The following is a 72,089-nucleotide window of genomic DNA, read 5'->3' on the forward strand; positions in this document are numbered from 1 at the left end:
TGACTCGCGGTGAGAAATAGTGTGAGGCACAGTGCGCCAACGCAAGTGACTGCCCAACTGCGAGGACAGACAGAAAAATGGAAACGGAATAACAGCGCCAAAACTCGCGGGGAATCATATGATGAATCTGTACGTATGGCCACCGCGCAAAACGGCATAGGTGAGATAGGGGTATTAGTAGTTAACAGATTATGAGCCAAACTTCGCTGAGTGATGATGGTAGAATAATTATAAAGGTCTTGACTAAAACAACATGCATGAGGAATCACAAAGGAGTTTTCATTTTCTGCAATGGATAAGTACTCGAACTAGTTACTTTTATCAGAAAGTAATGTAACTGATTACTTTTATAGACAGTAATTTTGTAATGTAATTAGTTACTTTAAAAAGTAACATCCACCAACACTGGTTAACACACACCTGAAAGCTCCAAACAGGCAATCTGCCATGACTTGTGGTTTTATAGAGGTCTGCACACCTTTTGATAATTAATTATTCATTATATTCAAGATTCAAAGAACTTTATTAAGCCCAGAGAGAAATTGTTTATTCTTGGGTACAGTTGCTTAAAGTTGTTATCCAGTAGATAGGAACAAGTAATAAATAGGGGGAAAAAATAAATAAATAAAATAAGATAATATAAAATAAAAAGAGTCCTAAGTAAGTACCCATGCCTTTAAATTTGAATTATTAGCAGCACCTGAATGTAACTTACCCTCTTATATCCTGTGAAAGCAGTGACATTGCCTACATGTTTTATTCTTTATGTAATGTATGTTATAAGTATGTTTGGTCATAAGTTTGGATTTATTTTCTATATTCTAGAACAATACTGGATTTTTACCAGTATACCCTGTATCTTTGCACACCCCACAGTAATGGACACTCATGGACCTTACTCATCTGTACACTCATGCACAATTGCACATACCCCGAACATTCATAGACATTGTACATTGCACACTCATGCACATTTGCACACTGCAGATTATGGACATTTATGGACCATGGACATGTACACACATATGCACATTTGCACACTTCTTGGACATTTCCACTTATTGTCATTTAAATTCATCTTCATATTTTCTTCTCATTGTATAGATACGTTTTTTTTTATATTTCTTATATAAATTTGATTTTGTATTTCCTTTTACAGTATTTATTTCTTGTCTGTTTTTACATTTTTAAGGTCACGAGCTGTCTTTTTAGCATTTCACTGCATATCGTACTGTGTATGGCTGTGTATGTGACAAATAAAATTTGAATAAAAAATTTAATTAAGTAATCAGTTGACATTTTAAGACATAAGGCTCAGGAATAGTTCTTGCAAGAACAGTATTGTGTCAAGTGTCATTTGCAAAACCTGATGAAACTGGAAGGCATCATGAAGACCTTCCCAGAAAAGCAAGACTAAGGCAAAGTTCATTTAGAGTCACCAGTCTTAGAAATCACCAATTAACAAACAGCACCTCAGATTATGGAGGCTTTACAGACTATAAGTACCAAACACATCTTAATATCAACTGTTAAAAGGAGCTTATTGGGTATTTTGGATGCATTCAGCATTGTTTTACAAGGTAGAAAGTAATAAAAATCAGGAAAGTGTGTCAAACTTACACACCTACATATACTCTACCATATAGATAGCTGGATAAATAGATAAAGTGCAAGAAAAATCATGTGAACCTTGGCAGCAATTATCTTAACCAGGTGCTTCCTGTTGCAAATCGTTCAGAAGGAATTTCGTCTCATTCTTCCTGGAAGAACTGCTTTAGTTGTGTCATATTCTTTGGATGTTTCATGTGTATGGCTCTCTATAAGTCAATCCCCAGCATTTCTGTTGGGTTGAGGCCCAGCCTCGGCCAATGCAAAAGGAAAATTTTGTTTTTCCGAAGCCATTCTGTTGTGGACTTGCTCTGGTGTTTTGGGTCATTGTCCTGTCTTGTCACTCAACTTCTACAGAGTGTTAGCTGATGTACAGACATTCTCACATTATCCTGAAGATTTTTTTTATAGACTCGGGGAACACTTAATTCATTTTTCTATTTTCTGAAAGCTCTTTTTGTGAAGCATGGCTCACATAAGCGTATTCTTCTTTTGCAGAGCAGTCCACAGATCCAAACAAATTTTCTCACATAGTCCCACTTGCACTGTAAGGTTTTTATGATTGTTCTAAATAAAGACATGAAATATCAGAAAATTAGTTTGTATTATTATTATAGGGCTATTATATTTGTCAAAACTCTTGACTTAGATGAAGATCAGATCAAATTTTATAACATATTAATGCAGAAAACCATAAAATTTCAAAAGTTTCACATACTTTTTCTTACCAATGTAGATAGATAGATAAAGTAATTGAGAGATTGAAAGCAAAAACATAAGTTTTTAGGAAGGAAAAACAAAGGAAGAAGAGAGAAATGCTTTAGAAAGAAAGTATAAGCTATATTTGAAAGTGGATGCAACTTGGTTGTGTTTGTGGAAATGTAATGATCTGCATGCAGAGTGGAGTGCACACACACATTTTGGTAAATCCTTTGGTAGATTTTTTAATTGGCCATTTTTTCTTAATTATGATTAAATAAGGACCGAATTTGTCTCTGCGTTATAATTTTGAAATAAAACAGATATACGAACTAAATTATTGCACCAGAAAGTGTGAAAACTGATTTTTTTTTTCTTCTAATATCTAGTCCACATAAATGTAAACCTTTGGACCTTATGACCAGTGACGGCAAATGTTGTTTGAAAATATACCATGAGGAGGAACTACACCAACAGTATTACATCAGCAAATATGAAGAAGTTCTTTCTAAGAGGAACTAAAGCCATGCTGATCTTTCCTTCTTTCTTACTTTCGTTCTTATAAATTTTACAGAGTTGGTGCAACACACACCTGGTTGTGGCCTGGTTAAATGGTTTCCCCTTAAATTGTTTAACTGTTGAGCAGCCCTCCACCCCCCACCCCACACACACATATTTTCAGAATGTTTCACTGCAGATACAGAACATAAATCACAAATTGTTTTCTGTAAAGATGAGCAATATCTGAACATCTGTGCCGGCATAAAAAAAAAAACAATTCGAACATCTAACATGATCCAATCTAATAGGAGACAGCTTTGTGTTTATGGAAACTATTAGACTCTTATTTATGAGTAAGATAGTTCTGTTTAACAAAAGCTTCTTCCTCTTTGAAACAGTATTTGCTTTAATCAAATTGTGCAATAGGTACCATTCATTCTGTGTGCAATCTTATGCTTGTGCAATATTTTTTCAATGCCTCTGCACTCTATTCCCGCATACCAGAAACATATGACAATGAAATGAGCATCATATCCGATAACTTTATACAAAAAAGTATATCATTTTACATCCATACATTGATCACCCACCAATCAGACAACCACCAGCTTATTTCTTTATTGTCTTTACAAAACAAACAACAACAACAAAAAGAAATGCTATCCACCCATTTATGAGTTAAATTCAATCCGATTCAATTTATTTGTAAAGCGCTTTTAACACATTGTCACAAAGCTTTTAACACATTGTCACAAAGCAGCTTTACATAATCTATAGAATTATTTAGGTTTTTATGAAATGTGAATGTGTATAAATCAAAATGGTAAGACTGTCCCTGATGAGCAAGCTGAGGGCGATGGCCACAGTGGCAAGAAAAAACTCCCTGAGATGGTAATAGGAATAAAACTTTAGAAGAACCAGACTCAACAGGAAACCCATCCTCATTTAGTAGCAGAGATATGCAGTCTGCAGTCATATTGTGTGAGACTGGAAGGAGATGTGTTTAAGTTAATATGGATTCCAGTTTGTTATTGCAGGCTCTGGTAGACGGGAGGAAACTCCAGTCCTGAACTATCGAGCGACTGCAGTCACGAGTCCTCAGAGAATAGCTGTCTGCTTCAGCCTAGGACAGAACTGTCTTCGTGGAAAAATGGAACTGTCCCCAGCCACCTCATGCATCCCAGGCAGTGCACATGGGGCATCCATGCGCAAGGACTTTCCAACCAGAAGCGGGAAACCCGGATAAGTTAGACAGGTCCAGAGAGCAGAGGGGGTCTTGATCACTGGCAGCTCAGGACTACATGTATAGCTCGACAGAGAGACAGGTAGAGGAAAAGAGAGGGAGAGAGAAGAGAAGAGGCAGAAAGAGAGCAGAAGGGGAGAGATAACAGTTAGATACTGTATGTTCACTGTAACACAATGTATAAGATGAATGCATATTTAGTGCAGAGGACAATCAGGGACTCCGACAGGACTAACTATGACAGCATAACTAAAAGGGAGAGCGAGAAGGAAACCATCACCAGACATCAGGGCTCCCTGAGATGTAGAGCAACCAATCACTTTACTGTCAACAAACCTGAGTGATCAATATGAGTGGGGAAGACAGCATCTAAACATACCAGTTCACCATAATACTCGAGTCCCCGAGATCTGCTCCTTTAAGGCAAATCTATTTACAAAAATGCTTGGCTAAATAAATAGGTTTTTAGCCTAGACTTAAACACTGAAACTGTGTCTGAGTCCCCAACATTAATTTTTATTTTGTTTTATTTATTTAATAACTTTGGGCTTTATAAGAAAAAAGTTATGCCCCCTGCTGTCGTTTACATAATATGTGGTACTGACAAGCAGCCTGCATCCTTTGATCGAAGTAGACGTGTGGGATACAAGCTGACACAAGCAGTTCGCTCAGATACTGCGGCGCGAGACTATTTAATGCTTTATATGTCAAGAATAGTATTTTAAAATCTATGCAAAATTTCACAGGGAGCCAATGCAGTGTGGATAAGATAGAAGTGATGTGCTCGTATCTTCTGATTCTAGTTAGGACTCTTGCTGCTGCATTCTGGACTACCTGAAGCTTGTTTATGCACCTGGTTGAACAACCAGACAGTAAGGTCTTTTTGAGGTAAAATAATGCTATCTTGGTAATATTTTCTTCATGTGCTTCAAATGAAAGGCTGGGATATAAAATTACACTGAGGTCTTTTACTGTTGTGAGTGTTCCGCAAGACAAGCAAAGATTTTTAATAAATCTTGACTTGGAAAATGAAAGTCTTGGTTTTTGAGTGCCAAGTATCATGTAATAAGAGTCCATGCGCTCCTATTGTTTTGATTCCAAGCGTCACATGATCACAACTGAGCCAACATTTTTTCTATCTCTTGTGCTGCGGAACTGTGGGTAATCATCTCCCCTGCTAGGTTTTAGTGCGCATCTCTCACTGGTATAATCAACATTCGTGCACGCGTGTACTGTTTACTATAACATTGTTACCACGTGTGTGTGCGTAAAACATATTTTATTTGGTGTCTGTATGCGTGTGTGTACAGCGCGCATGTGAAGCAAAAGCAAGTCTCATTAGAGAGGTTAAAAATAAAATTTCTCTCTCTGCTGAAGGCTTAGAAGAGAAACACTGCTTTGTTGTGATTTGTTTTAAATGTAAAGTGCTGCTTAATTTGTTTTATTATTTTTTTTACCGCAGTGATTCCGTTAGTATGTTATGTTGCTCAATTGAGTGTCGAGAGATTTCTTGTTAATTTTTCCGATAAAACAGTGTTTCCGTTGTGTGAGCGTGTGTGTGTGAAAAGAGTGGAGGAAGGGTAACTGTGTAAGATAACAAGGGGGAGAGGGAAGGGGGTTCTCACTTTAGTGTCTCTCTCTCTCTCACACACACACAGCGCCTGTGCACAGAAATGGAAACATATATCTGTCTGGATTTATTTTTTACTTTTTTAAGGGTAAAGTGCAGGGTAATTTATATTTACAGTACTTGTATATATATATATATATATTACTTAAAAAAATAAATAAATAAATATATATATATATATATATATATATATATATATATATTTTTTTTTTTTTTTTTTAAACTCAATACTTTGAATTTACCTTATTTCTTATGAGAAAATCTGATTTAGTTTACGAATGTTTTGAAATACGAGCCTGCTTCAGAACAAATTATGCTCATACTCCAAGATTCCACTGTAAAGGGAAAAAAGCAGTGAGCCTAAAACTAAACCCTGTGGAATACCAAACTCCACTTGAGAATATGCAAAATTGTCACCTTTTACTGTAAATCTACAAGCTGATACCAATCAATCAAATAAGATCTGAGCCAGGAGAGGGCCGTTTTCTTAATTCCTACTACATTTTCTAATCTGTGAAGGAGAATACTATGATCAATAGTGTCAAAACCTGCACTAAGGTTAGGTAAGACATGTATAGAGACGTCTCCCTGATCATAGGCCAAAAGGAGGTAATTTATTAATTTAACAAGTGCTGTCTCTGTGCTGTGGTGAGGCCTAAATCCTAACTGATACAGTTTGTTTATGCTATTTCTATGTAGATATAAACATAGCTGCTGTACTACCTTTTCTGGAATTTTTTGAGATAAATTGGAGGTTTTATCTCGGCCTGTAATTGGACAGCTGACAAGGGTAGTATTTTCAACAGGGTTTCTGTTATTGTTGGTACAATATGCTTGAGAAAATGTGTAGGTATAGAATCTAATTTACAGGTTGACGATTTAGAAAAAGAAATGAGTGAAATTAATTCATTCCCTTCAAGGGGTGTAAAGTATTCTAGGTTCGGATGTGATGTGGTTAGTTTACTACTGTAAAGTTGTTGTTGTGGAGATTTCTGCAGTGGTCTTGTTTCTAGTTAATATAGCTAGGGTATTAATTAAAAATCCGGGATTATTTTTGTTATTTTCTATGAGAGTGGAGAAATACAAGAATCTAGCAGCACTGAGAGCTTTTTTTATAGATAAGGATCTCCTTCCTTGCTATTTGGAATACTAACAATTTAGTTTGACACCATGTGCTTTCTAATTTTCAAGTGGTCTTTTTAAAAGTGTGTGTGCAGTCATTATACCAGGGAGCGAGTTTCTTATCTCTAATCATTTTCCTTTTACCTGGAGCTAAATTATCCGAGGTCTTCTTTGTCTTTCGGCTGTTCCCTTTCAGGGGTCGTCACAGCGAATCATTTGCCTCCATCTAACCCTATCCTCTGCATCCTCTTCTCTCACACCAACTAACTTCATGTCCTCTCTCACTGCATCCATAAATCTCCTCTTTGGTCTTCCTCTAGACCTCCTGCCTGGCAGTTCCAACCTCAGCATCCTTCTACCAATATATTTACAATCTCTCCTCTGAACATGTCCAAACCACCTCAATCTGGCCTCTCTGACTTTATCTCCAAAACATCTAACGTGGGTTGTCCCTCTGATAAACTAATTCTTGATCCTATCCATCCTTGTCACTCCCAAGGAGAACCTCAACATCTTCAGCTCTGCTACCTCCAACTCTGCTTCCTGTCTATTCTTCACTGCCACTGTCTCTAAGCCGTAGAGCATTGCTGGTCTCACCACTGTCCTCTACACCTTTCCTTTCATTCTCGCTGATACTCTTTTATCGCACAACACACCTGACACTTTTCTCCACCCATTCCAACCTGCCTGTACCTGCCTCTTCACCTCCTTTGAACACTCTCCGTTGCTCTGGACCCTAAGTACTTAAAATCCTGCACCTTCTTTACCTCTGCTCCCTGTAGCCTCACCGATCCTCCTGGGTCCCTCTCATTTACACACATGTATTCCGTCTTGCTGCGGCTAACCTTCATTCCTCTGCTTTCCAGAGCATACCTTCACCTCTCCAAATTTTCCTTCACCTGTTCCCTGCTCTCGCTACAGAGCACAATGTCATCTGTAAACATCATAGTCCATGGGGACTCCTGTCTTACCTCATCTGTCATCCTGTCCATCACCAGAGCAAACAAAAAGGGGCTTAGAGCCGATCCTTGATGCAGACCCACCTCCACCTTGAACTCTTCTGTCACAACTACAGCACATCTTACCACTGTCCTACAGCTCTCATACATGTCCTGCACTACTCTAACATACCCCTAAATTATCTGAGGTATAATGTATAAATGTCAACTCTAAATAGTCAGTTATCTGATCGAGTTCTGTGGAGTCAGATGGTGATCCAATCAAAGTTGATGAGCTCTGTGTGGCATTTGATGTGAATGTATGTTTAATGCAATAGCGCGGTGCTGTGCATACATTATTACTGTGACACACTTTTGTGACACACTGCGATTATATTTCTTATACTTATTCTGAAGGATAATATTAAATCTAAAGTGTGACCTGCTTTATAAGTGGGTCCTACTACACACTGATTGACTCCTACTGTATTCAGTATGGTCATAAATGCTTTTTCCAGAGTTTCTTTTGCATTTTCAAAATGCAATGAGATGATAAATTAAATTATACAGTAAATGATTAAAAGATAATTAGCGGGATCAACTGAGCAGACTTCATATTTGTAGCTAAACTTTTAATGTTACTATAGAGAACTTCAAATGCATTAAATTTGTGTCTGTGTTTTTGTACAATAGTTAGATAATCATTGTAAATAACTGCGACGCTAACAGTTAGCCGGGACTAGTGTATGTAGCTGTATCCAGCAGGACTAGCTTAATTTAGAACTACATAGTCGTTCTCTTTAATCCAGGTTTCTGTTAAACACAGTATATCAAACTCCAGATCTGTGATAGTTTCATTAACAATAACTGCATAAGATGCAAGAGATATATATATTAGCAATAACTGCTTTAGATGCAAGATAATTTATATTATTAAGAAATAATTTTTAACAGTCCTAGCTTTAGATCAGAGGTGCTAGCTGTGTATTCAGTGTGTTTTAAATTTGTGGTCTTTATATAAATTAAAATACTAAAACAGACTTTCTGAGTCTTTCCAAATTTTTGCTTAACTTGGGGAACAGACACAGTCTCAATATAGTGATATTCTAATATATAGAAGAAATGAGACCAGCACCTTCCTGAGTGGGATGGACACAGTTCCATCCTAACATGACAGCTTTGCCCTCAAAGGTATTCCAGTTGTCTTTTAAGCCCACATTATTTTCAGAGCACCACCTGGACATCCAGCGACAGCGACCGTATCCTGCTGTAAGCTATGTTGCCACATCGCATTGTGATGAGCTTCAAATGAAAAGTATACTACTTCATCAGACATCACCTTCGCAAATTTAAAAACCTCTGAAAAGTTACTCTTCATAACCTCTGACTGACGAAGGCATATATCGTTAGCTCCAGCATGTACCACTATCTTAGAGAACCTATGCTGTCCTAGAGCCCTAAGAATACCTGCTATGTCCGGTGCTCTGGATCCCGCGATACCCTAACTGCTGACTCCCTATAGGCCTAGCTAATTTTATATACCACAGTATAGTCTCCTATAACCAAAGATATTTCAGGTTTCTTAGAAGGTGCATCACTGCGGAGAGCGAACCTGTTAGACACATGAAGCGCAGAGGAGGTGTGCTCTGGTGGGCTAGCCTTAGCCCTACCTTTGGCTGAGCGAGTATGCCACTGAGTTGTCAGCCACTCTCCATGCTGTATGGGCTCTAATACTGGAATCGGGGGCTGGCTATCTCTGCCTGGGGCACTTAGATTTTCCACTACGGGAATAACGCTGATCTCGCGCTCTCTAACCCTCTTTAAAGTCTGGATGTGCTCCTCTACACTAATATTTTCTCCATCAGAGTGCTCACTAATACACAAGCTAAATATTAGACATGATTCTCCTTCACAGATTAGTAGTAGGAATTAAGGGAACGGCTCTCTCCTGTTTAGATCTTATTTAATTGATCGTTATTAGTTTGTCAATTTAAATGGTGACTATTTTGCATGTTCTCAAATAGAGTTTGGTGTTCCACAGGGTTCAGTTATAGGCCCACTGCGTTTTTCTCTTTACATGCTTCCTCTGGGCAACATAATTAGTAAGCACTGTTTTAGTTTTCATTGTAATGCTGATGACACATCTCAGCAATACGGCAATACGTCTCAGCAAAACCAGATGAGGAAAAACCTGCTTACTAAAGTTGAGCAATGTGTGCAGGACATAAGAGACTGGATGTTAACTTTCTTCTGCTTAATCCTGAAAAGGCAGAAGTTCTGTTACCAGACCACATGCAGCTAGAAGCAAGCTTTTTGATTATACCTTAAAATTAAGTGCAACAGTGAAAGACCTTGGTGTAATTGCAGATTCCAACCTTTTATTTGAAGCTCACATAGATAATATTACCAGGATAGCATTCTTGGGTGGCACGGTGGTGTAGTGGTTAGCACTGTCGCCTTGCACCCCCAGGATCTGGGTACGATTCCCAGCCAGACTAGATTTCCGTCTCTGTGTGCATGGAGTTTACATGTTCTCCTGTGTTTGGTGGGTTTCCTTCGGGTATTCCAGTTTCCTCCCACAGTCCAAAGATATGCAGGTTAGGATAATTGGCATTCCTAAATTGCCCGTAGTGCTCGAATGAGTATTTGTGTGTGTGCCCTGCAATGGATTGGCACCCTGTCCAGGGTGTGCCCTAAGCCTCCTGGGATAGGCTCTGCAACTCTGAATAAAGCGATAAATAAACGATGCAGAAAAATTTGTTCATGCTTTTATCACCTCTAGGTTGGACTACTGTAACACCTCACTGTCTGGATGTAACTAGGTGCAAAAACAAGATCAGAATGCAGCAGAAAAAAATTCTCATTAAAACCAGAAGATATATAGGCACATCACCCCTATCATATCCACACAGCTTTGGCTTCCTGTGAAATTTAGCATAGATTTTAAAATACTACTTTTGGCATATAAAGCATTCTCTGAGTATCTAAGTGAACTACTAGTGTTTTACAATCTGACACGCAATCAAAAGGATGCAGGCTGCTTGTCAGTACCATGTTTTATGAAAACTACAGCTGGGGGCAGAGCTTTTTCTTACAAAGCCCCAAAGTTTCCAATCGGAATAGCCTTCCAATTAATGTTCGAGACTCAGACATAGTCTCAGTGTGTACGTATAGGCTAAAAACCTATTTATTTAGCCAAGCATTTTTGTAAATAGATTTTCCTTAGGTTAAGAAGCAGATCTGAGGGACCCCTTGGATGTAGAGTATTATGGTGAACTGGTATGTTTAGATGCTGTCTTCCCCACTTTCACTGATCACTCAGGGTTTGTTGATGGTGAAGTGATTGTTTGTTTAAATTTCAGGGAGCCCTCATGTCTGTGTTTTCTTTCTAGCTCTCTCTTTTAGTTATGCTACCATATTAAGTCTTGCCAGAGTCCCTGTTTGCACTCTGCACTAAATATACATTCACCTTATACATTGTGCCGAACTGTAATCGCTCCTACTCTTCTGCTCGCTTTCTCTCTCTCCCCTCTGCCCTCTGGACCTTATCTTGCAACAATGTCAATTGTGAAAAGTGCTATACAAATAAAATTGAATTGAATTGTAAGTTCAAGTAGGGTTTATTGTCACTTCACCCATATAAAGTTAGTACACAGTGAAATGAAACAACGTTCCTCCAGGACCAAGGTGCTACATGCAACATAAATTAACAGCAAAACTAAACTAGAAAACTAAGAGGCCTAGTTAGCTGGCTAGCAGAGACAAGACGGATTGACCTAACATAAATTACAACAAAAATTAACAAAAACTAACTAGCTGAGGAAGACTATCTACAGGGTTCCCTTTCAAAAGCTACACTCGATGCTGCGCGAAAGCGCTATGGGAAACGATTCCTCGTGACCGGTTGTGAAGCACGTGTGTGTCAAACACGCCAAATATTTTGCCATCTAAAACCTCAGGCAGGTGACGTCAACCGATGAGGTGCACCTGGAGGTTATAAATAGGCATGAACCGGAAACACCCTCAGATAATTTTCTCTTCAGGATCCATGTTGTGTGTGTGCGTGTGTGCAAGCATTTTTTAACAGAAAGCGAAAATAGAAGTGTCTTACTACTCACCAGAAAGATGGCCGAGTTAGACACGAGTCCGTCCCTCCGTGTAGAAGAATATCTCGCTGAGGGCGATCTTCGGGTTTCTGTCTGAGTGTTTGGGGGAGGAGCACGCTTTCTCGGGCTTCAGGAAGCAGGTAAGTATTGCGATTTTCTCCCTATTAAAGTCCCGCACGCTCGGGTTCGCCGTCTTAAAGTGAAACCGCGACCCGCAGCGCATTTCTGGCATGCAATCTGGCCAAGGTGCGCGAGACAGGATTTTCCTTTTCTCTCGCTCTCTCGCCGGATTATGAGTCTTTTACCTTCCACTTCTCCAGCGCGCTTCGGCGCTTCTGGTGAAAGGGGGAAGAACTTTCTCTCTCGCTCCCGCGGAGATGGAAACTATCACTCCAGAGCGCTCCTCTAGTGATGAGCTGGTGTGTTGGTTTGTGTTAGAGGTGGTAAAGCGCGGTCCGACGCGTACACCTCGATTCGCGGTAAAAATAAAAATAAATAAATAAAATAAATCTCCCAAACGCTCACGGTCAGCTGACAGGTGTCTGTCGGGTGGCCGGAGGAGGAGGGGCCTCAGTGATGGCCCCTCCCCTCCTGGCGACCTCCATGATTTAACTCTTTCATGGAATAAGCCATATTTATCCTGTGTTTTTGTGCTATTGACATTTGATTTGTTCCAATGTCATGGATGAAAGCGCGGTCCTTTATGATGATGTCCCAGATCAGAGAGACGCTCACGGGCTATCTCTCCCCTGGAAGCTCATCCTCTTGGGAAAAATCCACACTCCCTACCAAGCGTGTAGACTAACATCTACGTTGGTGGGAGAAGATTTTTCAGGCAGCGGGTCAGCCTGGTGCAGCCCTGCACACGATGGCTTTGCAGGCAGACCAGACTGACCTACTGAGAGCTGCACCTTTTAGAGAGACTGGCAGCGGGGAACCTACTGCCAGCTATGTCTCTTTAGGTACGAAGCTATGAAGAGGACCAGCAACCTTAGGAGGCCCTGGTTCAATCTCCGCCACCATTGGTGTTTCGGAGAGCAGCGGTCTCCAGTGACACACCCATCTAGCCGAGGTGTTAAAGTTTGTGCACCTTTAGAGAGGCTGGCAGCGGGGAACCTACTGCCAGCTATGTCTCCTTAAGCACGAAGCACTGTGGAAAACCAGTATCCTCAGGACAAAGTGTTAGTTGCTCGGGTTCCTCCTGCCGTGTTTCAGGAAACCGAACACCTAACAGCCACCACCATCACCACCCCTCCGTCGGCGTCAATACGTCGCCCTAGCTCACCTCACTTCTTAGGGTGGAGCCCTAACGCCATAAAGCGTTCTTCTTCCTACACGAGGTATGAGGTCTCCTGCGCGCGCCGAACTCATTAAAGCATACTCTAAAGAAGTATAAGCTAGGCGAGGTGGTAACGTCACCGCTCCCAGAGTTTCAGTGGTGGCTCAGTGCCGGGGGATTTCATCCAATGGCCAATCCCCAGAGGCAACAAGGGTTACGCGCCGGGAGCTTCGTACCCTTTCTATGTGGTTCAGACCCTCGTCCTTGACTCTGTGTCCCACTCTAAGTCCGTGCTGTCGTCGCGAGTTGCTAACGGCAGACGTTTTTTTCCTTAGGGGCCGGAGCGCGACCTTAGATGGCCGCCCAGCCCAAGGGAGCTGGAGAGCGATGAACGATGACTCTATTTCTGGCCCTGAAATACTCCCTCCAGCAACTGAGAGGCAACAAGGGTTACGCGCCGAGAGCTTCGTACCCTCTTCATGGAGCTAGCGCCTTGGCATCAACATGTCATCGTAGCTCACCTCGTTTTCTTTAGGATCGAGTCTCAACGCCACGGAAAGCGTTCTCTTTCCTACACAAAGCATACATTGAGTGTCATGTGAGATCCGACCGCAATGCGGGCACAGCTGTCTCCTGCGCGCGTCGAGTCCATTCTGAACACTCTAAAGGAGTTCAAGCTAAGCAGGAAGTAACTTTCACCGCTTCTGTGGTGGCTAAGTGCCTGGGGATTTCATCCAAGGGCCAATCCCCAGAGGTAATAAGGGTTACGCGCCGGGAGCTTCGTACCCTTTTTTATGTGGTTCAGACCCTCGTCCTTGACCCTGGGTCCCACTCTAGGTCCGTCCTGTCGTCGCAAGTTGCTAACGGCAGACGTTTTTCCCCTAGGGGCCAGAGTGCGGCCTTAGATGGCCGCCCAGCCCAAGGGATTTGGAGAGGTCATCTGCTCGTGTGGCACATCAATTGCCCCGAAACGATGACTCTATTTTTGGCCCTGAAATACTCCCTCCAGCAGTCAGGAGGTTAACATGTTCTAGCGTGGAAAACTACACTAGGACATGGCAAAACATGCAGACCCAGTCCACTGCCGAACTGCTTCAGTGCTGGAGCTTCTGCAAGAAAATTGACCTCAGGCTTTTGCCCTAGTGCACTCAGAACATACGTAGCCGCTCCTTGCCTACGTCCTGACTGATGGGGCTGGTGGAAAGCACCCCTTAGTTGCAGGCTTATTCACGGGCCTCATCAGCCTTTTTATTGTGCTTAGGCTTTGCCATTGGCTAGCTAGAGCTATTCTGCATCCTCACGCAACTATCTTCTGCAGTTGTCTTCGAAGCTTCTGTTCTCCGCCGTTACAGCTACATGGCAGTAAGACTTCATTAACTGCGTCTAGTTCATGCTCCTTAGGATTTACAGTACACCACCGCACTAGCCAGTGGCGTAAATCAGAGCAGATTTCATATGTCTTGGGGCCGCAGCCGGAGGGCAGCCGCCATTAGACGAGTCGGGTTAGAGATGCTAGTGCCCTAGCCTAGGAGGACAGGAGAAATTCTGTCCCTCGGGATCTTTTACATTCCAGCCCAACTATCTTCCACAGTCGAAGCCTTCTGTCCTCCGCCGTTAGCTCCGGAGCAGTAAAGACTTCATTCGCTGTGTCCAGCTCATGCTCTTCAATTTACAGCGCACCTCGGCATTAAGCCAGGGCTGTAAATCAGAGCAGATTTCATATGTCTTGGGGCCGCAGCCGAAGGGCAGCCGCCATTAGACGAGTTGGGTTAAAGATGCTAGCGCTCTAGCATAGGAGTACAGGAGAAATTCTGTCCCTTGGGACCTTTTACATTCCAGCCCAACTATCTTCCACAGTCGAAGCCTTCTGTCCTCCGCCGTTAGCTCCAGAGCAGTTAAGACTTCAGTCGCTGTGTCCAGCTCATGCTCTCCAATTTACAGCGCACCTCTGCATTAAGCCAGGGCTGTAAATTAGAGCAGGGTTTCATACGTCTTGGGGGCGCGGCCGAAGGGCAGCCGCCATTAGACGAGTTGGGTTAGAGATGCTAGTGCCCTAGCCTAGGAGGACAGGACAAATTCTGTCCTTCAGGATCCTTACATTCCAGGACATAAAACATGTAGACCCAGTCCACTGCCAAACTGTTACAGTGCTGGAAGTTTCTGCAAAAAAAAAAAAAAAAAAGCCGTTCTGCATTCTTACCCAACTATCTCCCACAGTTGAAGCCTTCGGTCCTCCGCCGTAGCTCCGGAGCAGTAAGTCTTCATTCGCTGTGTCCAGCTCATGCTCTTCAATTTACAGCGCACCTCTGCATTAAGCCAGGGCCGTAAATTAGAGCAGGGTTTCATATGTCGTGGGGCCGCAGCCCAAGGGCCGCCGCCATTAGACGAGTCGGGTTAAAGATGCTAGTGCTCTAGCCTATGAGGCGCGTGGCATACTTCGCCTCTAGTGATTAGGGCCGTTCGACCAGGAAGCTTGCCTTATCTATTGCTCCGGCAAGAGGGGCTTCCAAACATGGCATGCGGCAGGCTGCCTTTCCGCAAGACATCGGTCAGGCGTCATGGTTGGATGCCAGGCTCCTTGGGGGTACTGTGCGCACACGACACAACCCTGGGGGTCCAGACACTTGCAGTGCGGCGGAGTGGGTATTCTCGTTCCCATAGCGCTTTCGCGCAGCATCGAGTGTAGCTTTTGAAAGGGAACGTCTCGGGTTACTTTGCTGTAACCCTGTTCCCTGAAAAAGCGGGAACGAGATGCTGCGCTACAATGCCGCACTGCATGCGTGACTGGACATCCTTCAGACAAAATTGACCTGAGGGTGTTTCCGGTTCATGCCTATTTATAACCTCCAGGTGCACCTCATCGGTTGACGTCACCTGCCTGAGGTTATAGATGCCAAAATATTTGGCGTGTTTGACACACACGTGCTTCACAACCGGTCACGAGGAATCGTTCCCCATAGCGCTTTCGCGCAGCATCTCGTTCCCGCTTTTTCAGGGAACAGGGTTACAGCAAAGTAACCCGAGACGTTTTTACAGACAACATAAAGTGCACGTGCAAATGTGCAAACAAACGGAACAAAAAGTGACAGTGCGACAACATAACGTAATAATAGGTGTTGAGGTGATGATGAGTTGAGGTAGTGGAGAAACAGTAAACATTCATTAACTTAAAGTAGCAGCAAGAATTAACAAGTTAAGAAGTTAGTGCAAAAAGTAGTCCAGTAATGAATATTGTGCAAAAGAACTTTTACAGGTTGGTGTGTACGTTAGTTTGGTGGTGTACTGTAGGTCAGTGTGTTTGCGCTTGTGTTGATTAGTCAGTTTTGAGGTAGTTGAGTTAAGCTGAGTGATAATGTGTGTGTGTGTGTGTGTGTGTGTTTATCAGTCCAGTTCTTTTTTGTTGAGAAGACAGCTTGTGAAAAAAAGCTGTTGCACAGTCTGCATGTGTGTGCCCGAATGCTTCGGTACCTTTTTCCAGATGGCAGGAAACACAACAAATGGTCGCCTTGTGTCCTCCTAAAGTCAACAACCACCCCCTTTGTCTTGTCAACATTCAGAGACAGGTTGTTGTCTTTACACCAGTCCGTTAGCCTCTGCACTTCCTCTTTGTACGCTGACTCGTCATTCTTGCTAATGAGACCCACCACGGTCGTGTCATCAGCGAACTTAATGATGTGGTTCGAACTGTGTGTTGCTACACGGTCATGAGTCAGCAGTGTCAACAGCAGGGGACTGAGCACACAGCCTTGTGGGGCCCCAGTGCTCAGCGTGGTGGTGCTGGAGGTGCAGTTCCCGATACGTACTGACTGAGGCCTTCCGGGCAGAAAGTCCAGGATCCAGTTGCAGAGGGAGGTGTTCAGGCCCAACAGGCTCAGCTTCCCGATCAGTTTTTGGGGGAAGATAGTGTTGAATGCTGAGCTGAAATCTATGTACAGTATTCGAACCTATGTGTCCTTCTTGTCCAAGTGTGTGAGGGCAAGATGGAGTGTAATGGAGAAGGTGTCGTCCATTGAGCAGTTAGATGTTGGTAAGAACATCCAAAGTTGGTAACAACTTTTTTCAAGATGGCGCCGGTGAGGTCGGCTGCCGACCACCTTTTCTTTGTTTTTGTTCTTTAAGTTAGTTTACAGCGTTTTAAAACCGGCAAAATTACCACCATGGAGTACATTAGTTATGATAGAGACACTCTTGTTTCTATTGGTGTACAATGTACTCACAATTCGACTTTTTTAACTCCGGATCCGAGCTGGCCGAGTAAGATCCTGAGGGACAACAAAGGACGCGACACGAAGCGGCGGCTCCGAGGAAAAAGAGCGGGCGTCAGGAACAGGCTAAGAGCCCGTGCACACCGCACACCTCTGCCTAGCATCCTGCTCGCCAACGTCCAGTCACTGGAAAACAAGCTTGATGACCTCAGGGCCAGGATAAAGTTCCAGAGAGACATTCGGGACTGCAATCTCCTCTGCTTCACCGAGACATGGCTGAACCCAGCGGTGCCGGACCATGCCTTCCAGCCGGCCGAGTTCTTCTCGGTTTAACGCATGGACAGGACGCGGGACTCGGGGAAGTCAAGGGGAGGCGGCGTGTGTTTAATGGTGAACAGCAGCTGGTAAACAGCAGCTGGTGCAACAGCGCGAGTGTTGTTCCTCTCACACGCTCCTGCACACCAAATCTGGAACTACTGTCCATCATGTGTCGTCCTTTTTATCTACCTCGGGAGTTTACATCGGTCATAATCAGCGCCGTTTATATTCCACCACAAGCGGACACAGACACTGCCTTATGCGAGCTGCATGAGGCACTCACACAACACCGGGACGCTGCGCTTATTGTGGCGGGCCGAACTTTTATCAGCATATCACTTGCCCCACCAGGGGCAAAAGGACACTGGACCATTGCTATACAACGGTCAAGGGCAGCTACAAGGCACAATCTTGTCCACCGTTTGGTAAATCCAACCACGCCGCCATCTTTCTCATGCCAAAATACAAACAAAGGCTGAAACAGGAAGTTCCGGTTCAGAGGGAGGTTGCGCGCTGGACGGACCAATCGGTGGCCCCGTTACAGGACGCACTCGATGACGCAGACTGGGACATGTTCAGAAACAGCTCAGATGACATCAGCGTGTTTACGGAAGCGGTTGTGGGATTCATTGGAAAACTAGCGGATGATACCGTGGAAAAAAAGACTATTAGAACATTTCCCAACCAGAAGCCGTGGGTGGATAAAACCATCCGCGACGCTCTGAAATCTCGCACCGCTGCCTACAACACGGGACTTGCGTCGGGGGACATGGAACCATACAAGGCTGCGTCATACAGCGTCCGGAAGGCAGTGAAAGAGGCGAAGCAGCGCTACGGAAGAAAACTAGAGTCACAACTCCAACAGAGTGACTCTAGAAGCCTGTGGCAGGGATTAAGGACAATAACGGATTATAAAGCACCAACATCCGGTATGATGAACGCAGACGTGTCTCTGGCAGACGAGCTGAACACTTTCTATGCTCGCTTCGAGGCTGCAGCTAAAGACGCTAGCGATGCTAGCGGCGCTAACGGCTGCAGACAGGAAGTCACTGCCAGCACCAGAAGCGCGTTCATCATCACCGAGCATGACGTGAGGAGAGCCTTCAAGAGAGTGAACACCAGGAAAGCAGCAGGACCAGACGGCATCTCAGGCCGTATTCTCAGAGCCTGTGCAGACCAGCTAGCACCTGTGTTCACTGAGATATTCAACATCTCTTTATCTCAGTCGGTGATCCCCACATGCTTCAAAGAGTCCATCATTGTTCCTGTCCCAAAGAAACCTCATCCTGCTTCTCTCAATGACTATCGCCCTGTAGCCCTCACTTCAGTAGTGATAAAGTGCTTTAAACGCCTGGTCAGAGACTTCATCATCTCTTCACTACCAGACACACTGGACCCACTACAGTTCGCTTATCATCCAAACCGTTCCACGGACGATGCAATCTCTCATCTCCTCCATACATCTCTCACTCACCTGGACACTCGGAGGGGGAATTATATGAAAATGCTTTTCATCGACTACAGTTCTGCATTTAATACCATAATTCCCTCCACACTTACCACCAAGCTGGAGCACCTGGGACTCAGCTCATCCATGTGTCAGTGGATCTCCAATTTTCTGACTGGCAGACCACAGGCAGTAAGGGTGGGCGGACATGTCTCAGCCTCCCTCACTCTCAGCACTGGAGCCCCCCAGGGTTGTGTACAGTATGTTTTAATTTGAACAGTATATTTCTATTTTTATGTACATCATATTTCTATTTTTATTTTTAGTTCTATTTTTCCTAGCATATTTCTATTTTTATTTTTAGTTCCATTTTTCCTAGTTTAATTGAATTTTTTTATTTAATTTTCTATCCTATTTCTTTTATTCATATTTATTTCTTATTTGTAAACTTTAATTCTCTTTTAGGGTCAATGGCAGTCGTACAAGCATTTCACTACATTTCGTACTGTGTATGACACAAATAAAATTTGAATTTGAATTTAAATTTGAAGAACATCTGCCAGCTGTTCCGCACATTCTCTGAGCACTCTGCCTGGGATGTTGTCTGGTCCAGCAGTTTTACGTGGGTTGACTCTTCAGAGAGTTTTTCTCACATCAGCTGTAGTGAGACACAGCACCTGGTCGTTCGGAGGAGGGGTGGTCATCCTCACCGCCACGTCGCTCTGCCTGTTGAACCGAGCGTAGAAGTTGTCAATGCATCTGGGAGGGAGCCATCACCGTCACAGACAGGTGATGTCATCCTGTAGTGAGTGATGGCTTGTAAGCCCTGCCACATGCCCTGTGTGTCGCCGCTGTCTATGAAGTGGTTGTGGATTCTCTGGGTGTGTGCGCGCTTCGCCTCTCTGATGGCCCGAGAAAGTTTGGCCCTTGTTCTTCTAAGCGCCACCTTATCTCCCGCTTTGAAGTCAGAGTCTCGGGTCCTCAGTTTTTTCCCCTCTCGTTGCAAAGTCCACATACTGAAGGAATCTAGAAAGCACTGACTTGAGATTTGCATGGTTGAAATCTCCAGCAACAATAAACAGTCCATCCGGTTGTGTATTTTGCAGTTCACTAATTTTTGCATACAGTTCCCATAGCACTTCCTTAGCATTAGCGCTTCGATAATAAAAACAGTGGTAAATTCCTGTGGCAAATAAAAAGGTCTGCATCTTACAGTCACAAACTCCACCATCAATGAGCAAAACTAGAAACTAGCACAGAGTTTTTGCACCATTTCGTGTTGATGTAAACACACAAGCTGCCACCGCGAGTCTTAATGCACAGAGCTGCATTTCTGTCGGTGCGAAACGAGGCTAGCACGTCTAGCTGAATAGTGGCGTCCGGTACTCTGTCGCTCAGCCATGTCTCCATGAAAACAAAGACACAGCAGTCTCTAACCTCACACTGTGTAGCCTGCTGGAGTCGGATGTAGTCTAGTTTATTGTCCAGGGAGCAGACGTTGGATAGGATGATGGACGGGAGAGCCGGCCGGCCAGGGTTTGTTTTTAGCCTAGCACAGACTTCGTCCGCTTGCCGCACTTCCGCTTCCTCACGCACCGCTTCCGATGTCCCCTTCTCCGGCAGCAAGCCGAGGTCGCGTAGCTTTTCCCACAGCTCATTGTGGACGTCGTTAACCAGGTTATTTAGGTACAAAAGTGTCTGGTGGTTGTATGTACGGACATCAGTCGCGACGATATCCATACACAGAGTAAAATAAATGCGCTACACACAAAACTTAAACAACGTAGCACCATTTTGGCTCTAGAGCGGCTGCTGCGTGCTACTGCCGTGCCCCCATCTTGGCCCCCTGTAAACAGTCCTTTCAAGAATTTTGGAAATAAAAGAGAGAAGCCATACTTGACGATAGTTGCTGACGTCTGCTGGATCCAGTCAGGGTTTCTTAAAGACAGAAATAACCCTTGCCTTATTAAAAGGAGCAGGAACATGACAAGTTAATATGAAATGGTTGACTACAAACTGTTTTTATTTTTATTTGAAATCAAATATAAATCATTTAAAAAGTTTAATGCTGTTATTTTCTATTTATTTTATGATTATTTTCTTCTTTTTTATGTAAAGCACTTTGAATTACCATTGTGTATAAAATGTGCTATACAAATAAACTTGCCTTGCCTTGCCTCGATGATTATTGTGATGAAGGGAAGAAGGTCTTGTGAGATGACCTGGAGCATTGTGGAAGGGATCGGGTCTAATGAACAGGTGGTAGGATTGGATGACAAAAGGATCTGCTGAATCTTATCAGTTGACAAGTTGGATAATTTTGCTAAGGGGGGGGGAGGAAAGGTTCTGAAGTTCTGGCAGTCACAGCAGTCACAGAGGATGGGGCAGGCGGAGCTGATAAGTTAAGTAATAAGGAAAAGATATTGAGAATTTGGCCAGAATCATGTGCAGGATCACCAAATCACACGTATTCTTACACCAAATCATATAATCACTACCTTCTTAAACATAATCACTAAATTCTTACACCAGATCAAATAATCACTACATTCTTACACCTAATCACTAAATTCCTAAACCTTACCACTCACTCACTCTCACCTTTTATGACGCTTTATCCTGTCACAGGGACCTGGCACCTATCCCAGGAAGCTTAGGGCACAAGGCAGGGTACACCCTGGACAGGGTGCCAATCTATCGCAGGGCACACACACATTTGGGAACGCTAACCTACATGTCTTTGGACTGTGGTAGGAAACTGGAGGAAACCCACCAAGCATGGGGAAACTCCATGCACACAGAGATCCTGGCCTGGAATCGAACCCGGACCCCGGAGGTGCAAGGCGACAGTGCTAACCACTACACCACAGTGCCATGGAAAAGAAAAAAAACCTGCCTTATCACATACTGTAATCACTAAATTCTTACACCTAATTATTATCTTCTTACACCTCCTAATCCCCAAATTCTTACACCCAATCACTACATTTTTACACCTAGTCACTAATTTTTTACACCTACAGTGCATACGGAAAATATTTACAGCACTTCACTTTTTCCACATTTTGCTATGTTACAGCCTTAATTTTACAAACAATACCCCATAATGACAATGGGAAAGAAGTTTGTTTAAAATCTTTGCAAATGTTTTAAAATATTTTACACCTTATCACTAAATCATTACACCCAATTACCTAATCACACTTTATTATTAATATTGGTACATATAACTAGAAAAAAGCTTAACTGTTTTATCTTTTGGCATTGTGCTTTCACTCTGGGTTTAAGTCCTGCCTTGGGGTCTGTTTGCATGGCGTTTGCATGTTGTATGTGTGATTGTAAGAACACTTAACCCTATGTCCATGTATAATACCCAGCGACTGGGATGCAGTGCCAGGAAGGAATGTAAAAGTTGTGACAAGAAGGGCATCCAGTGCCAGATCACCCAGTGTGGCAACCCTGAGAAAAAAAAAAATGTTATACATGTTCATCACATTCTCCCAACCCTGTTTTTAGATTGTCAACACTGTGAGATGAAACAGCGCTGTACGGTGGCACATTAATGCAAGTGCAGGTGTGGATCAGCTAGGTAGTATGAAAATTTTTAGTCAGTAGTCGGTGCACAAGGGTTGATTTCTTCTTAATTGTCAAGCATGCATGAACCAGTGGTAACCAGGCCCCTTGGGATTTAACCCCATCTGGATCTTTTTACTTACTCACTCATCATTTATACCACTTTATCCTGTGTACTTTTTATTCTGCATGTCTTTGAACTATCTATATTCATGCACCACATTTATAATAATTGTGGTGATAATAATAATAATAATAATAATAATAATAATAATAATAAAAAATAATATACTCTATACTATAAAAAAATGCTAACCACTACGCCTTTGTGCCACTTGGATTTGTGTTTGCAGTGTTTTGTTTAATTCTAAATTTGTTTAATTATTCTTATTATTATTCCATTTATCCCCTATTTAGGAAGCTGTATAGTTCAACTAGGGACACATGGTGATAAGCTTTGTGATGAGACCTCCAGTCAACGTTCATACCCTCATCCACACATACTCTGGGGGATTTGGAAACTTGTAAACTAGACTAATCTTCATGCATTTGGACTGTGGGAAAAAATCCAAAAACCTGGAGGACACCCACCAAGCATGAGGAGAACCTGCAAAATCAGACACTGAGGCGGGAATCGAACCCTCAACCCTGGAGGTGCTATTATTATTATTATTATTATTATTAATAATAATAATAATAATAATAATAATAAAATGTGGTGCATGAATATATATGTATGGGTCATGGTGGTGGTGATGATGAAGAAGGTTCGTGCATGGTAATTTGGGGGTATCTTGCCCATTTTTACCCCCCTTTATAACACTTAACTTTGCTGAGCTGACATTTTCTGTCCATTTCAAAGCTCTTGCGTAATAAAAAAAAAACATTGTTGCGTCACTGCTGACTCATGCTTTTTTCACTCTATAATTTTCTATTTGATCCGGTCTGTGTCACTTCCAACAAAGAAAAAAAAATTGACCCTAGTGCATGGACTGTCTTAATATCGTGCGTGCGTGCATGCGCGTGTGTGTGTGTGTGTGTCCGGAGGTGATGTGGGCTGAGCAGGAAGCGCGGAGCAATTACAACCACTTGTGTTGAAGGAAAGAGAGAGTGGTAAGGGAGGGAGGGAGGATTAGAGAGAGAGAGAGAGACGTGCGTGTTTGGGTAAGTGTGTAGAATATTTTTTTTGGCGTCAAAAGAAAAAAAAAACAACTACGCAGACACAGATATAAATAGTGCTGTGTAAGGAGAGGATGTGAACCCTCGAGAGTGTTCGGTGAAGCTGAGAGAGAAACCTGACGCCCGAGAGCATGGAAGTGAAAGAGCAGCGCGCGGACGGAGGCGAGACGCACGAGATTTATACCATGCTCGTGGAGCCAGACGCGTTAATGCGCAACCAGCGCAGGCTCCGGAGGGAGATCTGCGTCAGCCGCATCGTCCTCATCGTCCTCCTGGGCACATGCATGGCGCTCTGTGCCGCTTTTTACGTTCTGCAGGTCCACGGAACCAAGGTGCGACACGATTATTTACTTTTATTCTTTAGTTATTTGGTTGACGGGATCATAATTCATAATAAATTCATCATAAATCCAAAAGGATTTTTTTGCGATATGTATGTCAAATGTCAAATGCTTGTGTATATATACACTGAGCATACTCATGGTAATTAATCATTAATCATGGTGGTTGTGGTGTTTTTAAACCTGAAACCTTCCAAACATATTTTAACCTAAAATACAAGCTGAGGCGCGTGCACAAGTGCGTGCAACAGGTCATAGCCGGTGGAATGCGCACCTAACCACAGGATTTTGATGTATGACGGAATGATGCAAGATAGGACTAAATGAAGTTTGAAGTTAAGAATGAGGTGCGAGATCTTCATTGTTAGTGTTTTTTTTTTTTTTTTTTAAAGGTATTGCGCAACTTACCTTAGCCGGCTGTGAGAATTAAACCTGGGACTTTCCGAACCGTAGTCCACTGAGCAACCTCTGGCTTATGTGTGTTTTTTTTTTGTAAATAGGAATTGATCCTGCATGACTTAAAACGTTCAAACCCTAACTCTATCGTGGTGTCATGCATCAATTCAGAGTCTTGTTTAATGCGCTTGTTTTATGCCCCCGGCTATGGCTTGCACCGGGCCGTGGTGGACCGACTCACGTGCGCCTCAGCTTGTATTTTGGGTTAAAATGCGTTGCTTTGACATCGTGGATTAAAAACAAAACAACATAAAATCAGTCCAAATAAATCGACTTCCAAATATTCCAAATATGTGCTCAGCAGAGAAACGTATGAGCAATACCTCTTCAAAATAAATAAATAAAGATCCTGCATCTTATATCTTATCTTATAACCTAATTCCCATCGTCCTGTGGTGGTATCGTGCATCAATCCATCACGGTTTGGGTTATAGGTGCTCAGGAGATCGATCCTGGTTGGATTGCGCAGTAAAAGGGGTCACGCGACGCCCCATGGATATTGACAAAAAAAGAAAGAAACAAACAAACAAACAAATAAAAAGGGTTTCCTATCCCTGGCTGAGTTAGAATTGATCCAGAACCTAAGTCTGGTTTTACGCAAGTGTGTGTCCGTGCTTCCTTTAAAAGTGCAAAAAAAAAAAAAAATCATAACAAAAAAAAATCTGCGTCCGAATACCGCGAAACGCATCATTATATACACACTCATCCCTGTACACACTCATCCCTCTCATTATTTATCTTTAACCACATTCTTCTCATTGTTATAAAGCTTATCGTTTGCGATCATAGTCACCCCCCCCCCCCCCCCAATGTTTTAAATTAGAACAGAATGCAGAAGAGGCTTTTTAAAACCCCACTTCACTAGAAAATCTAAACACTAAATACTTCTCATACCTGCCGGTCATAAGGTGTGTAATGAGGTGTGAGATTCAATAATGCATGCCGCTAATGGCACAGGGAAGCTCTGGGAATTATTTTACATTAGATTGTTGCAAACATCTACACCTGATTGATATGTAATTACTGTTTCTTCAACTCCTCTTTGATGTTTTTCCTATATCTGCATCTCTCTCAAATTAAATTGAATTGTCTCTCTTTCTTTCTCAATCACTATCTCTCTTTTCCTACATCTGAATCTCTCTCTCTCCTTCAGTATCTTCCTCTCTCTCTCTCTGTCTCTCTCCATCTCTGTCTCTTCTTCTTACTTGCTCTCTCTCTCTCTCTCTCTCTCTCTCTCTCTCATTCTCCAGAAGGGTTTTATTGGGATGAAAGTTAACAAAAAATTACATTGTTGCCAGGGAAATGGATTGACTAAAAGATTGACTAAGTTATAAGTAAATAAAAATTTCATATAATATATATATGTATAATATATAATAAAATAACATAATTCGTAAACTATATTTCTCTCTCTCTCTATATCTCTCTTTCTACTTCAGTATCTTTCTCCATCTCCACCTCTCTATCTTTGCCCATCTCCATTTCTCTCTCTCAGCCTCTCTGTCTATTTCTATTGCCCTCGAATTCCCCTTAATCTCCATCTCGCCTATTTTCACCTATCCTTATTTCTGTCTCTCTCTACCTCTATATCGATGTCTCCATTTATTTTCTTCTCTTAGTAGCACTGATGTTTTTTTTTTCCATCTTCACTTGTCTGTTCTTCTTTATCTCCATCATTCTGTTTGTCTCATGCTATCAACATCTCTCTATTCTCACCTCGCTACTGTATCTCTACCTATATCTCTCTTTGCATTTCTTTGTCTTAATTTTTTACATATTTTACCCCCCACCCCCCTCTCTCTACCTCACAATCGTTCAGTTCTCTATATTTCCCCATATTTCTGTATGGATGTATCTATCTCTACTACTGTCTTTCACTGTCACAATTTCTCTTTCTACATCTCTCTTTATTCTACTGATGTTTTAACCCCTCTCTCTCTCTCTCTCTCATGCACATTGAATTATCACCTATCGATCAGACCAGATGATCTGTTGAAAGAATGTGAGCATCTTCAATAAAAGCACAACATACTGTAGTGGCCACAGGAAGTCCTGCACATTTGGCTGTCTTTAGGACTATACAGGACTTATTAAAGTTTTTGTCGAGGAAAAGTGTTGGCTTCTAGAGAAGATTTAGGGAAGTTAATGACATTTGACAAGAGTAAGAAGAGGAAGAAGCAGAAGAACGGACACACATAACTAGTGAATATTTGCGCCAGAATCAGTATTATAGACGTAAATCTAATTTACATCTCAGTCACTTTTACTAGACGAGTCTAGTAAAAGAAAGGTCTGCCAGACAAGTCTGAATCATGATTCATGGGAACGACTTGGCTGTGCACGTTTCTGCACGTCAGCCTGATTCTGGAAACATGCCCCTGACATTATGCCAGTAATTTTATTATTATTATTATTATTATTATTATCATTATTTTCCTGTTGTTTTTGATCAACGCCAAGCAAACTAAAGCACACATTACAGCACCCCTTATTCAAAAAGAGTATAATGCATTTGTTCTGTGAATACATTCTACACATGCGCCTTGTATATTCCCTAAAATCCTTAAGTCCCCAAATAAAAAAAAGAGGTAATAGAGGCTGTGTCATATTATTGGAATACAACCAAAAAGGCATCAAGCAGAAATTTGACCTCTGTCTTCCTTAGAGTAATGTTTAGCTTGGCTTTTGTTTCATTGGTAGTATGCTTGGACTAAGGACTCCGGCGCGCTTAAACAGTGCTGAGGTTTAGGAAGGATTTCAGTAAATAAAAACTTTCCTTTTTAATCTCTTGTGTGTTTACTCACTGATCTATTGCTTTTGTGTTCTTTTAACAGCATATTGAAACCCCAGACAAGGAAAAGGCAAACGGTAATATGATCAATTAATGTTCAGTAGCATTCTGTAAAAGTTTTGGTACGTTTTTTTCTCCATTGCAAAAGAAAAAATATATAATAATAATAATAATAAAATTTCACTTTTTCCTCCATTTTTCCAGAAACGTTGGCAGAACGTCAAACTGGCAATAGAGACGAAAAGGTGGATGTTCCGATAATTCCCGTTGCCGTTGCCTACTTGAAACGTAAATAAACACTTCTTACTGTTAAACACCAACACTGTGTTGAACATGACAACAATAATAATCCCTAAATATTCACAAGCTCTGAAGGATGATATATACTGTACTGTACACTACCACTCAAAAAATCACTTTCTATCTCTTTTGTTATTCCTGTTTTTTATTACTTTATACACAAAAACACACAGAAATCTCCTTTGAACAGTTGATATTAAGTTTGTATCTGCTACTTTTGCTCTGTAAATCCTTAATAACGGCTCTAATCTGAGGTGCTGGTTGTTAATTGGTGATTTCTGAGGCTGGTGACTCTAAATGAGCTTCTCCTCTGCAGCAGGGGGAAGTTTTGGTCTTGCTTTCCTGGGAAGGTCTTCATGAGAGACAGTTTTATTATGGAGCTTGATGGGTTTTACAAACGCACTGGACACAATACTGTTCTTGACAAAACTGTTCCTGAAGAGTTGACCTGCATGTCTTAAAATAACAACGGACTGTTGTGGTATTTCATAATTTAGAAATCTTTAAACCAATACTCAAAGAAAAGTGGTAGTGTACGTATTATCCATCAGAGCTTTCATCACCTCGTTAAACTAATACAGGTTCACTACAGGTATGGAAAAGACTTGCTATCTAGCCTTGCAATCAGGGGAGCTGATCTGTATTATTAAATGGCGCTCACACAGCAGATGATGATTTTTTTTTACAGGTGTTTAGCCCACATCTGGGGAAAAAAAAACTTGGCTAAACTTTAGGTTTGTTCCTTACCTTGGTTGTTATGATTTTCTTACCAGAAAATCGCCATTGGGTCGGCTAAGTAAATACCAAGTAAATAGCAATTATAATGCAACAAAGGAGATAAGAATGCAACAAGCTGTGGGTTGTAATTTGCCTTAAGAATATATTTGTTGCTCAAACCCAAATACTTTAACCTGTTGAAACCAGCCCTTATTCGTTTTTTGAAACATCCAGATTCGTTTCTAATCTAAACAAAAAGCTTTGTTAGTTTCCCTTCTTCATGAATATAAGAAAGGAGAAATTAAATGCTTTTTTTTTTCCTGGAAGGTCACACTTTCAGTCTTGAGACCAATAAAGTGCACGAGTGCATGAAGGCAGAAAAATGAAGTGAGAGCTCGAAGCGTTTTTGCGTTGAGTCATCGAGGGACATGGGCTTTCTGGGGAAACACTAAGATAAAGTGTCCATTCACAGCTGATCGAGCTGCTGACGAAATCGCTTTACCACTGACAGAAGTGAAAGGTTGGTGGTTAATGATTAACTTAGTTTACGCACTGAACCGCAGAAGAGAGAGAGTGAGCACATGCCGTGTGTAGCGGTAGTGGCAAAGGTTAGAAATCTGAAACGATTATTCGGACTCGGTGATTTAAAATGCATGGACAGTATTGCTACTATTTAGCACTGATCCGAAAAACACCTGCTCATAAAAAAGATGCAAAACCATATGATATTACTTAACAAGTCTAGAACGTGGCGTCTTTAAATAAACTGCCAGTGAAGTTTCATAATTATCCAAAGCAATCAAATCTAAGCAGGGTGCAAACTGTGATACAATTCCTATGCAGGCTAGATGAGAAAAACAGTCAATATGTGGGTGAAAATAAACACTCTTGTGACGCTCCTGTCATTCAGCTGGGATTCTATTCTTAGAATTTTCCTAGCCAATCAGAATGCAGGAACCATGTTTTGCACCTCATCACTCATTTCCCACCCATTTTCCTCTAGCATCCCTGGCAAACAAAATATTGATTTTTTTTTTTTTATTATTAGAAAGATTGTAAATTCATGATTAAATCCTGAATATTTAGCAATATAAAAGTTAAACCACTAGAGTTAAACGACAAATATCTAAAAGAGGTATAGGTTAACTTTAAGCTCTTATCCAGGCGTAATTTACTCAACATCAGAGCTGGGCGGAGGTGGAAAGTTGAGGTTTTCTTATACGAGGTCACAATAGGTTTAGGTTTAGCTTTAGTTTATTTATAAAGCACAAAGTACATTTACATCATAACATCATAAAAAGGCTAAAAATACACGATACACATAAAAACGTAATAGGCACACACAAAATAACAGAAAAGAACAGAAAAGAACAGATGGGTTTTTAAAAGGGATTTAAAAATAGTCAAACTAGGAGCCATTCCAGAGACGAGGGCCAATAATCGAAAAAAGCACGGTCACCTCTACGCTCTAAATCTGAAGTGTGGAATTAAGAGGAGGCTCTGGTCGCAGGATCTCAAACTTATCAGGGGTGTATGATGGTGCAGCAGTTCAGATAGGTAGAAGGGTGCTTGCTGGTGTGACGATTTAAGAACAAATAGTAAAATTTTAAAATTAATTCTGAATTGAACAGGCAGCCAATGAAGGGCTTTCAAAAAACGAGTCACATGATCAAGCACTTTTTTTTTTCAAAAGAAATTTAGCACTCTGAACCAGTTGAAGACGGGCGATTTAAGCTTTAGAAACACCATAATAAAGAGAGTTGCAATAATCAAGGCGGGTTGTAATGAAAGCATGAATGGCCATCTCTAGAGTCTTATCAGTGAGAAAAGGTCTAATCTTTGTGAGCGTACGGAGCTGATAAAAGCTAGATCCAATCACGGTAGAGATTTGTTTATCAAGGTTTATTGTATCATCCAGCAGGAAACCTAAATTACGAACCCGTGAGGACCTAAAGGCTGATAGAGGACCCAGATTACGATTAGGGCCTTCATGTGTTCCGAAGGGCCAAACACTATCACCTCAGTTTTCTTTTTATTAAGGGATAAAAAGTTATGAGATAACCAAGATTTAACTTCATCTAAACAGGATAACAAAGTAGTCATGGCCAAGCCATAATTTTTCTTAAAAGGTAAGGAAATTTGCGTGTCGTCAGCGTTAAAGTGGAAAGATACCCCATGTTTCCTAAAAATGGAGTCCAGCGGTAGCATGTACAATGAGAATAGAGTGGGAGCTAGCACAGAGCCTTGTGGAACACCACAGGGAAAAGAAGAAGTCGATGAGGAAAAATCTCCTATTTTTACCACATATTTTCTGTCAGATAAAAATGACTGAACCCACTTTAAGACTATGCTAGAGAGACCCACCCAAGACTCTAGTCTATTTAGTAATATTGAGTGATTAATAGTGTTGAAGGCAGCTGATAAATCTAAAAGAACAAGTACACAGAATCCCCCCTAGGGAATTTATACTAGGTATGCTTTTCAGTATCAGTACTGATGAGTAAGTAAAATATTTGTCCTTATACTCAACTCTGAAAATAGTCTTAATGTTTAACCTGGTAAGCACATCTTGTGCCTTTTCCATCTGTGTATATATGGATTTAAAAATGTGTTTCTTCTCCTTTGCAGAACATACCTATTCAGCAAACGCAACCTTGAAATGGGGTGGTACTAGTGTGGGCTTGAAAGGTTTCAGCTTCAGTGACAGTGATGAGTCTCTGATCATCCCTCAAGATGGCAGGTACAGAATCGGCCTACAGATAACGTACAAAGGTGGAAAACAGGAAAAGCAGATCAACCTGGCTCACAATATCACCAAGATTTCAGAGTGTTCAGGGGGAATTGATCCCATTCCCATTCTGACCGTCCATGAAACCATTTACATTGGGGAATCCTGGATTAAATCTGTGTTCTCCGACATCATCCATGTTTTTTGTAAGGATGATAAAATCAGGGTGGTGGTGGACAACGCCAGTGTTCTCGACAATGGTGGACAACTGGACCTCAAATCCTTTCTCACAGTCCAGTTTATTTCTGGACTTTAGCAGAGCTGGCTCATCTTATTTACCAACTTATTCACCACCCTTATTCACTAAACTAATCAAAGCTGACTAACAAAGCTAACGTTCCAGAGTGTGATTGGACGGCTGTGACACATCTGTACTGTATTTTCCTCTGTACCCTTTTCTGTTCTCGGCTATTAGCAGGTGCTGTTTTTGTTACAGCTAAGTGAATCGTAGTAATATAATATCGTACAGTGCCTAAGTTTGTGTGTGTGTGTGTGTCCGTGTGTGTGTGTGTTGTAATGGTAGGCTTGGTAGGCTCCAGAAGATACACTGAAGATACACTACCATTAACTTGTCATAGGTCCATGTGTCACAGGACCGTAATGTTCCCTTGTTATTTGTACAAATTTAACCATTGTTTGATCATTTTTTTAACAAGAAGAGAATCAAGAAGTATTTAAATTAACTTTACATCTATAAAATGCAAAAAAATTGCCATAAGGCAACATTGTACCATAACTGACTGCCACAATTCTATAACACATTTGTTAGTAAGCGATAAAGTGACTTTAAATTAGATGTGATTTTTTAATATATTTTTTATTTGCACTACAATCATAAATAAATTATTTTAAACAAATATATAAGAATATGTAAAAGGTGTAAGAAATGTTTTAGGGACAAAGAACAAGTAGAGGGATTGATGTGATAGAGGTACAGCGGACACCATTCGGCTAAAGCATGGTATTGGTGCTAAAAAGTGTCTCACCCAGGTGAAAAAGGGAATTTTCAGATAGGGTCATATAACACCGGTTTTATAATACTTAATGCTTCTTATCTCCCCATTCATGATTAGGTTTTTTTGTATTGTAAATACGCATATAAATATAAAATTTTATATTTATAGCAGATAAAATTTTATATTTATAGCAGATAAAAAGAAACACATTTGTTAAATACAGCACTTTTCATGCCCTTTTATGTTTGTAGTGTCCATTACTTTTTTGAATTTCAATGATCTTAACTATCATTCAGATGAATTGTTGAGATATTTTACATGGTTACGGACACTACAGATTTTTAAAAAAAGCTATTTAATCTTTTACCAAACACCAATTTAAACCAAATTTTTACAGGCAGTGTTGGGTGAAAAGGAGTACTTGGATTACTTTTTTGATGCAATGAGTAATCTAATGCGTTAGGTCCGTCATTTAAGTACTCAGTTATTTAGTTACTTTTTCAAAATTGTAATCCGTTATTCCGACAATTTATGTAATCCGTGAGCCAGACAGCAGTCATTCCCAATTCCTTGTGTGTGTGTGTGTGAGAAAGTCGTCCTACAAGCCCTGCCCCGATACCCCCCCCCTTGTTAGTCCTGCTGTTATAGCCCTATCTTACTTATGCGCTTTGACACAAAAAAGTTTTCATGTTTTGCAATAGAAAAGTACTCTAACTAGTTACTTTTATCGGAAAATAATGCTGTAATGTAACTTTTTAATGACAGTTATTTTATAATGTAATTACGTCTCCCAACACTGTTTACAGGTAATTTGCTTCTATAAGCTTACACAAATTTTAGTATCGATACTTATAATGTTTAATTATTGAAAAAAAGATTAAAAAAGAATAATTCTATATTTTGCATTTTAAATGCAAAATATAGAATTATTGAAGTGAGACAGTATAACACTGAAAATGCACATATAAAATCATCGTACCTAAACAGCAACTTGTAATTTTTTAGGGAAGCAAGATTGGTCCTTTCCATGTTGTATAAACTCCAGAAGTAGCTTCTTTGTCCACACACATTTTTTTCTGTATTATATGTATAACATACATTAAAAACAAACAAACAATATAATCAGCACCAATATTGTTTTGGCCACATTTGAGATTAGGGCTTTTAAATTGATTTACAGCATCCTTTATAGTATAATGTTGCCTTAAAAAAAAAAAGTATATTGATTTTGTCAAAATGTTTAAATTAAAAAAACAAAACAAAACATGTAATTCCTAGAAGCTAAAAGTATCAAATGTCTATCATAGAGTTTTTTATTAATTTTTTTTTTGTATATTTCGTGATTATCTATAGTAACATTACCATACAAAAAACTAAACAAAACCTGGTGCTTAACTAAGCAGGTACCATTTAAGGTGCTGGTCATCGATAATGGAAAGGCCTAGAAGAAGCACCAACGCAGGAAGCGGTGTGTATGGCTAAAAACGTAGGGCTGCAGCCGGTCGCGCTAGCTAAGCACAAGCTTACTCAGGGCGTACATTTGATTCTTACCATCAAGATGTCAAGAGAAGTTACAAATAGGTGTGGTGTAGATATTCTGTTTCACCAAGCAAAGTTGCGCTAAGTTTCTGTATATAGGATTTAAGTCGCTAGACACCTGGGCGTATTTTAGTTGCTAGCTGCTGAATTCACACATTCGTTTTCGTTTGCAAAAATCCGATCAGAAAATATTTAACTTTCCTGAGGATTTTCCTTTAAAATTACAAAATTACATTCCAGTGTAGCCTTTACATTTAAATAATAAGTTTCGAAGGTGCGATATTACACTACATATTAAAAAGGAGTGAAAGAAGGCACCTTTAAAACTTAGTTATAAAATTCTTTCAGGGTCCTTTTAGTGTCTTTAAATGTGAATGAGCTACTGCTCCCTTCAGAGCGCCTTGCGGAAATGCATTGCTTTTGCCAGTCAGAACAGAGGAAAATTTAAGTCTCTTAAAATGCTAATCTAAGCTAGACAAAGGGTTACGTCAATTGTATTGTTCTAGTTTTCCTTGCCTGAGATGCCAGAGCGTTTTCCAGCATCCAGATAGTTCAGACTGCACACTCTGCTTCTATACAAAGGTACAACTTAAAATAGTCTCCATCACAAGCAGTGCACACACGCGCCATTGTTGAACCCGACTCTGGAATCCTCTTTGAAATTTTCCTTTGTTGCAGTTGATGGTCTCCTGCTGAGCTCCAGAATGTTTCAGAGATCTGACACTATTGACAAGAGCAAGGTGTACAGACGGATGAAGAAGTTTAAATAACGGAAAACCAGCGCTAAAGAAAAAAAAAAACAGTGCGAGACCGTTAACTGTGACAAAGAGGGTGTACTTAATTAAAACGATTTTTGCGAGATTTTTGTTTGTTGTATTTTAGCTACTGAGTTTCAAAACACCGCTTCAAATTAAAATGCCATGCTATGTTGTAAACGTGTGACTTGGTGAATGTTGAATGTAGCGGACAGTTCCGTTACACGATAAAGCTACGTTTAGCTGGTGCTATAGGCTGCAGCAATCTATATCGTATACATATATACAGATTTTCTGTATATATATACACTCAGGAAACAGTCACCATTAATTTTTTTTTTTGTTGCCCTGAGCCATGTTAAAATAAATTCACATTTTTTTATGAGATTAAATTATCCCGTCTCCTGCGGTCATGTGAAAACCTTACTCTCAGTTAAGTATGTGAGAAGTCGAATAAGCACTATACTATATATGCATAATATATACTTTATGGTATATATAGTATATAGTATTTACTTTATACTTTATAGTATACTTTATTCTTATTTATAATCCAGAGTATACAATATAAGATCTTTATATAGAAGAGCTTTGTTTTTTTTCCCCCTCTTTGCCTTACTGTATATTTAAGCAAATTACTTTTCTGTAGTTCTTTCACTGTTCATGTTATCTTATTAGTCAAGGTAAATGTGTGTTTAAACATGATTGAATGCTGTGTGTTGATGTTGGCTTTTTTTTTTAACAGTGTCCCGAAAGAAATTTGCAATAATAACAGAAGGTATAAAAAAAAGCTTTTATTATCCTGTTTGTATTTTTGCTCAGTGTGTATACTTTAATTTGATTCATGTAATGTGGAAAAAGGTTGTATGCTATTCTTTTTAAATAAAAACCTATTTTCGCTTGTGTTTCTGACAAAACTGGTTTCGTGAATTATTATTTCTGTGTCAGTTGCGTCAGTCCATGTCCTGCGTCAGTCCATGTCCTGCATCAGTCCATGTCCTTGATTATGTATTCTATACCAGTAAACTGGTGACATGATCATGAGCTCCCAAGGCTTACCCAAAAGCCAGCAGGTCCAGTCTGATCCCACAGAAAAGCAGATGTTCCAAACCCACCCAGAGCACTACAGTTAAAGGCTGTTGTTGGGGTCCAACAGGCAAAGAGCCTTTGGCCGCCGGCCCAGACTCCAGACACACCAGATCCAAATACGATCGAGCACACATGGGATGCACCAGCCAAACAAGCCCAATCAACAGAGGTGCCCAATGAAAAGCACGCCACCAGAGGTCTTGTGAAGTCATGCCCTATGCATGTTTGCATGTTCTCACCGTGCTTGGTGGGCTTCCGCCAAGTACTCCAGTTTCCTCCCACAGTCCAAAGACATGCGGATTAGAGTGATTTGTGTTCCCAAATTGCCTGTAGTGTGTGAATGTTGATCGGAGGTCAATGGTCACTGCTGGCCTCCAGGGTCCCTAGATGACGGAGGTCCCTTGATGGATGGCTAGAATTTATAATAATTATAAGAAAATAAGTAGATTTTTTAAAAACTAGTATCTTTTTTCCTTGCAAGACATCAGCTCGAGTGTGGAGCACTTTTGCTAAAGCATTCTCTTTCATATGGACTTGTTAGTACTTTTACTGTACATAAAATACAATAAAATTTATTAGGTACTGTAATCATTTTTGAATACTTCAAAAGCTGTAAGAAAGGTAGCTGTTTGAGACAAATCAGACAGTAAACAGTGATGCTATTGAATTAAACAAACTGAAAATAACACTTCCTAAAAACTGAATCTGATTAAACTGACAGTCAACCAATGATTCTCAGATCTACTTAATAGATCACATTTTTTTCATGGATTTTCCAATATTAGTAAGAATTCCATAAATTAAATGATTGGATTTGTATTTCAGTGCCAACTAAAAACGAATAACGATAAAAACAAAATAAATAAAAACAAAATAAAAATAGAAAACAAACAATTGCACCATTGTTGAACCGACTCTAAAATCCTCTTTTAACTTCAAAACAACTGACAAAAGCAATATGTACGGATGGATGAAGAAGTTTAAGAAGAAAAAACAAACAGACAAACACAGCGGGAGGCTGTAAACTACACTTCAAATTACTTCAAACTACCAGCTTCAAATTAATTTTTTTGTTTTGCGTTTAGAATAAAAAAAAAATGTGGTTGAACAATAAACAAAATTACATTGATTCTGAGTTTTAAGACTATCTGATATTCAGGGCTTAAAAATTTTGGTTTAAAAGTTGAGGGGAAAAAACACAGGAAATCTAGCTGGAATTATTTATTTTTTCAGAACAAATGTAAGTATAATCTATAGATTCATTGGCAAACCCAACAGGCAAGCAAAAAGTCCAGTGTATGGGTTAGTTTCATGTCGGTTACCTAGAACTCGACTAAAAAATGTTAGCTATCATGATATAATAATATAACAGGAAATATTACTAGCTGGTAAGTGAATTAATAACAAAAGCATTTAGCAATAAGCATGTATATGTAATTAACGTTTTCAGTTCAATTTATTTTTATTTATTTATTTATCAGTTTTTGCTAAGTGAGCCAGTGTTCTCTCCTTCAGTTTTGGTTCATTTCTTTACTTTCCTCACAATATGTTTAGCCACAAAAGAATGGCTACATATACAGTAGACATAGATAAACCTATTAAGGGATAAAAACTGACCAGGTGCACATATTGCCAATGATGAGACTAATGAACCACATTTATAACTTTGAAGGATTGTGTTTGGAAAGACGGATAAAGCATTGAACCTGGATTTAAAGAAAAAAAAAGAAGCAGTTTAGGTCTAAAATATTAAATCCTAAAGAAGAATTATAATTTTTTTGACATGTACAACATTTAGACATTTCAGGGATTAAATGATCGGTCTTGTTATGGTCAAGAAAAATAAACTATGATAAAGAATGAGCATTTGGGCCGTGGCGGCTCAGAGCCCACTGCAGTAATTCTCATAAAAATTCAGCGAGCGGAACGTCTGATCCTCAAACATCGATGGATTACTTGTCCTCGACTTGCGTAAGAGACACATCTGTCTGTGAGAACTGTATACACAATCATTTACCAACATCACTTGCAGACGTTTGCATGTGTTTGGGCTGTTAAAGGAGTTCCTGGGAGGCCAGCGTTTCAGATTCAATTCAATTCAATTCAATTTTATTTGTATAGCGCTTTTAACGATTTACATCATCACAAAGCAGCTTTACACAATCAAAAGAATTAAGTTTGTATGAAATGTGAATGTGTATGAATCAAAATTATATGATTGTCCCTGATGAGCAAGCCTAGGACGACGGCGACAGTGGCAAGGAAAAACTCCCTGAGATGGTAATAGGAAGAAACCTTGAGAGGAACCAGACTGAACAGGGAACCCATCCTCATCTGGGTGAAAACAGATAGCAGGGATTGATGTGCATAATAATATGCGAGACTGAAAGTTCAGTATAAGAAGAGATGTGTAAGATTAAAGTCCAGTTTGTTCCTGGAGGCTCAGGTAGACTGTGAAAAATTCCAGTCCTGAACTACTGAGCGACTGAAGTCACAGGTCCTCAGAGAACAGCTGTCTGCATCAGCCGAGGACAGGACCACCTTCATGGAAAAGTGGAACCAACCCCAGTCACCACACGCATTCCAGGCAGACCACACGGGGGCATCCATGTGATGAGATCTCCAACCAGAAGCAGGACTCCAGGATGAGTTAGAGAGGTCCAGCGGGCAGAGGGGGTCTGGATGACTGGCAGCTCAGGAGCGACATGTATAGCTCGACAGAGAGATAGGTAGAGGAAAAAGGAGAGAGGGAGAGAGAGAGAGAGAGGAGAGAGCAGAAAAGGAGAGAGCAAAGAGATGGAGAAATAACAGTTAGGTATGGTCACAGTCGAACAATGTAAAAAGTGAATGTATATTTAGTGCAGAGTGCAAGCAGAGACTTCAGCAGGACTAACTATGACAGCATAACTAAAAAGGGAGAGCTAGAAGGAAACACAAACATGAGGGCTTCCAGAGATGTAAGGCAACCAATCACCTCACCGTCAACAAACCTAAGTGATCAATGAGAGTGGGGAAGACAGCATCCAAACATACCAGTTCACCATAATACTCTACGTCCATGAGTCCCCCAGATCTGCTCCTTTACCTAAGGCTAATCTATTTATAAAAATGCTTGGCTAAATAAATAGGTTTTTAGCCTGGACTTAAACACTGAGACTGTGTCTGAGTCCCGAACACTATTTGGAAGACTATTCCATAACTTTGGGGCTTTGTAAGAAAAAGCTCTGCCCCCTGCTGTAGTTTTTATAATACGCGGTACTGACAAGCAGCCTGCATCCTTTGATCGAAGTAGGCGTGGTCGATTGTAAGACACTAGCAGTTCACTCAGATACTGCGGCGCGAGACCACTTAATGCTTTATATGTCAAGAGTAGTATTTTAAAATTCGATGGGAAATTTCACAGGAAGCCAATGCAATGTAGATAAGATAGGGGTGATGTGCTCATATCTTCTGGTTCGAGTGAGGACTCTCGCTGCTGCATTCTGGACTAATTGAAGCTTGTTTAAGCACCTAGTTGAACAACCAGACAGTAAGGCGTTACAATAATCCAACCTAGACGTGATAAAAGCATGAACTAGTTTTTCTGCATCGTTTAGTGACAATATATTTCTTATCTTGGCAATATTTCTGAGGTGAAAGAATGCTATCCTGGTAATATTATCTACATGTGCTTCAAATGAAAGGCTTGAATTTATAATCACACCGAGGTCTTTTACTGTTGCACTTGATGGAACAGAAAGGCCATTTAAAATCACAGTGTGATCAGAAAGCTTACTTCTAGCTGCTTGTGGTCCTATGACTAGAACTTCTGTCTTATCAGGATTAAGCAGAAGGAAATTAATTAACATCCAATCTCTTATGTCCTGCACACATTGCTTAACTTTAGTAAGCTGTTTTTTCTCATCTGGTTTTGCTGAAACGTATACTTGTGTGTCATCAGCATAACAATGAAAACTAATACCATGTTTACGAATTATGTTGCCTAGAGGAAGCATGTAAAGGGAAAAAAGCAGTGGGCCTAAAACAGAACCCTGTGGAACACCAAACTCAACTTAAAAACATGAGGAATGGTCACCATCTAAATCTACAAACTGATAACGATCAGTCAAATAGGATCTGAGCCATAAGAGGGCCGTTCCCCTAATTCCTACTACATTTTCTAATCTGTGAAGGAGAATACCATGATCAATAGTGTCAAAAGCTGCACTGAGGTTGAGTAACACAAGTATAGTGACACAACCCTGATCAGAGGCCACTAGGAGGTCATTTACTACTTTAACGAGTGCTGTCTCTGTGCTGTGATGAGGCCTAAATCCTGACTGATACAATTCATGTATGCTATTCCTATGTAGATATAAACATAGCTGTTGTGATACTACCTTTTCCAGAATTTTAGAGATAAACGGGAGGTTTGATATCGGCCCGTATTTGGAAAGCTGACAGGGGTCAAGGTCACTGCTAATTTAAGGGATTTAGGAACATACCCACTGCTAAGTGAACAGTTAATTACTTTTAACAGGGGTTCTGTTATTGCTGGAACTATCTGCTTGAGAAAATGTGTCGGTATAGGATCTAATTCACAGGTTGACGATTTTGAAGAGGAGATGAGTGAAATTAGTTCACTCGCTTCAAGGGGAGTAAAGTATTCTAGGTTCTGATGTGATGTGATTAATTTATCATCTGTATCACTTAAATTGTCTGGTTTTAAAGCCAGAATTTTTTGCCTAATATTTATGATTTTGTTGTTGAAAAAGTTCATGAAATCCTCACTACTGTATGTTGTTGTTGTGGAGATTTCTGCAGTGGTCTTGTTTTTAGTTAATTTAGCTATGGTATTAAATAAAAATCTAGGATTATTTTTGTTATTTTCTATAAGAGTGGAGAGATACATTGACCTAGCAGCACTGAGAGCTCTTCTATAGTTCAGGATGCTCTCCTTCCATGCTACTTGGAAAACTAACAATTTAGTTTGACGCCATTTGCGTTCTAATTTCCGAGCGGTTTGTTTTAGAGTGCCTGTGTGATCGTTATACCAAGGAGCAAGTTTCTTATCTCTAATCATTTTTCTTTTAACTGGAGCTACATTATCTTTATAAGAGAAAACTTTCTACCTTGATGGTGTCCAAGCACTAGTGAAACACTGGGATAGGTGCATAATTGTATCAGGGGATTATATACAGTAAAGAAATAAAGGGAGTTTTTACTCTCATGACTGTGTTCTGTTATTCTGTACAATCAAAACAATGTGAGACAAATTCCCAGGAGCCAGTTATGACACATCAAACAAGAATTTTAAACTCCCAAACTATTAAGTCATGTAAGACTTTAGATTCTCTGTTGGATAATTACAATAAACTAAGAGTTACGTCTGGAACTGCTTCCATGATGAGGTTTTGCTTTGTGCCTCTGCTTTTATAAAGCACAAAGAACAACTGCCACGATAAGAGGTGTGTTTAATCGTCCGCATCAGGCAGATAAGGGTTTATTAGTGTTATGTCAGTCTTGAGGAAGCTGTTCCGCAAACTGTTTGCCCCAGCACAAATGTTAACTTCACATGCTGTAACTAGGGAGGCACAGTGGGGTAGTGTGTCAGGTGATGATCCCACAAATCCTAAGCATCTGGAAAGATCCTGAGCTCTGATAATTCCTGCACATTCTTTCTCATGTGCGTATTCGGCCCATGTTTACAGTTTCCGCCCAACAAAACATGCTGGTAGGTGGATTTCCTGCACTTAAATGTGTGAATAAGGGTGTGTGTGTGTATAGGAGAAAGACAGAAAGGTTTTTCTCTCTTCACACCTGTTTCTTCTCTAACTGGCTTAGAAACCAAGATACAAATAAACAAGATGATGAGAGTCATAGTCTTGGTTACAAAACAAACGACATTTTAGAGCCATTATACAGTAAATAATATTTATGTCTGATTTTTATTGTAGCAGTTAAAAATTTTTTATGCTTTCTATGTTGCACTGTACTCAAATGATATAGGTAATTATTTACAGTTGGGTAACCAGTGCAGCCAAGTAGGAAGCTGTAAACAGTCATCCTCTCACCAGGCAATCTCTCTCTCTCTCTCTCTCTCTCTCTCTCTCTCTTTCTTCAATACTTGAACTTGAACTTGATTTATTCCTTCTCACCACCTGTTTTTTTTTCTTCTCCTCCCTCTCGTCCTTTTCCATCGCTGTCTTCCTTTGTTTCTTGTTTCTATCTCCTACCTCTTCTTCCCCTTTATCTTTTTCTTACTTGTGTTTTGCTCTTTCGGTTTTATCTTCCCTTCCTCTCTTACTAGTGTTTCTTTTCTCCTTTTCTGATCTCCCATTTTTAAAGTTTCTTTTTGCCCAAGTCTTAGTCTTACTGTACCATCTCGGTTTTGTCGTCTCTCATTTTTTCCCTCATCCATCTTTTAGTCTTTTGTTTATTTCTCTCTTTTTGTCCCTCTTTACTTCCTCCAGTTTTTTATACTTTCTCCTCTCTGGACATGTTTTTTCTTACACTAGCTATGTTGTGGTACCTTCTCCCTAACATTCGTGTGTGTGTGTGTGTGTGTGTGTGTCAGAGATAAGCATCCTCTCACAGTCCATCACCAGGTTTATTTCTTTCTTTGTCCCTCTTTCTCTGTCCCAACCTATCTTTGTGTAGGTGTGTGCGTGTGTGTGTGTGTTTGACAGTGAGCACTAAATCAGTGTTGTAATAGTTCCTTTATTCTGTACTTTTGTGCCTCAAGTAAGTCAGATTATTGCCCAGACGACACTTTCCACCATTATATAAGAAAGGTTTTCCTGTGACGTGTGTGTGTGAAGTATTTTATTATTTTTGCTGGAGATTTCAACCATGCAAATCTCAAGTCAGTGCTTCCTAGATTCCATCAGTATGTGGACTTTGCAACGAGAGGGAAAAACATGCTGGATCTTATTTACACAAACATCCCCGGCGCATATCGGGCAGAGCATACAGGCCACTCGTCAGGCGCTCAAAACCAGTTCTGAAGCAGGTGAAAACCTGGCCAGCAGGAGCCATCTCTGCTCTTCAGGACTGTTTCGAAAACACTGACTGGAACATGTTTAGGGAGGCTGCAACTTACGGCGACTTCACTGACTTGGAGGACTACACGTCATCAGTGACCAGCTACATCAACAAGTGCACCGATGACGTCACTGTCTCCAAGAGCATCATCTCACGACCCAACCAGAAACCGTGGATTACTGCAGAAGTGCGTGCACTTCTAAGGACCAGAGACTCTGCCTTCAAAGCGGGAGACAAGGTGGCCCTCAGAACAGCAAGGGCCAAACTTTCTCAGGCCATCAGAGAGACGAAGCGCGCACACGCCCAAAGAATCCACAATCACTTCAGGGACAGCGGCGACACACGGCGCATGTGGCAGGGCTTACAAGCCATCACAAACTACAGGACGACATCACCTGCCTGTGGCAGTGACGGCTCCCTCCCAGATGCGCTGAACAACTTCTATGCTCGGTTTGACAGGCAGAACGACGTGGCGGCGAGAAAGACCACCCCTCCTCTGAACGACCAGAAGTCTGCTGTGTCCTGTCTCAATGACTACCGTCCCGTTGCACTCACACCCACCATCATGAAGTGCTTTGAGTGGCTCGTCATGAGACACATCAAGACCCTGCTGCCCTCCTCACTGGACCCACTGCAATTTGCGTACTGTCCTAACTGCTTAACGGACGACGCCATCTCCACTACACTACATCTTGCCCATCTACACACTTGGACAAGAAGGACACATATGTTCGAATGCTGTACATAGATTTCAGCTCAGCATTCAACACTATCATCCCCCAACAACTGATTGGGAAGCTGAACCTGTTGGGCCTGAACACCTCCCTCTGCAACTGGATCCTGGACTTTCTGACCGGAAGGCCTCAGTCAGTATGGATCAGGAACTGCACCTCCAGCACCACCACACTGAGCACTGGGGCCCCACAAGGCTTTGTGCTCAGTCCCCTGCTGTTCACACTGCTGACTCACGACTGTGTAGCAACACACAGTTCGAACCACATCATTAAGTTCGCTGATGACACGACCGTGGTGGGTCTCATTAGCAAGAATGACGAGTCAGCGTACAGAGAGGAAGTGCAGAGGCTAACGGACTGGTGTAAAGACAAAAACCTGTCTCTAAATGTTGACAAGACAAAGGAGATGGTTGTTGACTTTAGGAGGACACGAGGCGACCATTCTCCGCTGAGCATCAACGGCTCCTCTGTGGGAATCGTCAAAAGCACCAAATTCCTGGGTGTCCACCTAGAGAAGAACCTCAGCTGGTCCCTCAACACCAGCTCCCCACACAGGAAAGCCCAACAGCGTCTCTTCTTTCTAAGAAGACTGAGAAAGGCCCAGCTTCCACCACTGATCCTGACCACCTTCTATAGAGGAACTATCGAGACCATCCTGAGTGGCTGCATCACTGTCTGGTTTAGGAATTGTGCCATATCGGACCGCAAAACCCTACAGCGGATAGTGAGGACAGCGGAGAAGATCATCGGGGTCTCTCTCCGCTCTATTGAAGACATCTACACCACACGCTGCATCTGCAAAGCCACTAGCATTGTGGCTGATCGGACACACCTCTCTCACACACACTTCACACTCCTGCCATCTGGAAAAAGGTACCGAAGCATTCGGGCACACACATCCAGACTGTGCAACAGTTTTTTTCCACAAGCCATCCGTCTCCTCAACAAAAAGAGACTGGACTGATAAACACACACACACACACACACACACACAGACACACTAACACAAACATTATCACACAGCTTAACTCAACGACCTCAAAATATTGGGACTGGACTGACTAATCAACACAAGTGCAGACACACTGACCTACACCACCAAATTATCGTACACACCAACCTGTAAATGCTTCACTGTTTATCTTTTGCACAATGATCATTACTGGACAAATTTTTGCACCAATTCCTCAATTCTTGCTGCTGTTTTTAAAGAATGTTTATGTTTCCCCACTACCTCAACACCATATTTTATGTTCTGTTATGTCGTGGTTGCGTACTGTCACTTTGTTGTTGCTCTTGTTTGCACATTTGCACGTGCACTTTATGTTGTCTGTAAAAATTTTATACTTAGCTAGTCAGTTTTTGTTAATTTATGTTGTAATTTATGTTAGGTCTCTCTGTCCTGTCTCTGCTAGCCAGTTAACTAGGCCTCTTGGTTAGCTAGTTTAGTGTCTATGTTAATTTATGTTGTAAATTAATGTTGCATGTAGCACCTTGGTCCTGGAGGAACGTTGTTTCGTTTCACTGTGTACTAACTGTATATGGTTGTAATGACAATAAAGCCTACTTGAACTTGAACTCTCTCTGTCTCTATCCCAACTTGTCATATACTGAACAAAAATATAAACGCAACACTTTAGTTTTTGCTCCCATTTTTTATGAGATAAACTCAAAGACCTGAAACATTTTCTACGTACACAAAATAACCATATCTTTCAAATATTGTTCACACATCTGTCAAAATCTGTGATAGTGAGCACTTCTCCTTTGCCGAGATGATCCATCCCACCTCACAGGTGTGCCATATCAAGATGCTGATTAGACAGCATGATTATTGCACAGGTGTGCCTTAGACAGGCCACCTGTAAAAGGCCACTTTGAAAGGTTCAGTTGAATCACACAGCACAATGCCACAGATGTCGCAAGTTTTGAGGGAGCGTGCAATTGGCATGCTGACAGCAGGAATGTCCACCAGAGCTGTTGCTCGTGAATTGAATGTTCATTTCTCTACCATAAGCCGTCTCCAAAGGTGTTTCAGAGGATTTGGCAGTACATCCAACCAGCCTCACAACCGCAGACGGCGTGTAACCACACCAGCCCAGGACCTCCACATTCAACATGTTCACCTCCATGATCGTCTGAGACCAGCCACTCGGACAGCTGCTGAAACAATCGGATTGCATAACCAAAGAATTTCTGCACAAACTGTCAGAAACAGTCTCAGGGAAGCTCATCTGCATGCTCGTCGTCCTCATTGGGGTCTCGACTTGACTCATCGTAACGGATTTTGACAGATTTGTGAACAATATTTGAGAGATATGGTTATTTTGTTTATGTAGAAAACGTTTCAGATCTTTGAGTTCATCTTATTAAAAATGGGAGCAAAAACAAAAGTGTTGCGTTTATATTTTTGTTCAGTATATTTACCAGCAAAAAATGTAAGCTTGTTTGTCGTGAAAACTTTATCATACACTCGGCTTTAGCGCTGACACTGGAGACTCCTTCCATACACCCTAAACATCTCACTACAGAAAATGTCACTTATTAGCATTTGCAAATATTTTATACTTATTAATAATCTGATTATTATTAGACTTGAATTATATATTAGATATTTTACTCTGCAAGTCCCTGTGGATGAGCGGTTACTATAGAAACGCCAACCCATTCATTTAGGACTATTTTTTTTGTTCATATCCAAACTTTTTGGGATTCTATGTCATGGACGCTCTTTAATGTACAGTAAACATGCTTTAGATTATCCACCTGCCTGCGCTAATCTACACTGTATCCAACCTCACGCTTTCTCAATCTGTATCTCTCTCTCTATTTCAGTGTCTTACCCCAGCTGCATTTTTCAATCTCTCTGTTTGTTTTATTCCCCTATTTAATGTGATACCTGTAGCTGGAGGCATTTTGTTTTCCAGTGCCTTACATTTTTGTGTATGCAACATCACAGGAATGCTCTTCGAAATTGGCAACAATGTCCACTTGAACTTGTGAGGTTTCGTTGCTGCATACGCCTTAAAAGCTTTTTGAATGTTCTCCAGAAACTCAAACAAATTGGCCAGTTGCATTATTTCCAGTGGCTTTCAAGTCTGCAAAACAGTCTAAACAACATTCACAGGAAGCTTATGAGGGTATTTAAGCTTATGAGAGTCTTAAATGCGTGTCATTTACCTTATAAAATGTTAAGGCTTGGAACCAGATTATAAGCTTTAGATAAAAGAAAAAAGAAAAAAAAAAAGTACCACTTCAAAACTGTTCTCCCACTCTTGGTTTTTCTGATCTTTCTTGGCATTTGCTTGTTACAACATGATGATCATATTTATTATTCTTTTATTTATACTCCAAAGCTTTGATGTCTTGAAGTTGAAAGTAAAAACATTTCCCAGGCTTAAGTAGTATTGAATGACGCTTCTTTCTCATCTGTCTTTCCCTCTTTTTGCTAATTTCATTTTTTCAACTTCATCACTGAACAAGTTACTGTACTTTTATCAAGTTGGGTTCATGAAATCCGGCCCACATTGAGTGACATCAGCAACCAGAGCTTTCTAGGTGTTTTAGCATGCTCAAAAGACACACAGGTTGCGTGATGAGGGCCAGGGGTAGCTCAGTGGTTAAGGCATTGGACTACGGTTCGTAAGATCCCAGGTTCAAACCCCACAACCACCAAGTTGTCACTGTTGGGCCCTTGAGCGAGGCCCTTAACCCTCAACTGCTCAGATGTATAATGAGATAAAAATGTAAGTCGCTCTGGATAAGAGCGTCTGCCAAATGCCCAAATGTAAATGTAAATGTGATGCACCCGCAATGGCACAGGTGCTTGGGCCCGCTCATTGTTGCTTGCAACTATATTTTCATTATTATGGCTTATGGCTGGAGCCTATCCCAGGAGACAAGGCAGGGCACAAACACGTACACACACTACCGGCAATTTGTGAACACCAATTAACCTAATGTACATATCTTTGTACTGTGGGAGGAAACCAGAGTACCCGGAGAAAACCCACCAAGCATGGGGAGAACATGCAAATTCCACGCACACAGAGACGAGAATCGAACCTTGACCCTGGAGGTGCAAGGTGACAGTGCTAACCACTACACCACCCAGCAACCTCGTGCGAACTTTAATTATTAGTAAAAGTCTAAAGAATTTGACTCCTTTGTCTCATCATTGGTCTTTTTCAGTCCCGGTTTGTCTCGAACACAAGTCAAATTTTAAACAACTGGATAAGCTTGTTTCTTAATTGTTGTTTGGATAAGAAGCCTTGAGCTTTGTGATTGTGATTGACACACGATATCATCACCAGTGCTTGTTTACTTGCACTTGTAAAAAAATGTCCTGACACCGACACCTGACACCAGGATCAATCATGTGAAATGACGGCATTCTGCATGTATTACTTAATAAATGATCCCAGTGCACAAAGAGTGAAAATATCAAGAGAAAGAAGGGCAGCATCTTCCGTAAACACAAGTAAACAGATGGAACGTCTTATAGTAACTTTGTGACAGTAGCGGTCAGGATATCAGAATCAGAGTTGAAACAGAGTTAAGATGGGATACACGGCATCTTTTTACTGAGCACACAAAATTTAGCACACGCATGGTGTAAAATTTAACCTGAGCTGGCAGAACATCAGCGTATAAAAACTAAGCACATGATTAGCCATGAAGTGAAACCAGACACGGATGAATTAGATTATTTCCCCCAACATTGATTGCAGAACATTTTCCATAGTGACCGTTTTTTTTTTTTTTTCTTAACTGGAATAAGGAAGCCAGTTTCATGGAACTAGAACTTCAGATTCTGACTGACTGGGGTTTATCTCTTTTTGCCATATTGTAAAGGTTTTTGCAAAAGAACGTATTCTGTACTACACAGTGGAGCTCTTTGTTTTTAAATTTTCCAGTGACAGAACACTTCCTGCAGTCCAAGTCGACTTTATTAATAGACTTTCTATTTTTACTGAGGTTTGGATAAAACCCAACGCACTACAGGCCTGGTTAGTCAGAAAGGTGAAAAATGGTTGAATATACTGGCCGTTAGTGAAGAGGTAAATTCATCCCTTACAGTATTTTTTTGATATTTACAGTCATGTTGAGCCACATGTCGAGCGCCACATGGCACAGTGCATACACTCTGTGGCTGGACAAAACTACTGCACTGGCAAAAGCGGCAAAACTACTCTGTGATTAAAATATAAAAGTCCATGCCACACAGACCTCCTTTGTACCTGAATCATAATCTTAACATTGACCTCGGAAACTATATTATCACATTTTCCCGTAAGTCTAAAAGTGATTAAAGTGTGACACTGGATAATAATTACAGCCTGCCTTGATGTTTTCTGGACTCTCCTTGGTCTGCCATAGCATTAAAACTTTTAACGTCAAAGCCACACAGGACTCTAGTGTCTGGCACCAGAACATTAGGAGTAGATCCTTTAAGTGCTATAAGTAGCAAGGTGGGGACTCCATGGGTCAGACTTGTTTTGTTCTAGACTTGCTTATTGCATTCCATGGGTGTTGGAATCAGGTTGGAATGTGATGCATTATACCCTATTATTTTGGCTTTTTTGTGGGATTGGCTCAGACTTGCTGGGATCTGGTTACCATGGGCTGGGTCGTGCCTTGGATGAAAATAATCCACCACTGGCTATGGCTGTGGCTCCTATGGCTGATTGGTGTAAGCATGAATTTATGATAAAGTAGTGGTTTATTTGGTTACCCATAGATCCTGATGATCTGCACCAGGACACAGCTATGGTCCTGAATCATTGCATGAAACCGAGAAAAGGGAGTTCACCTGTGAAGCTTAGTGTACCTGTTCCCCAAAAACCTCAATGTACAGGGAACACTGGTCCCTGTGAGGACAGGTGTATCACTCACTCACTCACTCATCTTCTATACCGCCTTATCCTGTATACAGGGTCGCGAGGGCCTGGAGCCTATCCCAGGAGACTAACGGCACGAGGCAGGGTACACCCTGGACAGGGTGCCACACACACATACTACAAGCAATTTGGGGACGCCAATTAGCCTAACCTGCATATCTTTGGACTGTGGAAGGAAACCGGAGTACCCAGAGGAAACCCACCAAGCACAGGGAGAACGAGCAAACTCCATGCACACAGAGACGGGAATCGCGCCTGGCCGGGAATCGAACCCGGACTCTGCAGGTGCAAGGCGACAGTGCCGCCGAGACAGGTGTATATATTCTCTAGAACAACTTTCTGCTGCTGCTGTGAGTGCATATATACAGTGGTGTGAAAAACTATTTGCCCCCTTCCTGATTTCTTATTCTTTTGCATGTTTGTCACACAAAATGTTTCTGATCATCAAACACATTTAACTATTAGTCAAAGATAACACAAGTAAACACAAAATGGAATTTTTAAATGATGGTTTTTATTATTTAGGGCAAATTTTTTTTCCAAACCTACATGGCCCTGTGTGAAAAAGTAATTGCCCCCTGAACCTAATAACTGGTTGGGCCACCCTTAGCAGCAATAACTGCAATCAAGCGTTTGCGATAACCTGCAACGAGTCTTTTACAGCGCTCTGGAGGAATTTTGGCCCACTCATCTTTGCAGAATTGTTGTAATTTAGCTTTATTTGAGGGTTTTCTAGCATGAACCGCCTTTTTAAGGTCATGCCACAACATCTCAATAGGATTCAGGTCAGGACTTTGACTAGGCCACTACAAAGTCTTCATTTTGTTTTTCTTCAGCCATTCAGAGGTGGATTTGCTGGTGTGTTTTGGGTCATTGTCCTGCTGCAGCACCCAAGATCGCTTCAGCTTGAGTTGACGAACAGATGGCTGGACATTCTCCTTCAGGATTTTTTGGTAGACAGTAGAATTCATGGTTCCATCTATCACAGCAAGCCTTCCAGGTCCTGAAGCCGCAAAACAACCCCAGACCATCACACTACCACCACCATATTTTACTGTTGGTATGATGTTCTTTTTCTGAAATGCTGTGTTACTTTTACACCAGATGTAACGGGACACGCACCTTCCAAAAAGTTCAACTTTTGTCTCGTCAGTCCACAAGGTATTTTCCCAAAAGTCTTGGCAATCATTGAGATGTTTTTTAGCAAAATTGAGACGAGCCTTAATGTTCTTTTTGCTTAAAAGTGGTTTGCGCCTTGGAAATCTGCCATGCAGGCCGTTTTTGCCCAGTCTCTTTCTTATGGTGGAGTCGTAAACACTGACCTTAATTGAGGCAAGTGAGGCCTGCAGTTCTTTAGATGTTGTCCTGGGGTCTTTTGTGGCCTCTCGGATGAGTTGTCTCTGTGCTCTTGGGGTAATTTTGGTCGGCCGGCCACTCCTGGGAAGGTTCACCACTGTTTCATGTTTTTGCCATTTGTGGATAATGGCCCTCACTGTGGTTCGCTGGAGTCCCAAAGCTTTAGAAATGGCTTTATAACCTTTACCAGACTGATAGATCTCAATTACTTTTGTTCTCATTTGTTCCTGAATTTCTTTGGATCTTGGCATGATGTCTAGCTTTTGAGGTGCTTTTGGTCTACTTCTCTGTGTCAGGTAGCTCCTATTTAAGTGATTTCTTGATTGAAACAGGTGTGGTAGTAATCAGGCCTGGGGGTGACTACAGAAATTGAACTCAGGTGTGATAAACCATAGTTAAGGTTTGGTTTGGATTTTTTTTCTCCCTAAATAATAAAAACCATCATTTAAAAACTGCATTTTGTGTTCAATTATGTTATCTTTGACTAATAGTTAAATGTGTTTGATCAGAAACATTTTGTGTGACAAACATACAAAAGAATAAGATATCAGGAACGGGGCAAATAGTTTTTCACATCACTGTGTGTGTATATATATATATTTAAATTGGTATATTACAGCCATAATTATAAATTGATGCAACCAATTATAAAAAAAAAAAAAAATCTATTTTGCTGACTCTGCACTGAAAATCCCAACAGTAACACTTGTGGAAAAGATTGAATCTATAGAAAGGGCTACTTGCGCAATCATTTCTGCATTATGGCCAACATTTCTGGCAAGTCTGCTATAATGCCCGAGCCACTTTTTTTTCCCATCTACTGTCAGCAAGAGTGCCTAAAAATAAACTCAACCAGTGTTGATTGTATATGTATGAACATTTGCGAAGGTCTTTTAAGTAAACTGGAGAAAGGCATCAGACTTGTCTTACAGTACATAAACAACTATAAAGGTAATAATAATAATAAAAAACTATTAATAAGAACAAACATCCAATATAACGTTAGCACAACACAACAGTACAAGAATCACATTTTTAAATTACGCTTTGGAGAAATAATTACTTAGAAAAAAGAAGATGCAGCAGACCTCGATCAGATCCTTCTCGACTAAGAGCTAATGGTTTTAGAGATCCAAAGCGATCTGTGGCTTGACTAAGAGCATATCCAGAAGCACTGGAGGTGGGTTAAGCTGTTGCAGAGATTCTGCAATCAGTTTGTGGCATGGCTTACTGAAAGATTTTTTAGAGGAAGTGGGGTTCAGGGGGGCAGGTCAATCTGTAGATGTATAGATGTAGTGTATAGGGTAACGGGGTTTGGTTGTACACTGACAGCAACTCTCTAGGACTGCCTGAACTAGAGGCTAAAGGGCTGGACTCACTAGTAAAGAAGAGATAGAAAGAGAAAGTTATTGTGTTCAATGCACCATGGCCAAGAATCTGTCAAGGACATTATCTTAGACCCAGTCTAACCTCACCCCATGGCCAATTACCTCATCTTCCTTTCTCATCACTCATGTGGGTTTCCCAGCTTCCCTATCCTCTGAAGAGATCTTCCCTGCGGCACAGCGGGGCATTATGAGTGCTTACGCAACGCCAGTGACTGGGTTAGTGAACTTCCCAGAAAACTCATGTTTCTCATGTGGCAGGCAACAATTCTGCTTGTTAACCACAAAAGACCCATCAGTGAGCCAGTTAGGCCAATGACCCAGGCATAAAGCAGCAACTTTTCTCGTCCTGTTTTCCCAATCTTTGAATATGTGTTTTAGATAAATTCTACCAGTTTTTATGTTTATCTGTATTTTGTTTGTCTTCCAGATGTCGCTTTCTATGTGTAAACATTTTTGTTATTGTAAAGCGGCCTTGAGTCTCTTGAAAGGCGCTATATAAAATAAACTTATTATTATTATTATCATTATTATCATTATTATTATTAACAGTTGCCCATTGGTTCATTTTCTATCCTGACACTGATTCAGCCCGATCACGTCTCTTCCCAGGTCCCACCCCTCACCTTATGGGAGAGAGTGTCTGTGCAGCATGCTATAATCATATGATTATAATTAATCAATTCATTCGTTTACTATTTATATGCAGTATACTATAGTTGCACCATCAGTTGGTAGACACCATTGATTTTGTTGGTAGAGCTCCATTGATTTAACTGCCTTGTTATGTACACAGATCTAACAGCTACTCCTGTCTAAAACAAATAGGGGCTCTATTAACTGTCACCAGTATTTGCATACTCAAATAATTATTGCCGAACAAAATAATATAAAACTGTTCCATGGATTCATTGAATAAAAATCTTTGTCAGGAAAATTCTGGTTCTACATCTGTAATCATATTAAATGTCCACTGAGCAACTTTTTGCTTTTGGTACAACAAATATCAGTTTGTGTAAAAAAAAAAAAAAAAAAAAAAAACAGACAAAAAAACAACATTCTTTCCGATGCTTCTGGCAAGGGGTGGCCACAGGGGACCCTCTGATCCGCACACAACTTGGCACAGGTTTTTTTTTTTACACCAGATGACCTTACTAATACAACCCTTACATTATTTTCTTGTTGGTCTTGTGGCCAGCATTGCATCCAGGGGCTGGGCGGTATGGTGCGACAACCCACCAGCAGCAGGGCACAAACACAGATCCTCAGATCCTCAAATCAACAAGCCTTAGCCACCGGAGCCACACATCAGGGGAAAGTGTTGTTTGTATTTTGCTTCCAAAGAGACAGATTTTCTTATGTTTACTTTAGACTTGAGAAATGTTTTTTAAGCCACACAATGACCTATAAATCATGCAAGCATTAAACAAAAAAAGAAAAACTAGCTTAAGGCATGACCCAGTGAGAAACAGTTGCAGATGATGACAGAAGATCCAGCCAGTGATTATTATACTGATGATGCTGAACGCTGAGGGGTTGGAACAGATGAGAGGGGAAACGAGGTCGCTGCTGAGGCTGTTACATAAACAAACACTTTGTAAAATGTATCTTTTGGCACTTTGCAGTCTGTCACAGTAAACGTTTGTTTTCATTTCTTTAATTTAATGTACATCATTAGGTTTAAAATGAAGGTATCAAGGGGAGGATCAAGACTTTTGACTTTCTAGGTAATTAGGGTGGATCATAATAACACATACAATGGCTTATTTTCTTTTTTTCCAATCAAATCCATTACTTATGGGTGACTTAGAGTCAGAGTCCCAGACTGGATTACTCAGATCATTGCTGCAATAATACAGATGACAAGTTTCACTTTGCTTCACCAGAAAGTCTGGTGCATTTAGTCAGACACTGTTCTTTCTTGACAGGGTCTAGCTGCCAGGAAATGAGCATCCACAGCTGGAAATGGGTTGGATTATCTTATTTACTCAGCTCACAGTGCTTCGTACAAAACAAAATAATCATTTATTAAAATCACTTTTAAGGCAATGGACATACTGTACCAACATGAAGTCTTAGGTCATTGAGTCGGAGCCTTTAAATTCAACTCAATGCCACAGAACGTTAGTGCAGCTTTGTGGCTGTTAAATACAGTTTATACAAACCTTTTAAGACTGATGTGCTTTCAGTTCATTTCTTTTACTGACAAGCACTATAAAGCAGACAGTAACACCGGGCAATGGGCCTGTCAGCCTCAGGCTAGGATTCCTTACACCTCAATTGTTTTCTGTCTTAATGATGGGGCAAATCATGAATCAGATGTCTCAGTCGGGCTTGTGTTGAGAATTAATGGGTTTCTTCTTTTACATACCTGACAAGTAGAGTAGTGTCTAGCACAGAGGTTTGCAGTCATTGACGGAACATGTCACAGAATGTTGAGTTAGATTGAACTTTGAGCGGTGTGATAAGGCATGAATCCGATTAGTAAACAATAGCTAAGACTTCTAGGTAAAAAGTAACCACTTTGTCCACAAAACTAGTAGAATAAACAGTCACTCTAGTGGTTGTTGTGTAAACTATTCCATTTATGAAGAGAAACACAACATTTAAAAAAATCTTATATACACCCAAGAAGACTTTCGTATAGGTAGCATGTACGGAATGAGTCTCCAGTGTCAAAGGTGCACCTTTGGTATAATATTATTATTATTATTATTATTATTATTATTATTCTCCATACTCGTGAACATTTGTGTATTCTCACCCTCTGATGCAGCATGTGGCATTATGCAGCTAGTTAGTTTGCGAAGGTCACAAAATAAGTTGCACAAAATGAGAAGAAGAGAATGATTCAATCTTCTTGCCATGTCTAATATTATTGAATTTACAAAAAAAAAAAAAATGTGAAGAGCAGTGCTCTCGTGTGACTTTCTACTTTATCAGCTTCAGCTGTATAGGTCAAAGAGTCATTTTCCAGATGGGTTTCTACGTATATCTGATTCAATCTGTGCCTGAGTACGCCATACCATTCTCAAGAAAACTTTTCCAGTGGACTTGGACAGGTTCCTGAGCCTGGAACGACCTGGAAGACTAATCCCGACTTTGACTGTCTGGACTGGGGTCGAGTGTTCTCAGAAACGATTCCAAGGCCCTAATGTAAAAACATTTGACGTCTTTCTTTCGCAAATTCTCTGGAAGAATAACTGCTGTTTTTTTTTTTTTGAATCTTTTTTAACTTTGAGAGAACAACATATTACAGCTGTAACATTCAGTGTGTGTGATAACAGGAACTTGTTTCGTGGACATTCCACAAAGTTTAATGTGACAGCGGTGCATTCATAATTAATGAACTTAGACTTAGTGTAGCACTCTGCAAATAGAACACATTGAGGCATGATGGGATTGGAAGAATGATCCACAACACCACGTCATTATTGAAAGAAGTTTCAATACCAACAAAGAGACTGGGTATGTCTTTAAAAGTTTTCCTTTTTTCAATTTAATCTTTGCAGATATTTTAATTAACCTAATACAGACAGATGCTTTAGGCTCAATTCCCGTCTCGGGTCTGTGTGCGTGTGCATGATTTCCCCATGCTTGGTGGGTTTCCAGGTTCCTCCCACAGTCCACAGACATGCGAATTGGCTTATATAACCCATAGTGTGTGAATGAGTGAGTGCAGTCTGTGCTGTCATGCACAGCTTCCTCTCTCTCCCTTTGTGGTTCTTGTCTCCACTCTTTATGATTTCACTTCTTACTGCAAGAGAACGACACTGATACAGTAAGACAATTTCCAGGCAGGGAGAAATTCCTACTTTTCCAACTTACCCCTTTCACCACCCACCCCATGCTGTTATTGGAAATTATAGCATGATCCTAATGTAATCCCAGTGCATGGTCTGAACAGAAGTTACTCCAGTACATTGAAATGCACACTCCTATCGAATGCTGCCAATATAATGAATGGCAACTGCGCTAATTCTTTTCCACATTCTTTTTCTACCCATGTTGAGGCATCTGGAGATTGTGCCAGGCCCAGTAGACAGAGGCCAACCGTGCGAGGATCCTGAGTTATCCAGAGATGGATCACCTCCAGCTGGATTCTGCTTCATGATGGTTAGGAACTACACATGCTGCTCCCGAGCTCCCAGTGATCCAGACCAACATCTGCCCTCTGCACCTGTCTGACTCATCCTGGTGCCATGCTAGTGCCCAACTGAACTAGACTCCGTGTTAACTTACATTTACATTTACATTTAGGCATTTGGCAGACGCTCTTATCCAGAGCGACTTACAAAAAGTGCTTTAATGTTTACATAATTGGATACATACTTACACTGGGTTAACTAGGTTAATAACTTAGTGCCATTAGTCCAACACAACTAAGAAGAGGTTTTTTTTTTTTTTTTCGGGGGGGGGGGGTTAGTCCAAGTACTGGAGAAACAGATGCGTCTTGAGTCGTCGTTTAAAGATAGTCAAAGTCTCTGATGTATGGACATCTAGAGGAAGTTCATTCCACCACCTAGGTGCCAGAACAGAAAAGAGCCTGGATGAATGCCGCCCTCGATCCCTGAGAGATGGTGGGATGAGGCGAGCAGTGCTGAAGGATCGGAGGGAACGTGGTGCAGTGCGTGGTGTGATTAGCGCAGAGAGGTAAGTGGGTGCTGGGCCATTTTTAGCTTTGTAGGCAAACATCAGTGTTTTGAATTTGATGCGGGCAGCTACAGGAAGCCAGTGCAGGGAGCGGAGGAGTGGGGTGGGGTGGGAAGGTTAGGTTAAAAACTTAGACATCTCCTGTTATATTAAACTTCCAGCTACCTAACATGCCCTTATGACCCTGGTTCCTCTTAAGGTTTCCTCCTATTGCCATCTCAGGGAGTTTTTCTTTGCCACCATCGGTGTTGCCCTTGGCTTGCTCTTCAGGAACAAGCCGATCATTACAATTTATACACATTTTTAATTTTATGATTATTTCTTTTTTTTTCATTTTTGAAGCTGCTTTGAAGCAATGACCATTGTTTAAAGTGCTTTATAAATAAAATTGTATTGAATTGAATTGGGTTATGGACAGGGTGGGTAAGATGAAATAAGAGAAAAAGAATAGCACTGTGAATTTCCAGTAAAGAGAACCTAAAACTGCACCCTGATGTACCATAAAAAGAAATGAAACTAATTTCCTAATTCTGGTCACTCCTTTGTTTTTTGGTGTTAGATTTGAAATGTCAAAATAAATTATTACTTATTTAAAAAAAAAATTGGAACAGAACTTTGAAGCACAAACTTTCCAAAAAACCTGCATTTCAGTCTGACCCTGAGGTTTTCTTTCTTGTAAAAAAATGTAATAAAAAGTAATTCTCAAGACCCCCACTACAATGAGGTTTCTGTCATTTATACCTATGCCACTTTATTTCAGGGGAAACAAATCACACCTACTTCGCACGTCCATCAATAACATTACAACACGTACATGTCTAAAAAAAATAAACTAATCCTGCAGAATAAAGACGGATCAGTGGGTTTGTTGTTTTGCTGCTTGTTGGATTTTGGTAGACAGACATGGATTATCCAAGAATTTTATAATAGTTCCATGACCAGCTTGTGAGTGTTGTACCATCATAAAAAGGTCACCATGGTCAGTGCAGGAAACACCAGGATCTCCACGGGAGGAATTTCTTAAAAAAAAAAAAAAAAAAGAGGTAAGGACGTCATTTTAAGTCTACAACAAATGCGTCACTCCTTTTCCTATAAAATCACTTTTATAAACATGGCTCCAAATTATCATCAGTTCCTGCTTGACAGCCGGGCATATAAAAACAAAATAAAACCCCGAAGCACCGTAACACACCTTACACTGCTTACACCGGTACACACCCGCTTGGTATTTCCTGTATGCTGTATTGTTCCTGCAGGTGCGGAGGTCGTGCTACTTTCACCCACAGGTTTGTCAGACTGCCAACAATTTGATTCTACCCACACACACCCTGTGTGTGTGTGTGTGTGTGTGTGTGAGAGAGAGAGAGAAAGAGCAGGCGAGCGAGAAAGTATGAACACAGATTTCAGTACAGTGACTCAGCAATGATGCAATCCACTAAAACACATTTCTGTACTGAAACTTCAAACACGCTCATGCCAGCTCAGCTCTATGACTTGCTTTAACGTGGTATAAACAGACGCTTGAAATAAACAACACACATTTATTCCAGCAAATGGTCAAGGTCTTGAATCAGAAGGTGTTTACCGTATGTATTTTTATGGCTGTTATATAGTCAAGACAAGTAGGCTTATATTGTCATTTCAACCATATCGCAGTGACACAGTGAAACAGCATTCCTCTAGGACTATTACGCAATAGATCAAACACATTGATTTACAAATCTAACCAGATAATTAGGACACCTAATTAGCGGACTGGTATGCGGGTTGGAGAGCCGCACCACGAGATGTACAGTAATGTTTATAAGAGCCCTAAGGCAGGGTTTCTAAAGCGGGTCAAGGGCAAAAATTGACAAAAAAAAACTATCTAAGTATTATACCAAGACGAAAAGGCATCAAGACGAGGTAATAACAGTGAGATTATATTAATAAACCAATTTTCTTGGTCCTACTGGAACCACAGGATTCTGCAAAACCAGAATGAACAGTAATTGCCTTAAAAACAGGTTGCGGTTGGTACAGTAATGTTTTGATGAGGATTATCGGGATGATGACGATGACGTTGTTTGTGTCTTAGTTGGAAAGCGAGAGCGAGAAAGAAAAACACACCACAGCCTGTGTTTTCAAAGAAAAGTAAAAAAAACTTAATAATTATAATTCGCATTCAGCCTAATTAAGAAACATACCATAATAATACATTATAATACATACCCTTATCCGGAGAGACTTACCTTTTATATTTATCTCATTATGCATTTGAGCAGGTGACCAACAGCAGCAACTTGGTAGTGCTAGGATTTGAACCTGGGACCTATTAACTGGTAGTCAAGTGCCTTAATCACTGAGCAACACCTGATAATATTAATACTGAACATTTTAATTTTTTTTGTTTTTTTGTCCGTTCATTGACCAGAACTCGCTCTTTTAATCATATCTTTGCATTTCATACACTGAAGGACCTGAAACCAATCTAAAAAAAAAAAAGGTCTGTTTGTCTGTCTGTCCATCCAGATTTTGTCACAGCAACACACAAAACTGTTTGGACAAAATTGAATGTAACTTTTGCAGTACTTAGATCTCTGCCTGAAGTTTAACCTGCACCATAAGTGAAATCTAAATGTTGAGTAAAAGCCAGGTTATGATCAGTTATGCACCGGATTTAATAAACCACTTTAAAATAATCTTCTAATGCGCTACTGTCTCAATGTAAACACACACCTGCACCAATAGATACTATAGTTTATATGTCCATTTTCGCTGAAATAACAGCGCTGATGTTTTTTTTTATTTTATTTTTTTTATTGTAAGAAATGTATAGATATTGAAGATTTTATATTCTACATTCATTTCTATTAGTTGCATATCATACTGTGTAAGGTCGTGTATGTAAAAACAAAACATTTGAATTTGAATTTGTATAAGTGAATTTTAATGCGCTGGAGTCGTTCTAAAACAAAACTTGCAGATCTTTATCAGATCTACTTTTTTGATTTCTCGTCTGTGATTCACTCAACGATTACAGAACAGGGAGTGTATTTGGCTGATGATGAAAGAAGTACAGCTTAGTGTAAACAAGATAATACTCAATATTAAACAAATGATTTGTTTGTATTAATAGGATAGACAGAGAGATCTGGCGTACAGACAGGCAGACAAGTACGTGGGCTTCAACCAGAAATGATAATAATATCACTGATTACATTTCAAATTCAACTTTTATTTTTCCCATACGCAGTCATACACAGTACGATATGCAGTGAAATGCAGTCATATGGGTTAGTCCATGCCCATGATAGCATCATATTCTTGTTCTGGTTTGCCAGGAGTGAAACTCAATGTGATCTTGTCCTGTTGTAGCAAATACACCACAATGTTTCATGTTTTGTGCATACAGCGATAAAGAATGTTTTCGAAAAGATAAAGAATGATTGTTTTCCCTTACCGGTAGTTTGAACCAGCCCGGTTGTTTTGCTCTTGCCTTTATTATCAAAACAGGCGTTTCCACCCATGGAACTGTCACTACCATAATGTTTTTTGTTTATTACACAATTCTTTGTAAAGAAGGTTGTGTGCGGGAATTCCCAAAGATCAGCAGTTTCTGAAATACTCGAACCTGCCCAACTGGTACCATCAACCATGTCACAATTAATGCCAGATTGATCTCACTTATTTTACCCAGTAACGTTACTCAAATATTCTGACCTGTATTTTCATAATTTGAAGCATTTTGCTGTTGGCTAGTCAGATAATTATGTTTGTGTGCAGGCATCCAGGTGTTCAAATGAACTTTGCCAATTCATCTAAACCACTAGATAACTTATAGCTATTTATTACTTCATCCGCATGTAAATGTGCACTATGCTTAACTGGAAGAGAGGTTATTATTTCATCAGCGCATCCAGTCGGACTGCATTCCTACACTTGCGTCACTGTGTGTAGAAAATTCCCCTGATAGTTACATGAGACGCAAGTCTTTATCTTGCCTGACTTAGGCATCATCTAACAAAGTGCGTATGAATGTCATAAGCAGATATATACAGTACAGTGCTAGTAATTTGCACATCATGCTGACACTGCTGGTATTTTGGCATCTTGTGGTTTGGAGTAGTGAACAGTTCCAGTTTCATATTAATGATATACAGCTAGAAATCAGCACAGAACCAAAGTGATTACATGAGCGAGTCTTGAGTAAGTTTTAAAGGGAAGTGATATAAATAACATCAAAAGATGGGCGTGTCTTCAGGATGTTTGCATGCTCGCTATGTACATGCATCATTATAACAAACTGATCACTTTAACCACTATTATAAGAACTCTCTGTAAGAGGTGTGGTGCACTTGTACTGTAGGTCACACGACCTTAGCATGTTTGTAGACTGTACCACGGCATCGCTTTACTGATGTGTAATTTTAAAAGCTGTTGTTTCTTTTATAAACTTGGATGGATTTTCGTCAGAAAACATTAACTTCTGAAGTTTCCTTCCATTCCTAGTTGAGATCGGTACACTGCTGTGGATGGGATTTTGACTGTGTGTTTTCCATCATTGGTGGCACCAATGGTCTCAGGCTGAATCATCTGTATCTTTACGTCTTCCTTGAGTCAGATTTTTGCATCTTCCACCTTTGTTAGATGTAGACGTGAAAAAAGCTGGTATTGGTGCCCAAGTCATTCAGCAGACATTTAAACAATCTTGAGTTTATTCAGCTTTGCTTTGATCATGTTTCTGATCCATAGTATCATCACTTGAGTAATATGACTGCCAGTTGATTCAGCTATGAACTATGGTTGCAGAAGCCACCAAACGGATGCTAAATATTTAAATTCTGATTTTTTCCAGTGGTCCATATGAAAATAACAACAATTCTGAATTAAAGATTCTTCTGTAAGCAATACTTTATACTGTACTTTATTTACACTACCTGTCAGAAGTTTGGACACACTTTCTACCTCCTTGGTGTATCCTGATTTATATTTCTTTCTACACTGTAAAACAATCCTGAAGGCGTAAAAAAAAAAAATCTCCTTTGAACAGTTGACCGTATGCTCTGTAAAGCTTCATAATGGCTCTAATCTGAGGTGCTGTTTGGTGATTTCTGGGGCTGGTGACTCTAAATAAACTTCTCCTCCTCGGCGGCAGAGGTAGGTTTTGGTCTTGCTTTCCTGGGAAGTTCTTTATTAGAGCCAGTTTCATCATGGAACTTGACTGTTATTGCAAGAACTGTTCCGGAACAGTTGACATTCATGTCATAAAATAACAACTTTTGCTGTTGTTACTTAATCACTTAACTGTGTCATTTTACAGTTTTGAAAAGAAAAAAAAATCATTGTTCTAGAATATTAAAAGCAAATTCAAACTTGTGTCGAAATTTGTTGACTTCACCTGTTCCAATAATTCCATCAACTGCATTATTGTATTATGTAAAAATGGAAACTTGATGTACGTGTCAGATATGGACAACTCTATACAGAAATAGACTACAGGGTTAAAATCTGCAAGACAATGAGGGATTTGTGATGTGATGTTAATTTTATGTTTGACAGGTTTCCTAGACAGGTTTTCACTTTGCACCTTGTCACCCACGTAGATTTTCCCCTTAGGTTGTTTGAATACCTGTTAAACGAGAGAAAAACTGAAATGAGCCTCTACATGTTTTTTAATTGCTTGTTTAATTGTTCACAATCAGTCTCAAGAGTTACTTTTATTAGGACTTACATAGTGTGGGATGTGGGATTTTTTTCTATGAGTCAACATGTCTCAGAACACAATTTGAAATAAGTTGAGCATGAAATGGTATTGGAAACAATATTTAAATAAAACAACAAAGATAACAAAGCTGTTTAGATGTACAGATGTACTCGGTTTGTCAGAAAAATAGAACAAATCCTTTTTTTTTTCAGCTTTGAGAATTGAGCAAGAAGTATTGCAAGCTGATCGAAAAAATATTTCGTCCACTTTTTTTGAGTCACAAGCGTGTTAAAAAGCAGCAATGTTTTTTTTTTTTTGGTAAAATCAGTTTGGGTTATATACATATAAAATTGGTGTGATTTTGAACTCCACAACACAATTGTGTCAGGCTGTTTATGTATTTGTGATTATTTAAATGTAATATTATTCATGTGTTGTTTAAGTTTTAATGTAAAAAAATATATATTACAAACCACACTTCCCCTTACTACTGTTTGTGTAATTTGTTGCTGTTGTAACACAATAATTTCCCTCATGGGATGAATAAAATCAATCAATCAATCAATCAATCAATCAATCAATCAATTAATCAATTAATCAATCAATCCATCCATCTGGCATAGAATTTGGACTGAGCTAAACTAGTAGTAGTGGGAAGAAATGAGATCAAAGAAAAAAGTGTTTACTATCATAGTGCAGGTATACAATGTTTAACCAACATCTCTACACACAGATGTTTAATATAAAAACTGCTACAGTATATAACTTTATTTTGATCTCATATGACACACAGCCAGATGATTTATTTATTTATTTTCTTTAGGAAAACCACACTTCATGAAGAGCCAATCGGATTCTTCTGTCACATGCTCGGTGTATCTACAGTAAGATACTCCCTGTGTGACTGACGCAGCTGCTGCCGTGAGTGGTTTAAATGTGTTCAGAGGGTTTTTCAACAATGTTGAAGCCAAGAAAGTGAGATTTACGTTCTGGTACTGTTGATACAGTCACTCTAACGGTAATTAATAACAGGCATGTGTTGCTTAATGTCTGTAAAATAGAACAGTATGCAAATTAATTTACCATATTACTCGATCTACTTAACACAGCTATACAGGATACTGTAGTGTATGCACTGTGGTGAAGCAGTGAAATAACATTACAAAAATTAAACATTTTGTTATAGACAACCTAGTATGCTAAATATTAATAACCTCACCAGCTACTTCATTAGGTATACCTTGTTAGTACTGTTGGAACATTTTTTGCCTTTCGGAACTGCCTTAATACTTCCTAGCTTATATTCAACACGCAGCTGAAAACATGCTTTCTCCATACTGATATAATATGGTCCATTAATGTGCAGCTGAATAGGTAAACCTAAAGAAAGGGTAAGTGTATACTGAGTAACATGAAATGAAAATGTATTTTATGATGTTTTGCATTGAAACTATTTAAATATCAATCTTTTACATCTGCCAGGTTACATCTAACTGATTATTTGGACATACAGTAGATATGCCTACAGTCATACATGCAATTTAAACGTATCTGATTGTGTTTTCCATGCATTCTTCTTTTTCAAACAAAGCACATTCATTACTGTTGAACTGAACAATCTCTGCTTTTGGTTATTCTAGCATTAAGGAGAAAGCTCAAAGTTTATACCATGACTTCTTTCTAGCTGCGTTGGGCCAGATGTTAGATGCAGTCATTAAAAAAACAGCATTTAAGTGAAAAAAATTAGACAAAGAAAAACAAAAAGCAGTGAGCTGAGGCAATGTTGTTTTAGAAGGACAGTGAGTCACGCCCGTGTTCACAGATCTATTCCTGGTATACGGAAAATAATAATAATAATAATAATAATAATAATAATAATAATAAGTATTATTATTATTATTATTATAAAGTATTTGTAGTTAGTTAGTAGTAGTAGTAGTACAGTAGTAGCAGTAGTAGAAGCTAAACTATTTAAAAACAGCATAACTGCCAGTACTATGATGTCTCTATTTACCCATGTTAGTCAGGTATGTTGCTCCTTAAAGAAACACTACTTATTTTGTGACAGGCATGGCACAAAGACACACAGTGACACAATGGAAAGCTATTTTTTTGCTTAGCAATTATCTGTGTGGAGAGAAAATCATAACTGCAGGACAGGAATTTCTTTAGCCATAAAAAAGAAAAAAGCAAACAGTTATTTTCACTAGGTAGGAATTAAGAGAATCAATTCAATAGCACGTATTCTGATCACGGTCTCAAGAGGCATGGAGCCTATCTTAAGGGAAAACAAACACTAGACAGGGCACATCCTGGATGGGATGCCAGTCCATCGCATGATATACAGTGAGGCTAACTGGTGTTTCCTAATTGCCCATTCTGTATGTACTGTATTGCGATTTCTCTCTATTAAAGTCCCTCACATTTTTCGAGTGCATATCTGGCAGAAGCGCACGAGACAGAATTTTCCTTTTCTCTTGCTGGATCATGAGCCTTTACCTTCCACTTCTTAAGCGTGCTTCTGCGCTTCTTGTGAAGGGGGGAAGAACTTCCTCTCTTGTTTCCGCGCTGATAAAAACTATCACTTCAAAGTGCTCCTCTAGTGATGAGCCAGTGTGTTAGTTGTTGTTAGAGGTGGTAATGCACAGTCTAACGCGTACACCTCGATTCGCCGTAAAAATAAATAAATAAAATAAATCCCCCAAACGCTCAAGGTCAGACGACAGGTTTCTGTCAGGTGGCCGGAGGAGGGGCCTCAATGATGGCCCCTCCCCTTCCTGGTGACCTGGATGAGTTAACTCTTTCATGATTTAAGCCGTTTTTTTCCCGAGATTTTGTGCTATTGACATTGATTTGTTTTAGTGTCATTGATTAAAGCGCGGTCCTTTATGATGATGTCCCAGATCAGAGAGACGCTTGCGGGCTATCTCTGTTCTGGGAGCTCATTCTCTCAGGAAAAATCCACACTCGACACCAAGCGTGTATACTAACATCTTCGTTGGTGGGAGAAGACTTTTCTGGCAGCGGGTCAGCCTGGTGCTGTCCTGCACACAAGGACTTTGCAGGCATACCAGACTGACCTACTGAGAGCTGAGCACTGGCAAGAGGCCGTGGCTCAATCTTCGCCACCACTGGTGTTTTGGGGAGCAGCGGTCTCCAGCGAAATGTTAGCTGTTTGGTCCCTTCCTCCCATGTTCAGGATGCCGAACATCTAACACACCCACCTAGCCGAAGTGTCAAAATTTGTGTACCTTTTAGAGAGGCCAGCAGCCAAGCATGTCTCCCTGGCTACAGGATTCGATCATTGTGTTTTAACTGCGTGGGTTTTCCACTTCCGTGAAACCACAGTAAGCACCTCTGTTAATTCAAAATCACAGGCTTGCTGGTAAAAGGGGCCATAGCACATGTTCCCCTCCCAGACCGAGCCATTTGGCGTCAACACGTCGCCCTAGCTCACCTCATTTTCTTAGGGTGGAGTCTTAACGCCACAGAAAGCGTCCTACTTCCTACACGATGTATGACGTTGAGTGTCATGCGGAATCTGACCGCAATGCGGGCACAGCTGTCTCCTGTGCGCGCCGGATCCATTATAGCACCCTAAAGGAGTCCAAGCTAGGCCAAGAGGTAACTTCACCGCTCCTAGAATGGTTTAAGTGGTGGCTAAGTGCTGGCGGGATATCATCCAAGGGCCAATCCCCAGAGACAATAAGGGTTACACGCCGAGAGCTTTGTACCCTTTCTATGTGGTTCAGACCCCATCTGTCTTTGACTCTGGGTCCCACTCTAGGTCCATGTTGTCGTTGCAGCTTGCTAACGACAGACGTTTTACCTCACTGGCTGGGGTACGGCCTTAGATGGCCGTCCAGCCCAAGGGATCTGGAGAGGTCATCTTCTTGCGTGACATATCAACCGACTCGAATTGATGACTTTATTTCTGGCTCTGAAATACTCCCTCCAGCAGTCAAGAGGCTAGCACGTCCTAGCATGGATGGACAACATTACGGCTTGTAAATATCGCCTGGGCAGACTAGATTTGCGGTGCTAAGGAAACTAGCTCACTAGGTTCTGCTTAAGGACAGGACAAATTCTGTCCCTCAAGATCATTTACATTCCAGGACATAAAACATGTAGACCAGTCCACTGCCGAGCTGTTTCAGTGCTGAAAGTTTCTGCAAAAACACTAACTTCGGGCTTGTGCCCTAGTAGACTGGGAACGTATGCAGCTGCTATTTCGGCCTACGTCCTGACTGATGTGGTTTGTGTAAAACACCCTTAGTTGTCGGCTTATTTGCAGGCCTTATCAGCCTCCCCAGCATGGTTAGGCTTTGCCAATTGGCTAGAAAAAGCTGTTCTGCATTCTTACCCAACTATCTTTTACAGTCGAGGCCTTCTGTCCTCCGCTGTTATAGCTCCGGAGCAGTAAGACTTAATTCGCTGTGTCCAGCTCATGCTCTTCAATTTACAGCGCACCTCCAGATTAGCTAGTGCCGTAAATTAGAGCAGGGTTTCATACGTCGTGGGGCCGCGGCCGAAGGGCAGCCGCCATTAGATGAGTTGGGTGAGAGATGTTAGTGCCCTAGCCTATGAGGTGCGTGGCACACTTCGCCTCTAATGTTTAGGGCCTATTCGACCAGGAAGCTTGCCTCATCAATTGCTCTGGCAAAAGGGGTTTCCAAGTATGTCATGCGATAGACTGCCTTTTTCTGCAAAACATCAGTCAGGCTTCATAGTTGGATGCCAGGCTCGGGGGTCCTCAAGTAAGCATCCCAGAATGTCTAAGATTCCTTGGGGGGCCTTTGCGCACACTACACAACCCTGGGGGTCCAGACACTTGCAGTGCCATTATTGCCATTCCCATAGCGCTTTCGTGCAGCTTTCAAAAGGGAACGTCTCGGGTTACTTTGCTGTAACCCTGTTCCCTGAAAAAGCGGGAACGAGATGCTCCAGGTACACCTAATCAAATGACGTCACCTGACCGAGGTTATATATGCCAAAAACTTTGGCGTCTTTGACACACACGTGCTTTACAACTGGTCACGACGAAACATTTCCCATAGCACTTTCACGCAGCATCTCGTTTCTGCTTTTTCAGGGAACAGGGTTACAGCAAAGTAACCCGAGACGTTCTTGTGTAACCCCTGCACTTTCTGCATGAGGTGACAGTCGGTGTACCTAATCTCATCTCCTGCGATCGATACTAAAACTGGAAAATCTTGAAATGTTTTACTTCCTGGTGGAAAAAAAACATTCCAGACTGACCTTTCTGGAAGCTGGAGGAGTGGTAGAATTTCCTGCTGTTCCTCTTTGTGATGAACTCTGTAGAGATTGCTTTGCTGGTCTGGATAACGCCAGATATCAGAATTATACAAAAATGTGTCTTTTGGTAACCTTTGTGTATTTAGTCAGTGTCTTATTTCCAACATGCAGTGCTTTCTTACAAGACCACGGTTCATTAACTGTTAATTCTGTTTTCAGAACAGAAAGAATTACAGGATTATTCTGAACTAATTACCTGCTGGTGCAGGAAATATTCTGCTTAAGTAAATAAAATTGCTGCTGACTAAACCAGCGTGCAAAACCAGTTTTACTTGTGACAGGTGTTTATTAATGTACCATATTATATGATGGAAGGTGAATTATATAATGTGTAAAGTTGGCCAAGAAAAATGACTCTGCAGTCCCATGTTTGGAGATAACATTGGTATGTCAGTGTGGTGAAACGTGGTTTGCCAGGACAAATACACTGTTCCAGTGAAGTAAGTATCAATCAGCACTTACTGACATGACTTATGTGTTTTAATCACTCTCGCATTTATTTTTGGTATTTTCTTCAACACACAAGTTAAAGCTAACTGTGACTTTAATTGGACTAGTCTGGAACTTAGTTCTGGAACTAGTAGATTCAGCCAGAAACAAAGCATGAGCTTTACAAGCTTACAAATGACAAATTGTATCTTTTAGTGAAAAAAAATCAATTTCATGAAGACATTAGGCAACTTTGTATTTAATTTATTGAAATAGTTTAACAGGAGATACTATATATATTCAACTATCAATATATTAAGATGTCTTAGCAGTATAAAGGCAAGCTACTTCTATAAAATATTAATACAAATGAATTATATACAGTACCTTGCTAAAGTATTCATACATTCAATCTTTTCCACACTTTGTCAAGTTACAACCACAAACAACTATACATAATGCACACCACAAATCTGGCCTTTATGGAAGAGCGGCAAAAAGAAAGCCATAGTTGAAAGAAAGCCATAAAAAGTTATGTTTGCAGTTTGTGATAAGCCATGTTACAAACATATCACACTTATGGAAGTGTGTATGAGTGAAAAAAGAGAACACAGCAAACATGTGGAAGAAGGTGCTCTTGTCAGATTAGGCAAAAATGTAACTTTTTGGCCTTAATGCAAACCACAATATGTGAACAAACACTGAAAACACAAAAAACACTGTGCATATCGCTGGTGGAAAATGCAGCACCATGTTGTGGGGCTTTTCTTCAGCAGGGACAGGGAAGCTGGTCAGAGTTGATAGGAAGATGGATGGAGCCAAATACAGGACAATCTTAGAAGAAAACCTGTTAGAGTCTGCAAAAGACTTGAGACTGGGGCGGAGGTTCAACTTCTAGCAGGGCAACAACAGCCAGAGCTGCAATTATATGGTTTAGATCAAAGCCCAGTCAAAGTCCGGGACTAAATCCAACTGAGAATCTGTGGCAAGACTTGAAAATAGCTGTTTACAGATGCTCTTTATCCAATCTGAGCTTGAGCTATTAACTTTAAAAGTAGCCATAATCTTTTAATCATAATTACATCATTATTTAGTTTAGAGCTGGGGTTGGCCAAAAAAAAAACATTTAACATTGGGCCACTTTTCAGTTGGATAATAAAAAAAGTTTTGATAACCTTATGCAATTTCATAATATTTATTTTCATCCATAGTCAGATTAATTACTTTCCATTATTTTATTGATGGTGGAAGAGTTAGACCACTGTGGAAAATTGTTTCCAGCACATCCCAACGTTGGGACCAAGCAACCCCAGATCATAACACTGCCCATAACACATGGCTGCATCACTTTGTGTGTCTCTCTTACCCTGACACACCCATCACTTTGGAACAGGGTAAATCATCAGAGACTCATCAGAGCACATAATCACTTTCAGTGCTTCACAGTTCATTCTTCATGCTTCCTTGCTTCTCTTTACAATTCGCAATTCGGGTTAATTTCTTTTTTAAGTGTCTTGCACCTTGTTGATGCCAAGTTGTACTTCTTTTGTTGTCAGCCAAATACACTCCTTGTTTAAAGTAGATTATTACATCTGGCACATAACTGTTTATAACATCACTTTTGTTTATCATTTTGATTTGAGTACATAATAGTCAGTTTTACATGCCATCACTTTGGACTGCTATGGATATGTTTGCTTTCTGAATGACTTGTATTTTATAATTATAAATTTAATATAAGGTGGCGCTTCACAGTACCTCTTTATTTGGCACCATGGTTTCAGAACATATGGGAAAAACGTATGGGTTTTAAACTTCCACAAGAAAGAATAATTCAATTGAACTAAATTCAATTTTTATTTATATATTTACAATGATCATTGTCTCAAAGCTTCACACAATGAAAAGAAAATTTATCGAAGTGTGTATGAGTGAGATAAAATGTGTTTAGATAGTAATGAGATTGTAAGATTGTTCCTGATGAGCAAGCAAATTAATATGGCCCGTGAGCACCAACGGGCGAAATTAAACGCGGAGAAATCACCTTCGTCTTATTCCAAAACAACTTCACCACTATTTAGATTAACACCACTTAACACACGATTTAAATTCAAGCATGAAGTGTTTATTTTATTTGGCGTCTTAGACAGGCCGGGTAATTATTATATACAATGATCGATAAACAAAAAACAATAACCCAATTCGTCAGGAGAAGAAAATTGCCAAAATAATAAACAAAACCAAATCTTCCAAAAGGGTTTAAAACAATATAATTTACCTACCCAAAAGAAAGCAAATAAAAGACAATTCTCTTACCTCTCTTCCTGACTAACAAAAAAAACAGGAGAAAACTGAAAGTGGGTAAAAACCCAAAATAAATAGGCTCCCGTCTCCTTACACGGGTTTACGTATCACTTCGTATTTACACCACTGGTTCACAATCTACACATTATTGTCACTACAACACGCTGGTTGGGATAAATGAAGAGGATCTCACACTGGTCTCTGCTTTGCTGTCGTCTTATACACTGCCCGTTCCACGCTCCCCATTAGACTCAGCTGCTGATGATTTGGAGCGCTGCGTGGCAATAGAGAGAAAAAGAGCGAGAGAGACAAGCAACACAATTATCTTCACCCAATAACCATCCTTTTACGTCACGGGATGTAACACAATAGAAATAAACTTTTAGAGGAACCAGACTTAACATCCTCATTTTGGTTATACAAACGTCTACAAACGTGTTATCTGTTAGCCTACAACATCTGTATTCTGTTAGCCAACAAAGTACCCACTGAGTCTAAAGTACTGTTTTACCAGAAGTAGTTGAAAAACTATTCTATAAAACAGGTATAAACTTTTTCACCGAGGGTCTTTGACGTAAGGTGGGAGTAGACATTCTGAAATCTTCACTTATAAGAGAAACATTAGCAACAGTATCAACAGAAGCCTGCATGAATGTGTCTTTACAAACCACCAGAATTTTCCCCCACTCTTAGCATTAGCCTTGTAAGCAGGAAAAGCTTTATTCACCTGAAGAGATTCGCCAGGTAGGCGTGGGTGTGCACTTTAAAATGTGGACAGATAAGCCCGTTTGCCACACTCCTTGATGGTGCTGGACAAACTGTCCCAATAGCTAAAAGCAGTATCACCAAGACAAGTTGTCAAAAATTTTGCTAATCTGGAATTATCAAAATCCGTGCTAGCGTCTACAGTCTCTTCAAATCACCTACATCAATGGAGAAAATCGTCTTTCCCATCCCCCAAAACGATAGGTGAAAAATGTCCATTTAAGCGCTGGATGGCGAGCTACTTGTAGCAGGCTAATTGCAAGTTGCATTTTTTACACAAAGCAAAATAGGCATTACGGATAACAGAAGGCTAAAACTCGAACTCTTAAACTCGATATTGGTGTGCACCGATGTGATGTCACATCAATCGCTTTATAACACGCCGAAAAGGGAGTTCACTCACACGCTATGTGTGTCAGCCTAGACCATGAGTCTCCAGTCTCTTGTAAATGGGTTTCTTTAGAGGAAGGCAGACATACAGTACACCAAGCTTAGACTTTTATTAGTTAAGACTTCCACACTTCCAGCGATCTCACATAAGTTTTAAATGATAGCTTATCTCTCATGCTCATTTAGAATGTTTTTATGACCATGTTTCTTTCTCAAAGATTATGGTTCACCAATATTCCTCACCACTCTGTATGTGCATTCGGACCTTTTATGTCACATACAAATGTAAAATCAGGCTTAGAGGTTTGGCATCAAAGTTCAAAACCATATACAATAAAAAGAAAGCAACAAAAAAAAAAATGGCACAAGCTAGATTCACAGAAAAAAATAACCACAAGATATTTTTATACTTTAGATATGTAACTTTCAATGGAACAATGTATCTCTATACTATTTCTCAGCACTAAGAAAACAATCCCAAACAGTGGTATACCACCGACATGTTGGCCATGTTGCATAGAATGATGTCACTTTTTTTTGTTTTGTAAACTCGCATATAAAAGTTATC

General features: G+C 40.3%; 1 protein-coding gene across 1 annotated transcript; it reads left to right on the forward strand.

The window, feature by feature from the left end:
- Positions 1-23,789: 23,789 nt before the first annotated feature.
- Positions 23,790-35,408, forward strand: LOC128530598 (uncharacterized). Its single transcript, XM_053504632.1, has 4 exons — positions 23,790-24,180; positions 27,480-27,513; positions 27,641-27,724; positions 31,082-35,408. The coding sequence occupies exons 1-4, from the start codon at positions 23,980-23,982 to the stop codon at positions 31,495-31,497; spliced, it is 735 nt and encodes a 244-aa protein (XP_053360607.1). The 5' UTR covers positions 23,790-23,979; the 3' UTR covers positions 31,498-35,408.
- The last annotated feature ends 36,681 nt before the right edge of the window (positions 35,409-72,089 follow it).

This window comes from Clarias gariepinus, chromosome 9 (genome assembly GCF_024256425.1).
Source record: "Clarias gariepinus isolate MV-2021 ecotype Netherlands chromosome 9, CGAR_prim_01v2, whole genome shotgun sequence".
NCBI classification, from domain to species: Eukaryota; Metazoa; Chordata; class Actinopteri; order Siluriformes; family Clariidae; genus Clarias; species Clarias gariepinus.

Coding starts and splice junctions, on each gene's coding strand:
- LOC128530598 (XM_053504632.1), top strand. CDS start 23,980: ATGGAAGTGAAAGAGCAGCGCGCGGACGGAGGCGAGACGCACGAGATT. Junction 27,514..27,640: donor AGACAAGGAAAAGGCAAACG/GTAATATGATCA, acceptor CCATTTTTCCAG/AAACGTTGGCAGAACGTCAA. Junction 27,725..31,081: donor TGCCGTTGCCTACTTGAAAC/GTAAATAAACAC, acceptor TCTCCTTTGCAG/AACATACCTATTCAGCAAAC.